Genomic DNA, 72,089 nt, shown 5'->3' on the forward strand with positions numbered 1-72,089 from the left:
GTTATTGAACCAAATACTCAGCTAGAATTGTTATTTTGGCCACACAGCCATCAGGCAGCTCTAGTTAGAAGCAAGCCTCAAAACACTTAAAACTTGCCACCCCAAATCAGAAAAAGTGAGACAGCCATGTAAAAGCAAATAAGAGGGAGTAAAATCACCAGTTTATTGTTCACATCCAGGCAATGAAAAATGGGTAAAGTATCTAATGCCCACATTAGAAGGAGCTAGATAGCATTTGTCTGCATTTACTTTCAGCCCTAGCTTTACTAGGGCTCTGACTAGGAGAACAATCACAGCAACCTCAATTCATTCACTGGCAAACTCATCGTTTGCACATGTACATGCAAAATGCCCTTGTGGCAGCTCATCTGCTCAGCCTGCCGTGTGTCAGCATTGCTGCACTTCCAGAAAGAATCCAAGAGATAATAAATTTGCATTTATCTTAATTACTTGCAGGAAACTGTCCCTAAGACCCTTCCTAAAGGTGCCTCCAACTCACTGGGTGATTCACTGGGGGCACTATAGGACAACCTGCAGATCTCTGCTCTGTCTGAAAGCACAGGTGTGAACTATTTCCTTGAGAGTATTTCACTTACCCTCTCAAAGCACAGGATTTTTGAAAAAGGGATGCAGCAGAGGAGCTGATTAATAAATTTCAGGCCTTAATAAGAATAAGTTATCTTATTCAGGAAAGTTACTTTTATGGTGCAAATTGTGTTAAACCTGAAGAGATGGTCTGGCAAGTGAGGTGATCTAAAATCACCATGAAGCAGCCTAATTTATGACTCTCGTAACTCTGCAACACCCTCATGGGCTAGGGAATCTGGAGCGTGTGGCACTTTTGTTTGTTTTCCTTTTATTTTATGCCAACAAAAGGTTGGGAAAGGAAGTGTCACTCCTTTGACTACTGAAAAATCTATTTTGGAAGGAGACCTGAAGACAGGATTTTCATACATGGGACATCCATGTGATATTATGCATTAGCTTGCTAATCAGTAAAAACAAAACATGCAACAACAACAACCAAAAAAACAAAACAAAACAAACAAACAAAAACCACAAAACTAAACAAAAAAAAATATACAAGCTTGATGCCTGTGGCCTGCATAGAAAAGCTGATCTTCCTAAATCTTGTGACGTGGAAAGCAGATGGGGGAGGCTTGCACAACACTGCTGTCATCTTGTGGGGTAAAAAAGTTTAAACAGAAAACTAAAAGCAAACCTGAAAAATGTTTGTTCTGCATTTTATAACTAACATTAGTTTGGAGGTGTTTCTGTTAAAAAAAAAAATATATATATACATATATATATATTATAAAATCTGGTTTCTGTCCTGGAATCTGCCCTGCAAAAGGTACAACGTTTATGAAGGATGTGTGGTGACCTTAACCCAAGGCAAGAGACTGCAGGTGCAAGGTGAGGAGGTGGTTCAGGTTCCCCAGCAGCTGGGGTTCTGTGTGAGGCTGGGTGTTCTGCTTAGACCTGTGGAGGATCATGCTGGCCACAGCCACTGCCCTGCAGGATAGGACAAGAGCTGGAAGGAAGGCACTTGCCCTTACAGTCAACCTTCTGAGAAGATGGAGAGGAGGTCTTCAAGTGGTAAGTATTATTCTCGTAGTTGTCTGTCTGATTATGATGTTTTGTCTTTTTGCATTCCCTCTACATTTACCTTCTCTCTTCCTAGTCCTGTGCGACAAGTTAGGTTTTCTGACAGTGTAATTTCCCTTGAATGCGACCACGTTCCCTGGGGCTACACTTAACACATAACCTCAAGTTCTGTACATCCCTAAGGGAGAAATAGTCTTTCTAGCAGCCTTGGATCTAATGGTCTTTGCCTGGAGAACCACTGGGTTCCCAAGAGAGAAGAATTTTTTGTGGTGAATTCTCTTCTCCTTCTAAGCTAACATCACAAATGCTTGTGCTACAAGTGCATATTTTCACAGGTGGATGTATCTTGGGGGGGGGAGGGGAGGGGGCAGAAATGGGTCTACTCTGAGTGTGTGTTGCAGAAGCATGAACTGCAGCTTTTACTGTGCAAAGAGAATAGTCTGTTCATAGTCGAGAGTAAATTTCTATGCTTTTTAAGGGCAAGTTATCCAAGAAAGTCTTTACCTGTAATCACAGCAGCATGCTACATGCACGCATGGTATTGCTAATGCAGATTAAAAAAAAAATGTGGTAAACAACCAATGACAGGCGATGTCTGTGTGCCGATAGATGTCACTGTTGCATACCTTATGTAGCTTCACATTTCTGGCAAATGCTGTCAGATGTAGCTGTGCTAGGCAAGAACTGTAAATGTGTCCTGTTTTGTTTTATAAACTCTTGTCTGTGCTTTTTAATGTATACGTCTTCCCGTACGACAAGGAGTAAGTGAACTGGGGCTTCTGTTGGCTAGCGCTTCATCAGTTAGATTGTTAAAAATAAGTTGCATTTGTCACTTAATGATAAAACCAGACCTTTACCATGGATCTGTTTGAATTTGTGGGCCTAGCAATTAGCAACACCATCTGCAATCCGGTGATAATTAGGCTGCCCAGAGATAAGAGAGGTGAAGCAGAGGAGCCGCAGAGCTGTGCCCAGCAGTGCCTAGCCACTCTGACACCCCGGTTAGTCCTGACATAATATCTCCTCACATGCCGTGCTGCTGTGGGCACATGCATCTGAGAGCAGGGCTTGGCACAGCATTTTGGCAGCCTCTGTGGCTGACTCACACTCTGGGAGAGTTACCAGAAGGCTTCTCTGCTGCAGCATCGGGGAAGTGTGCCTTGTCCTTACCCCGCTCGTCAGCTCAAGATGCTGCCAGGAGGCATTTTCCAGGGGGGTTTGCTCTCTCACCAAGGGCTTGCTTTCCCTTCCTCACCGGCTTATTCATCCTGGTCTCATTTCACGCCATGTCCCCCTCTCGTGCTCCTGCACCTCTGTATGTGTAGCAGGGGAAATACAGAAAATGTTACTATAATTAATGTGCCACTTCAGGATCCCGTCTTGCTTGTGCTTTCGTTCCTGGCTAATGACTCATCCCTGCTTTTCTTCCCCGTATGGCAATCCATGTGCATCAGTGCCTTTACCCCAAATGGCAATGTTTTTGTTAAAGACAGCAAGCATGCCCTTCTCTCAGCGATGCCAGGTAGAGCACAAGCAGTTTTGATCCTACTGACATAACCGGAAAGTCTGAAGAGCCTTTTTGGCCTCCCAAATTTCCTGCATCTCATTAGGCCACTCAGTGCACATCTGTAACAGCTCACAAGCAGGCCTGTCAGCACATGGCTCATTAAAAAGCCATGGCTGCCAGCTTCTCTTGGCCTAAATCCTTCCCCTCCTGGCCTAACACAAATGCTGCTCTGTGCTCTGGATACCTTCATGGGAGCCTGAGGCAGACCAAAGCAACCTCTTATCAGACAGCTCACTTCTCTGTGGGTGTTAGCATATGCTGATGTGCAATGGCCTCCATGCTTCCTGAGTGTGATGAAGTGGAAAATCCCCACAGATGAGGCTCTAACCTAAGGGATTTGCCTTGTCATTCACACAGAAGGGTCCCACTGGTGAGAAGGTTTTGGTTTTGGCCTCCTGCAATTCCTTTTTTTAATCCATCTCTTTTCTTGATCATGTTATACCATATACGACTTGCAAGGTGTATAAAAAAATAAAAGAGAAATATTTAGTCAAAGCTATTTTTCCATTATCCCATTACTCTGTCCTAATTAAATAAAAATTTAAAAAAATCTGGTTAATTATTAGAATTTACTTCTTGTATGTGAACTATTAAACTTACATCAAGAACCAAAGTATCACAACCTTAACCACAGAATCATAGAATAGCTTGGGTTGTAAGGGACCTTAAAGATCATCTAGTTCCAACCCCCCTGCCATAGGCAGGGATGTCACTGACTAGATCAGGTTGGCCAAGGCCCCATCCAACCTGGCCTTCAATATCTCCAGGGATGGGGCATCCACAACCTCTCTAGGCAACCTGTTCCAGTGCCTCACCACCCTCTGAGCAAAGAGTGAAGAATTTCCTCCTAATCTCTAATCTAAATCTCCCATTCTTTAGTGTAAAACCATTCCCCATTGTCCTGTCATTAAACTGCCTCAAAACCTCTGTCATCCCAGAAACCAGAGCCTAAGGTACAAACTGAGCATCATCACCTTGCCCTGCTAATACTTCTCTTTCTCAGGAATTTCAGATGTTTCCTGGACTGGGGAAACAGAGAATTTCTCAATAAAACATTGTTTGAGAACAATTTTTTCTACAAGCTGCTTGATTTATGGCAACTTAAAAATGTTTTCAACTATCTGTTGAAGCATTAAAAACCACTGAGTTGTGTGGATTTGTGCTAAGGAAGGAGGAAGAGTTTTTTTTTTTTTTTTTTTTTAGTACTATCAAGTCATTTTTTCCAATTAGGAAAAGTGTTAAGATCATGTAATCAAACCAAACATGATAGAAAACATGGGTGACATCTCCCCATTCTCCTCCAGCCCCAATTCGTACCATGAGCAAGTACCTCTTAGAGTCAAAGTTCTCCTGCTAAGCCCACACAGGGCTCTACCAGCAGGTCCAGGCCCCATTCACCTCCCATGGGAGAAGAGGGGTGGCAGGGGTGTCCCACCTGGGACATCCCCATTGGTGAGGTGCAGATGGTAGGCAGGTGTAGAGCAGCCATCCTCTGAAATGAATGTTTGTGCTGTGACTGCTTGGAGAGGTACAGCAGCGATGGGCAGCACCTGTAGCTTCCTGTCATTGACCTCCCTTTCCTCTCCTACACATCTTACCACAGGCTCCATACATTTTCCACCTTCCTTTCTGGGCAGCAACCATGAATTTATGTGGGGTGGCCAATTCCCAGCTGGATGAGAAGAGCTCTCCAAGGTGCACATGCTCTTCTTGCTGCTGGTTTATTAATTTGCTGCCCCTCAGCCTCCCTTCCCAACAGGAGTCACCCGCTGGGGTTGCATCTCCAGCCCATTAGCACTAGGACTGGGTGATTGGCTTTGGATATACAGTTTATTTAGTAAAAAGGCCAGTGGAGGTTAAAACTGCTTGCTTCTAAATATGAAAAATAGCTTTGGCCACAAAATTGCTGAGAAGGTTGAAGCTCTTCATCTCAGTGCTTCTAAACCAAATAATTGTTACTTTAAGAAATTATTTCTAATGAAGAATTTTTATAAACAGCATATCCGCTTTCAGTTCATTATACTTTCAATTTTTGCTTCAACAAGCTCTTTGAAGTTGTTGGCTTAGCTAAAATATTTTTTTTAGCAGATGCATTTTCATTCTGGTTTCCCCAAAACAATCTGGGCAAGAACATCTTTGTAATGGTATTACAATTACAATTTGCTAGGGCAAAACTTGCCATGACAGAATTAGCAGTGTCAGGTAAGGCCCTTATGCTTTAAAACCTGTGACTGTATGAGCAGATTGCTTTTCTCAGCTGTTGTTGGATGGAGGAAATTCCCTGTCTTGTGATCTGAGCATAATGAGGCTTCTTTAAAAAATGACCTTTTGAAATCTCTCCTACTAATCAGCCAGAGAGCAACAATACCCAACAGAAATCCTCTTTCTTTGTTAGTTTCCTGAAGCATCATTACTCATCACTTCTGGAGTTTGCTTACTCTTTTTGTTTGTAAGACTCTTTGTTTGCGATACTTTATTATTATTGTGTTCCATGTGCTGAAAGTATTCAGTGAGGATTGAAGCTGAAGCATGCTAGTCATGTTATAAATGACTTTGGGGAAATATATCCCCCTCTGCTGACGGATTTGCCATTTAATCTGAAGCAAGATAGGACAAGTGAATGTGATGAGCTGAAAGAGGGAAGGCCACATGAGAGCTGCATGGCTAACGTCCTTGTGGCACATCATTTACCCCTTGAGCCTCCTGAAATATTTCCAGAAAGCACATACATCTGACTGTCATTTAATTCAGCCTTTACTGGTTGCCAAGTTTTTTTTTTTTTTTTTTTTTTTTTTTTTTTTTTTAAGGTTAATATAGTGCAGAGACCTGAAAAAAAAAATGGAGATGTTTCTGCTTGTACATATCCATCTAACTATAAACTTAAAGTGTTTAGTTTTCCCCCCCCCCCTTTTTTTTTTTTTTTTTCTGGATTGATCTCATTTGGGCACGGGATTCTCCCTGGTGCTTCAGAAAATAGCTGGCATGTTTTAGAGGCAGTTGTCTAAATAATAAATATGGTAAAAATTACAGTAAAGCCCCTTCTGACTTTGATGTGTCATCAAACTGGGGTTACATGGAGCATCTACCTCCGTACTAAAAGTTTCTAGACATCTAGTCGATATGGTCATTTTTATTTTTCCTTCTGGTAAATGAAATGCAGCAAGTTTGTGTTCAACTTCTTGACATACTGCTGTTTGAAGGGGAGCCTTATGGCGAGTAATACAGTCTCACTAAGTGGACTCTTATTAGTCTTAGTGAAAGACTGAAATACCAGGGTAGCCTAAGTTCCTTTTCCATGGCAGTGGTTGCAACTGAGACATTGACTAATATGTGGGGCAATCTAAGAAGAAATGAAGGGAGGTAAAGGAAATTCCAGTAGATTTTGGAGAGGGAAGAAGAAAAAAAAAAACAAAAACTACTATTTAGAAAAAAAGATATGTAGCTTTTAAAAATTATTTACAAATTACCCAATCAAATAACACAACTCAGGATACATAGCATTCAACAATATTTATCAAGGCCTGATTTCTTTTGCTTGTGCTTTTTTAATTATTAAAAATAAAGAGAGAGAGAGAGATTAAATGTGACTTGTGTTAGCACAAGTTTATTATAAACACATGTGAATGCTTATGTGAATGTGCCAGTCCTGGTGGCATTATGATTGAGTGTGCTTAAAGAGGAAAAGAGGATAAAATACATTTTTTAGATGTACTATACTCCCCAGGAAGATGAAAATAAGCTGAAGAAGTTATGGCAAATGCTGAACTTGAACAAAATGTGTTTTAAATGACACCCACGTAGCACAGCTCTTTAACGATTCTTGGCAATAACTAGGCAATTATGACTAGGGCGGTATGAGCCGTGCTCCTGTTGCCCTGAGATACTTTTTAAGGGTGCTCAGTCTGGCGGTGTTCTGGTGTACGGCACTTGTAGGCTTCTATTGGGGTTCCCCAAAGGTGCTGGTTCAGAGCAGTAGTGGTCACTGCTGGCAGTGTTTTTCTGAGAATGAGGATAGCTGGAAGCAGAATGTAAATATGAAACCTTCACAGGAAAGCTATACTCTCTGGAAGAAAGCAAGCCTCTGGCAAAGCGGAGAGATGAAGAGAGGTTTAATTTTGTTCTGAAAAGTTCTGTCAGAGAAGTTGGTGTGGGTTCTGTAGCTTTTCATAATACTGTCCCTCATGAAAACCAGAGAACAGCTTCTGGGGTCCTGACAGATTTGCTACTGACTGATTTGCTACTAAAGCGAGCAGTCTGGGTTTTTCAAGTGCATGGATTTTAATTGCTTTCCCAGGAGGTATGGCTAAAAGGCCCAGACATAAAAACTAACAGAGGTTTATCTACTGAAAAGTGGAATAAATCTGCATGCATAGCTAACATCATGTGGGCAAGAACAGTATGTGAGTCAGGAGTGATGGCTTATGTGTCTGACTAAGCTGAACAGAGAAATCGCATCATGAAAGCTTGATGACTGTCAAAAAAAAAAAAAGGAAAAAGAAAAAAAAAAGCTGCTTTGGACTCTGAACTCCACAAGATAGAACCAAAACACTGAAAGCAAATTGGATTTTTTTTTTTTGATTGATCATCTAGTTTGAATTCATTTCAAACTTCTTGCCATGAAGCAATCTCTAGTGCATTTAAACATATATGAATATATATTGGTTAAATATTAATCTATATATCCATTTAAGTATGCTCATATATTAAGTATGCTCATGTAGTGTAATATGTATACTTTCCTTTAGTCCTTATAGGATGTAAATTAGAAAAAGCCCACCCATAACTCCCTTTATTTTAAAGAAACGATGATAAATGATCAATACAAATATTATTTAACTATGATGGATAAAGGCAAATTTGTCAGGATCAATACACATTAACACAGTGCAACTAAATGTAGGATTGTGAAATAATTATGTCAAGGTACTAAGATCTAACAGGAAAAAAAAAAAAAAGAAAGCAAACATAACTTCCAGAAGGATTGGCATATATTCATGGAAAAAAGTTGTTCCAGGTCTCAAAGTATGTGTGAAATAAGAAACTGAAGAAAACAATCATGTGAGTATTTATTGGGAGCCCTGTTTATTCCAACTAAAACTACTTTACTAAGTATTAAAAAGTAAATCATGTTGCAGATACCTCTTCATATTGCTCTAGAATCATAAAGGTGACCCATTAAAATTTAATTTTCATATTCTGTGTTGCTTATATACACTTCATTCACAGTAAATAAAACACATGTACTGGGTTTATAAGTGAGTCCATTAGTGCTGTATAAAGTGATAGCTGTTTTGTTGAGTTTCCTCTGAAGCAACACGTACACTAGATTGCCAGGTGTATGTTCATATGAATAGCAGATGTGAGAATGAGAACTCCACTTACTATTTTTAATGTGGTTTCATAAAAAATAGGCAAAGGATTGGCAGAGAGATCATATTTTGATCCCTGAAAATGTTAACTCCTTGTTTAAAATTCCCCTCCTGCTATTTTGGGGGAGAAATCCTAATTCTGCTAATTCATTCATTATTTTAAACCATTTTGGATGCTTCTGCAATGTGTGAATTTATTTTCCGTTTTACATACTCTGGATATGTAAAATGGAAAACTGTCATACTCCTGTTTTCTGAGCATTTGTCTTTCACTTCGAACTTCTTGCACTGCTGATATCCAGATGGAGAAACTTCACTCTCATGTGCTGCAGAGGCCTTTCCTCTTCCTCAAAGCTTTCCTTGTCTGCAAGAGCTGCCTTTGTGATCAGGGACTCCAAATGTTATTTGCAAGACTGATAAGCTAATGTAGCAACCTTTTAAAGAAAGATCAAACATTCAGGGTGGCACTCCCTTCACCTCATGTAAATGCACAACCTGAATGAAAATGGAGAGTCTCCATTTACATTTATGGTAAAGAAGCAGACACTTCTCTGTTGTGGCTCATGGTGTTCTAAGCAAGACACATCGGGAGAGATGAGTCAGATCCTAGAGGCGCTTTAAAAGCCATTTAATGTATTGCTTCATCCCTACCTGTCTGATGTGGAAGTGTCCCATTACAGTGCCTTTTCCCCCTTTTTTGTAGAATACCATGCGCTTCTGCAGGAGTGCTGCCTGTTCTGGATCAAATACTAAGAAGTCTGGGTGAATCTCAACAATTATTTGCACAAAGATAACCACATTCAGATTATTATTATTATTATTATTATTAGGATCTGAAGGACTGCAACAAAGGGAACTATTCTAGTGGTGACTAACAGTAGGTGTTTTTGCTTTTGGAATATATATGAAAAGGATGACATGGAAAAAAAGATGATGTCACAGATGCCATTCAAATTGTTTAAAAAAAAAAAAAGATGGTATTACTCCTATGGAAACAGCAGAACAAATATATAATAATCAATTCAAACATCCATAAAGACTTTATTTTTGAGTTAACACGATTTTACGATCTCTTTCTGTGAAAGAATTCAGTAAAATAAAGATTGGCATCTTCATGAGAATTACAGGAAGGCTTAGTGAGTTTTCTTTGGAGCATGAGATACTGATGTCGTTGGATGGGCTAGGGATAACTACAGCGGATGTGTGAGCCTCCCTAAGGACACAGCAAATTATTATTTCCAGACGGAGAGACATGCTTCATAAAATAGTTTCTGGACATAACTGCTGATGAACCAGGTAGGCAATAAAAGCTCAAATGAGAAGATGATTGCTAGGATCTCAGGTAGATAAGAGCTCGTTGAAGTCTATATTTGACAAAGCACAGCACAGTGGCAGATGGAAGCAATCCAGTGGAAATGATTCACTTACTGAGAGCAATGACCAGTTCTGCTGAGGAATTTTCTTGAATTTAGAATGTAATCCTTTTGCATCTCTATTGCTTTTGGCACATCCCCTCTCATCTCTATCTGTCCTTTTACCTTGCATCACATAGTACAGCATCTGCTCTGCGTGCTCGTGCAGGTGCTTGAGGAGGAAAAGCAGCTCAGGCAGCTGGAAGAGAACATCCAGGGAGAGCTGTAACTCTGGAAAATGTCAAAGTGATGGGCAATCTGTGATAAGGCTTATAGGGCAGCTGAAAGTTGATAAAGAGTAGCAGAGCATCTGGATTCTTCTACCTTTGCATGGAAAACTAGGAGTCCTTTGCAAGTACCTAAGGATCAGTGCTTAACAAATTAGTTCCTTGAGAATACTTTACATTAAGATACTACATATATGTTCTTGATAGCTTCACTGCCTAGCTATTATATTTCTTCCTAACAGTTTAGAAAAACCTCAGTATATCAGACTTTAGATACACAACAATAATTTTTTAACGGAAGTTTGTCCTACACATAGCACTATTGATGCACGGAAAGAGGTCAAATAATGTACATAAAAGCTTGGAGAAAAAAAAAAAAAAAACAAAAACAAAACTTGATTTCCTTCTTCAGCAAGGTACAACCATGGCTCCAAATACTGTATGAATTTTCCTGATTTTCGTTGTTTCTTTATAGAAAGATGAGTTATCTCTCAAAACCACCCATGGTTGCAGGCAGTAGGTGAGTTCTGCTTTGAGACAGAGCTCCAGCATTGATTGCTGTGAAATGCTCACTCATGGAAGAGAAGGCCTCGTCCAGAAAAGTATTTTAATCCTCAAACAGAAAGCCAAACTCTTGTGCTAGATGCAGAAACAAGTTCACTGAAGGTAATGGTGCCGGGCTATCAGCTGTCCTACTGATATCTATGTGTTAGGATCTAGTAGATCAAAATCTGGCTTTTTATTACCAGTGCTACAAGTGTTGCTGTTTTTCTAGAGCAGGCGCAATCCAGTAAAGCAGTTTCACTTCAAACCCTCCAGCAATGTCAGGTGAACGAACCTTAACGATCCTGCATAGTTTCTTAACATTTCCCCTATTAATTAGGTGAAATCACCTACCATTACCATCTAAATAGGCCTGTTTCTAAGTGGGACAGGAATTTTCCTAGCACTTGGCATGACAAGGGCTCTGAGAGCTCTCCCCTAGCCTCGTTTGTACGTACAAACTCAACAATAAAAAGTCACCGGTACAATGTTGATTACAGCCAAAAAAAAGGACGAGTTAGTTATTGCCTGCCACGGATTAATGGAAGTTTTCAAACTCCCTTAATTTTAATTAAACTCATAAATTTAATATCGTTTTTTAAAAAAATGGTTAATATAGTATTTCAGTTGACACTAAGTAAACTGTGATTGTTCTTTTGTCCCACTTTTCAAAAAAAAAAAAAAAAAAAGTCTTAAAGGAAAGGATTGAGAATAACAATTTTCACAAAAGCATTTATCTTTGCTATACAATCATCATTATCAATAACTTCTTTATGAGGCTGTGCACTTCTTTTAGATTTTAGGTGAATATAAATTTTACAGGCTACAGAGGAAAGTAGACTTTTGGGGAAAATAATAATAATAATAATAATAATAATAATAATAATAATAATAATAATAATAATAATAATAATAAAAACCGAGATGGTAAATGTTGCATTCCTTTGCTGTTTTGCAAACATTTTACTTCAATCACTGACAGGTATTTCAAACTGAAATAATACATCCAGGAATGGGAAACATCCACACCCGCTAGGACTGTGAGCTCCATAGCTCACATGAGGACAATTAACTCTTTGAGCCATAACGATAATCAGTTCCCATGCCCTCTAGTTCACATTTTTGTCAACTATTTATCCTATCTCTAGGCTAGGTCATCAGCTTGTGTTAGTAACTAACTTATTAAACTAGATTGTCAATTTAAGAGGCTGACAATTCTTTCTCCAAAACACCTTAAGAATGCTTTCTGAAGTCTTGACTCTCTTCTTCAGCACATGGTGCTTCATCAGTTCATGAGCAGGCTTAGACTAGGGCTGGCATAGAGCAAGTACATGAGCTAAGTGCTGCTTGTCTAGTCAAGAACGAGGCCTCTGGTGTTCATTGGCAAGTATGGGCTGATGAGCTTCCTTCATCAATCATGGTCGCAGAAGCAGCTCACCTGTTTTTGGACATGTTTGGAGAACTCCAGCCTCTTCTTGGGCAGGGATAAGGAAGCGTAACTCTAGCACCTGGGGTAGATGGCAGCACAGGACAAAGAGTGCTGGGGCCAACAAATCCTCAGGTCTTAGGATCATAGTTCATAGGCTTTTCTTTACTGTCAGGGTTAATTCTTTTGATCTCTATACCAGCCTGCTGGTGCTGAAAAGGTGCTTTTAACATGCATTTGTCTCTGAATTTACATCTGCTTTTAATTGGAGCACAGCCAGTCTGCAAGCTGTATGGGCATATCCAGCTGGGGAAGATGACGTGAATGGTCTGAAATAAACCATCAGAGCACTGAGTTTGCTGGTAATGCCTACAGGCTGAACAAATTAATCTATTTACAGATTAAGGGAGTCGCTAAAGTCATCCAGCTCAGCCTGACAGTTGCAGGCATTCAGTAGTGTGCTTTTCTGTTGTTTTAACTGATGGTTGGGATTTTGCTCAGTTTCCTTCTCCACCATCTTTCATGGGGGGTAGGGCTTGATTCTGTCTAATGGTTTTCTCACGTCTGCAGATAATCTTTTAATGGGAACTACGACATTAGCAGCTTTTCGTATCCTTCCATTGAGATAAATCTGTAAAACGCATTCTTATGTTAAATAATGTTTCACTTGTTAAGTAAACGAATGCAATTTGTGTCAGTCATGTTTTCTGTTTCCCTGTTTTAACTACATAAGAGCAGAGGACACCCTGAGACACATCTGTTAGACACTGCTCAGCTCCCACAGCCCCAAGCAGTGCACACCCACTTCTCTTGTCACGACATCAGCACCTGCTCCTTCTGGCCCCAGCCAAACTTCAAGTCCATCTTTCCACACGTGCTGCCAAGCATCTCACTTTGAGACCTTTATTTGTTTATCCCTAAAATACAGAGCTGGTACTGAGACTGTCCAGCTATTGCACCATGAGAATTCTCTATATAAACAGGGGTGAGGAACATGCCAAAAATGATGCATGATGCAAGGGTAATCACTTTTCTTTCCATGGTAGGTAATGTTGACCTCTGTAAGAGCAAATAAGGGAAAACAAGTCCCAGTAGTCACAGAACTTATTTTTCTAGGCTGACTGTGGTGTAGCTGTTTCAGCACCTTCCAGGTCAAATAGTGCACATTTCCTCACTCCTCTTGCCCCTGTGTTACTAAATAATTCCAAGCTGTGCAGTAGGAAGCACATTTTGGATTCTTCACTTACCTGCATGGATGTATGCATAGTATTTTCCACAAAGATGTTCCATTAACTGACCTCAGATGTTAGGTGATTAATTTTGTTACAGAGCCTTAGCTTATTACTTGCTATCTTTATTTATATAAAAAAATATTTTACTTGTTCTAAAAGTGTAATGAAAAAGTTTCCGCAATGTTGCAATTTATTACAGTTATAATGCAAAAAAAAAAAAAAAACAAAAACACATGCAATCTAAAGAAAAAAATCACTCTTTGCTTCAACATGAGGGGTAGATTAATATTTTTGTATTTTTCCCTCAAAAAATTGTAAGTCAAACTCTGCTACCTATTTTAACTCTAGTGAAGAAATAAAACAAAGGGAATTATAGTCCATTGGATAATTCAGAATGTAATGAGGACAGCAGTCTTTGCCTACCACAAGTAAAAGGTCACACAACAGGGGTGCCTGAATAAGCGATAACTTCTTTGTAACAGTCTCTGAAAAAGACTGTGCTGTGCGAGGGAGAGTGACTATTTATTTTGGCAAAGCTGAGACCAGCATTTGTTTTCTTGTGTGTATTCTTTTCCCGTCATGGACCTCAATGCTGGAAAACAATTGAGATAAGCAGAGATGATCGTTACTGTAAGTCTGCTCAGCTGTAGCAGACAAGAGTTATCTGGAAGCGATAAAGAACTGCAGGTTGCTCCAGGCCATAAATCCTAAAACAAAGCCACAAGCAAAAGCCTTGGAAAATTAAAATGCTGTAATTGGGTTTAGCCAACCAAAAAACAGCTTCCGAGTCACACTCTTGGGCTACACGGTAGGTATTCCACAGCTGCTGAAGGAGGTAGTGCAGCATCATGAAGGAGCAGGTGAATAATCTATTACTACAGAAAATTTGTGTAAACTTAAATTTTTCAACATTTTAAACAAGCTTTAAAATTATTAAAAAAAAAAAAAAGAAAAAGAAAAGAAACAAGAACAGATTTTTTTTAAAGCTATTTACATTGCTGATGTGAGTCCACTCCAAAGGAGCCAACCTAACTTTTTTTTTTTTTTCCCCAGAAGACTTCTGAAGTGACCCTGATGGCTGCCAAGAATCATTACATTTAGGTCCTCAGTTGAAAAATACTAAGCAAAACAATAATATATTTTATGTCAATTTACCTCTATATGGAAGTTTTGCTATTTTGCTACAGTTACAATTATGTCTGAAATAAGATACTGAATCCCCAAGAAATGTGTGAAATTGTATCAGAAATGTGTTTAAAAAAAAAAGACAAAAACACAAAACACTCCCTTCTCTCTCAATTTAATAGAAATGATTTTATTTTGAATCTCATCTGTGAGAATCAACAGTTATTAGATAATCAAGAAGACTTTATGGCTGCATCTGGTTGGTGAAAAAAGCCCAGGGACAAGCATAAATACCAACCCCTCTGCTTAACCATGACACTTGGTCACTGTCACACTCCTGTACCAATGTGCAAGAGTCTGTGCCAACTTTATGGGTCAGGGTTTGAGGGGCCAGAAAGACCTGGGTACCCCACCAGAACCAGTAGAATGGATGAGACCAGTCCAGATATGGTCTCATGTTGCTCTCTCCTGATTGAATGGTCCCTACAAATGTCCAGCAGGTTCAGACCTTGGGATGCCCCCATGCACCTACCGCTTCTTGTCATACATTGCTCATTTCCCTGGGTATATGGGGCAAAGATTACACCAGGTAGAATAACCAGTCCTTGTTCGTCATGGCAGATACAGCTAGCATTACTCCTCTGTAAGCTTTTTTTTTTTTTCCAGGAAGATGTGAAAATGTCCAAACAGCACTAATTAGAGACTTGTGCATTTACAAGGGCATAGTAGTGTCCTTCCTTTGCCAGTAACTGGCTGTGGGTGCCCTGCTCCACCACTCTGCCATTCTGGATCACTGCAATGATGTCTGCATTCTGTATGGTAGTCAGACGGTGAGCAATTATGATGCAGGTTCGACCTTGCCGGGCATTATCCAGAGCTTTCTGAACAATCTGCACACAGATGTGAAAATACTGTTAGTACCTGGAGAGCCTTACTTGTAGGAACCACATATAATTTCTTACTGTTATCACCTCAGTACATCTCCTATAGATATACATGTAAAGTCAGTGCATATGAGACACCTTTGCTCAGCAGGGTTTTGTTTTGAGGCCAGTCAGACTTGTCATTGAAAATTGGTTCTTGTGCATTTAGGTTGGAACAGAACGCAAATTCAGTATTTACTATCAAATGCAGCTAACATGAAGACTATTGAGGAGTTATCTTTCTGGAGGTGCTTTCTAATGTTGCTGGTTATATATATATATAAATATAAATATATATATAAATATATATATATAAAATTAACTTAAGAAAGTTTACTTTTCTTAATAGATATGCACAGATTCCTGCCGCCTTTTAATTCAAAGCTTGCAAATGAAAAAGCTACTGATATACACCTGCCTGGTTGTTTCATAGCTGAGCACCTGCAATACTTCATGCTGATTTCTCTTAAAATTTTGTTCTACAGAAAGTAACTAACCATGTATATAGACATAAGTAGTTCATGTAACGTTCACTACTCACTCACCTTTTCACTTTCTGTGTCAAGTGCAGAAGTAGCTTCGTCCAGAAGTAGAATGGCAGGATTACGAACCAGAGCACGAGCAATTGCTATTCTTTGTTTTTGACCTCCAGAAAGTTGCGTTCCTTTCTCACCCACCCGGGTATTATATTTCTGGATATTAAAAATGAAGAGGGGTGAAAAATAAATAATAATCATGAGAATACTCTTAGAGAAAGGAGAGAAAGATTAGAAAAATTGATTTTACGTGTAGCTATAAAAATAATCAGGTATTTCCATGATGAAAGTAAAGAAAAGTACAAATGGTTTTAATAAAGCTAAGGTTTTATAAGCACCTCAAGTATAAACAGTTATATATAAGCCACATGTTTATACCTGGCCTGAAAATTTACTTCTCCAAAGACTGGAGTACTGCCAGTAATAGTGGTAAGGTGTCCAGACATTTGGCCATGAGTGTATGACCATAAGAGTAACAATATATTTAATGTTTTGTGACATATACATCATGGACTTGATCTGTGTTACTTGCGAATAACAATACAAGATCCCAAACATCATTAGTAGTAAGAAAAATGCAGTATTTTTCAGCATCATTACATCATTTTCTGTTACGCAGAACTACAGCAAAAACAAACCATCAAAGCATTTTTTCTTGCTAGAAGCAAATTCTTGGCAGGCATGAAGGTTAAATGCCATGTCATTCACTTTTGATTTATCAGCATGTGTTATTTTAAGAATCACTCCCTATGCATGCACATCCAATTAGGAATAAAGCATTTAGTTTTACTGAAATACTCTAAGATGATTTTTTCTAAAATAATGTGAGAAGTTTCAGCTGTAAAAGGAAAAAAATATTAAAAATTGAGGACATGAGGAAATATTTTTATGCAGTGTCCTCATTTTTTCCACTCATTCTCTTTTGTCTACTGCTATAATGATTGGAACATTGACTTTTGTTTTCAACAGTTTAACAGGGATTTTAAACTTATCACACATGCTGAAATTTTTAAGCATCAATTCTGTATTTTCTCATTTTAAAGTGTGCACTTTAATTCTGATCTATATAAGCATATTGCCTAGATTTCTCTATATCACTCTAGATATCTAATTGTGCCGTGAAGAGAAGACCACTATCTCTTACCTCTGGCAATTTTTCAATGAAGGCATGAATATTTGCTGCTTTAGCTGCTGCTTCAATTTCCTCCTGACTAACAACCCTACTGTTGTCTCCATATTGAATATTTTCTGCGATGCTGCAGTCAAACAAAATAGGCTCCTGTGACACCAGACCCAGTTTGGACCTCAGCCATTGTAAATGCAAAGATTTAGTATCAAATCCATCTGCTAACTAGAAAGAGCAACAGAAAAACGATGCCAAGTTGACTACAGAGCTCATCCACAGATACACAGTGTAAATAGGAAGCATGAATTGTAACAGGAAACCTGTTATGTGTTAGATTTCCAGCTGAAATCAAGTACATTTTTCATGCAAAGTGGAATTGAACCAGCAGTATAGATAAATATTTCCTTTCATTAGTTTTTAATTTTGTGTGTGTTTTCACTTCTACTTCCTAGCAAACAGAAGCATGGAGAACACATCGCACAGGCTGTTCCTGCAATCCTTCCAGCCCTGCTGAACCCAAACAGTATTTGGAAACTTTACACATAAAAAACATCCCTAAGATGCTGCATGCAACAACTTTAGCTCAATTTTAAAACCCCCAAGAAATTTTTCTTGGACCTTCTATACATATTATTAGCAACACATTGCAAAACCCATTGTACACCTCTGATGGTAGGATCCTGTGAGATTACATTTGTATTGTCTGGAGTGCATAGCTATGGCTCTAATGCGTGAATTTGTACTATGAGAGAACTCATACACCACCAAGCAAGTGATATGAGTGTTATGCACCAGTGTGACCACATTGTGAGCAGCTCTGGGGAGACAATGCAGTCTGAAACTATCTTTTTCAGTGGTATCATGCCCTGAGTGCCTGTGTACCAACACAGGTGCCAGCGCTGGCCTGGTAATGCACGGAGGCAGGCAGTGACAGAGGTCTTGAGGTTGATTACAGCTGCAACCTCAGTAGCCCATACCTCTGAAAGAGGCAGCTCTCCAGAGATATTGCCAGGATTTTTTAAGGCCTCTGAAACTCTGGAAGATAAGGACTTCAGTAGATTCAACAATTATTAATAGCCACACAAATCTATTTTTACCACTTGTCCTTCTGCAGGGTCATAAAATCTCTCCAAGAGCTGAATGGATGTGCTTTTGCCACAGCCACTGCTTCCTACTAATGCCAGAGTCTGTCCTTTGTTAACCTTCAAGGTGAGTCCTTGCAAAACTTGAACTTCTGGCCTTGTTGGATATACAAAATTGATGTTTCTGAATTCAATGTTGCCTTCAAAATTACTCTGGAAAAAAAAAAAACAGTTCACATGATTGTATTAGCATTTAGTAGCTTCAACTAAAATAACCAAGTGTTAAATGAGAGCTGAGTTTGGGATGGAGTTTTTGAACTTTTGATGCTCTTTGCTATTACATATTGGACTACATTCAGTATTGTTATTTACGGTACAACCTGCAGATGCAAATTGCTAGATCCTTTGGATTTTTCTGCATCTCATTCCTGTATTTGTTTTTCATTTCAATTTTCAAAGGATTATCTTTATTTCACAGAAATAATGATAATATTTTTCATTTGTGATGCACTTAGTTGAGGCACTTCTACAGCATTTGCTTTCCTGACCTCATGTTGTGGGTAGCATGATTTGAATGAATAAACCACAAGTTCATGATCAGATATTAAGGTAACAGAGCAAAACTCTTTAGCAGATAATTTACAAGTATGTAGGGCAAGATGTGTTTTAAAAAGTAACAGCAGTTATTAATTAGCTAGACAGACAGATTTCTAAGCACAAGTGGAAGAAAGGAGGCATGCATTAAGACTTTGCCTATTATTTGGGGGCAGGAGCCAGTCCCATGTACATGTAAACAGCAGCACTAGCACAGCAGCTGAAGATCTAATTTAAGGGCCTCAAATATTTCCTTTGCTGAAGTCACAAGTGTTGCTCATATTTGAGTCTGGTCTATAATAGAAATACTTAGTTTCAAGTTTAATTTTACCAGGGACCTTCTACTAAATCTTTTGAAGTCTGTGCCTGAGGGCTCTGTTTCAAGAATATAAATAAGCATGATCCTAACTATAAAGGTTGAAAACCCTGTGTAAGAGCTTAATGTTAATGAAACCAGATTACAGTTGCCTGAGTAGTGGCTACCACGTAACACCTACAAGGGGGTTCATTTTGAACTGGATGTGCAAACATAATCCTTCCAGATCATGTCAAGTTTCTGCATGAAATGCTCCCAGTTTAAGTGCCAAGATCAGTTTCCTTAATGATTATGTTGGTTTAAAAGTGAGATATTTTAAGCCTCTAGAGTAAAACAGATTATTCATTAGGTTAGTTCTGAATCCTCAAGAGCACATTTCTACTTGTGAGAGTTTCCACAGTTGTATGAAGACAGATTTTGGCAATACACTTCTGTCTCTGAAAGAACTACTCTCACTTGTCTACAAAAACAGCAGTAAAGTGCATTTGGATTTTATTTCTCCCATAAACCCTTACAAAGACAATGCAACTGTGAGTGGAACTGATGTTGTCAGTGTTTTCCTGAAACCCCTTAAAATGTGGGCCAGATGAATAAAAATCATTTTGAGCTCATTCAGACCAAAGCTTTGAAGGCTATACACTTCTGACCAAAAAATGGGAATAATATGGTCCATTAAAAATAAGAAACGCAAAATAACAAGGCAGTACCATTATTTTATAGTGTCTGTCTTTAGTGACACCCTGCAAACATGAAACTCTGTACATGCAGTTGTAGACAATAAAGCATTACTAAGTAGTTATATAAAGGTTTTCCTGAAAAACCTTACCAATCTTTCACCTTCTTTGCTGTAACTGTCAATTTGAGGTTTTCTGTCCAAAAGATGAAAGATTCTTTGAGCTGAAATTCTAGCTTTACCATAATCTGGTGCCAGGGAAGCAGATTGACCAACATTCATAGCTGCAAATATGACAGAAGAGAAGACTCTAAAAACAAAAGACAAAGCATCATTATTTTTTTTTCTTCACGTGTAAAACAAGCCCTCAAAATAAAGTTTTCAGCATCTTTAGATTATGACATTTGTAGAGCTCTTTCTCCTCCCTCCTCCCCCTCCACCCCAAATGTCAGAGTATTAGAAAAAAATATTTGTTGCTATTTTATAGGTAAGTAGTTTAGGTTAGTGTCATGTCATTTGCCCGTGTAAAACCTTCTGCCTGGAAGGAATGTCAAACTGCAAAGATCCCTTCAGAGACTGTGCACTGAGCACAGTCACATGCTTGCTGCTTCACTGCCCAAATACACACCTTTCCCCAAAACAGCCCTTCTGCTCAAACTGCACTCCCAACCAGACTGCAGATTCCTGAGTCTCCACACCCCATTACCTCTGTAATTAGATTAAATTTAGCATGCATTTAAATCACTATCCCATGTATCCATCTTTACCTTCACAAACTATACTCACATAAACACACTTTCAAAGTTGCTCAAACAATGGGCAATGAGCCATGCTCCAAATCTGAAGACTGCTGCATTAACAAAGTAGTTTGCAGACTGAGCTACTCCATAGGTAAATCCATAGAAAGGGGCTTTTTTTAGAGAATCTCTGATAAAGGAAGAAGACTTTCTGTAAATAACTCATAAAATAGAAACAGCAGACACTGGCTTGGGGATGGCCAACTTTCTGGGTTAAGGTTTCCAAGGAACACAGCTCTTTCCCTGAAAACACAACAGATAACCCAGAATGTGCACACACTCACAAACCACCCCTGCCTGACCCTAAAAACACCATGCCTCATGATATGGAGCTGCCCTTAGGACGGAAAATTAGAGCAATGAGATCCTTCATCCTCAGTTATGCTATTCTGAATCTCTCCCTTAGCTTTTCTACAACAGGGCAGGTCACTGGAGCAGATAAACATATTTTAATAACTACCACATATGACCCAGAGTATTAAGAAAACAGGCAGGCTTCAGCCCAGCTTTAAGAGCTGCCTGCGGCCTTCCGACAGGTCTTCCCATCCAAGCAGACATCTCATCTCAATTTGAAGCAGGGACATATTGTTGGGTTTCCCCTCAGGGATTTAGACTAAGCCTCTCTTTCTCAATCTGTCCTTCTGGAGAAGTTTCATTTTGTGTAGCTAATTGAATGCACACTGAATCAGAGTCAGGAGGACTCTCTGCCCTTGTGGTTTAGGATGCTCTCTCTGAAGGAATGGAGATCTCCTTTCCAATCTGAGCAATAAATCAGAGACTTTTGATAGTCTAGGCAAGCATTCTGGCTATATCCTGGATAATGCTAGTTTACCAGATACTGAATTTTAATACTGTTTTGTCTGAGGGTAGGTTTTTTTTTTTTTTTTTTCCATTTTTTTCCTTCCTCATTTTCCATCTTTTACATTTTCACCTCGAAGGAGGAAAGAAACAAATAAGATTTTAGGCTATTTCATTTAAATAAAATGGGGTTAGAAAAATCTGGCAGCCCTGGTGGTTTGAATGCATTTCAGCAGAGACAAAGTCAGTGGCAGATAGTGGGTCAAACAAGGGAAATGTATGAAGTTCATTTTGAGGTTTCGATATCACATGGGTGGAATCAAGCTGGTTTATGTTATAATGGGTGTGGCATGAGAGTCAACTGTCCGTTCCTGAGTTAACAAGTATTAATCCAACATGCTGAAATTGAGTGAAAAAGATATCCTATATCCTATGTATACACAAGCAAACAATATTCTGTAAAATATGAGGAAAATAAATTTTATAAAGTGTTTGCATAATGAAAATGCAATTCCTGCAAATGTGTGTTTAATTAATTAATTTATTTTTTAATCTCCTCTAAACTCTGCATTCGAGAAAGCATGTTAAAAGATACAAGCAAACAAGTTTCAAGCCTATGGAAAAGGTTATTGATACCCTTTCTAATCTTGTGGGTATTGGACAGTTTGCAAGAAGTGTATTTACAATAAATCTGAAAGACTAAACTGTTCAAAGAACAGAATTGAAGAAAAAAGATCCTACCTATATGGGCCATTCAAACTTGTTACGTATTTTTCATAAAATGCTTCTTCCCTTGTCAGTGAAGCTACAGTTCTTATATTTTCAACTGATTCTGTTGATATCTAAATTGGGAGATAAAAAAAAATAAGAGGTAATACCTTACACCTGAAATCTACAGCATCTCTCTTAAATGCTTGATATCTTCTCTAACATTTATTAGTTTAGATCAGAAAGCATGTACTTAAGAAACGAGATTGAGGTCTGTTATCTCCGGGAAGGAAAGCCCAGAATAATGAAGTTACCAAGGTCACAAGGCAAGGGGAGTCTGAAGCCAACAAAGTATTTGAATTTTGAACCTTTACATCAGGATGTAGGAAGTGTCAACAGTCCCTGCCCTATCCCATAAGTTGGGATCTAAATAAAATACTATTTAATAAAATAAGAATAAACTTCAGTCATCTAGACACAGTTTACTTTTTTGCATGAATTACTTCTGTCTCATTGAAAAGCAGTATCAGGTAAATGAAGTCAGTACCCTAACTCCTGAGCACATTAAGAGTTTGTGTTTTGTGACAGAATGAAGAAGCAGTTGTGTCAGGGCTTGGTAGCTCAGCCCTGCAACACTTCTGGCTATAGCACAGGCACAAAACACAGCAGTACTGCTACAGCTGTCGCTGCCCAGAAATCTGCTACAGAGGCATTCAAATGTGTTTTTATAATCCAATTTACAGATGTTTTGCGTTATCTATGTTTTGCTTTTCTTGGGGATATATAAACATTTCCTCCATCCCCCCACCCCATCCTGTCTTCTCCCCCCTTCATTTATTTTGGATAATTGAGTCAGCTGTAATGTTGTCCTTAAAAGTGATCTCACACCAAAACCCTGTAGTTAAAATTGGAGAACTTACTCTTCCAGCCTCTTCCAAAGCTTTTTGATCTTTTGCTGCATGACCAGACACCGAGCTAACACTTGCAGCATTTGTAGCAATAACGAAAGGAATGCAGGCCAGGATAAGCAAAGTCAACTGCCAACCGTACACAAAAGCAATAATGATGGCAGTCAGAAGGGTAAAGACTGTCATAGTCATCAGTCCAAGTCGGCTTCCAGTTGCCTAAGAAAAATCCAGAAACCCCAAAATATCCATCATTAGGTTTTCCTTTTGTTAGTTATATCACCACTTGAAATCACTATTTACTTGAGGCCAACAGTTCAGCTGGAAAACTAAATCATGCATGGTCATCTGCACTGACATTGTGCATGTACTTATGTAACTGTTCCTCGACATTCCTCTATCTCCCAGTGTTCAGGCCTTCAAGGGAGGTTAAAGATGTCTCAAAAGTTGTTCATAGAAGTTGTATAATGTATATCTGAGACTTCCTTTGCTACCTGAGGCACACAAAACTGTGGTCACTGTTGTAAGAAGGCAGATTGGGTGCCCAGCAGTAAGCAAAAGGAGCTTAGTTCTAATGACAGTCATCCATTAACCCATCCCACTAGCAGCAGTGAAACTACACATCTTCAAGTCCTTGCATTGCTCCATCTAACATTTTTCTGGGAACCCAACCCCAATCTGGCCACCCTGCAAAAATGCTTAATCTCAGCAAGGCTAATGAGTGGAAAATATTAACTTGCACTGAAGAACTCCTATCTCCTCCCAGACTGTATAACCTTTACATTGAGAGCTTTCAAAATGAGATATGATTAGTATCCAGCATCAGGGTGGCTGGATACTGCTCTGATGTGTAGTAAAAAAGGCCTGAAAACAGCCCCGTGGAAATAGCTTGTCTTCCAACATTTGGCTTGATGGAAAAAACAAAAATCCTCAGGCAGGAAACAAAATTCCTCTCTTTTGCCAAAGACTTTCCTGCCCTAAAAAGACTTTTCTCGTTCAATACAACTTAAAATAGTAATAATTAAACCAATGCCAAGGTGAATTGCTGCCATATGTTCCAGGGGCTGCACATAAAGATGAATTTGGAAACTTCAGCCAGCACAGCATGAGGCATGGCACTTACTGACACTGTAGCGCTTCAGAGAACACAATAGACTTGGAGAGCAATTCATGGCTTTGGTTGGCTTTTATAGTTTGAGGGCCCAATGCATCCCCTTTTTCTATTTCTGCCCTGCATGATGATGTAGTTCAATGCCACTGAAGCAAACTGCAAATTTGAAAGATGCAAATGATGAAATTTTTTCAAAGACTTTTTTTTTCTCACTACCGGCCCATAAGAAAGGAGGACGACAGAGGACTGAAACAAACAAACAATATCTACCGAGAATGAAAAATGCAGGGATTAAAGCGTTTTTGAGTTACACATTTGAAGGAAACAAAACCATCTTACAATGAAACAGACAACCCTTCCCTTGCAAGTCCTGCAATGTATTTTTTTTTTTCCCCAAGGAATGCTAATGAGATGAGCAGTAGGTGGAACTGTGCACAATTTGCTATATTCTCCTGCCACCATCGAGTGGCCACCTCTCCAGTATCAGCACCTTGAATCATCTTCTTCCTTGGGTATTATCCCTCTCTAGTATTCTTTATTAGTGCCATAACATTTCTTTCTGTTTGGGCTTCTTGTGTGTAAAGCACATTTGGTAGGGTATAGGAAGAATTCTCTTCATTAAGGCCAGTAAGAGTCTGCCTCATCTGCAGATGCAGCTTTCATGGCACCCTGATGATACACATCATAGAGTGCAAACACCTGGGGGTCCATTAACTTTGGTCCCCAGCACATACACAGTTTCTATTTTGTATAGTGATGTATTCTACAATTATATGTTTAGCTTAAAGACTTGTGGAGAGAGAAATGAAAGGTACATGAATATCTGCTGGATTTCCTATAGTTTTCAAATTATCAGTTGGAAGCCATGCTCAAAGTTTCAGTAACATGCTATTTAAATGCATCCGTCAGTCTGTAGAGGTAGATTTACTACCCTGCCTCCTGAAATAATGTCAATCTTCCTTGCAAATGGCTTTTATATTTCTAAAGAAAAACATTTAAAAAAATAAACACACAAAATACAATCAACATACCCCTTTGACTTGGGAAGCATCTGTAGCAAGTCGAGTTAATAGAATGCCAACAGCATTTTTCTGATCATCGTACCATCCAATCTCCTGTAAGAAAAAAGTTATAATTTTTGTTTTATGAAGTTACATGTTCTTATCATATTTCAGATTTATCAGGTTTACCAGTAAAATGGATAAATATTTCCAGATCAGATAGCATACAGGGAAATGGAAGTACAAGTCAAGTGACAGCTAACTGCATTATTCTTCCAAATAAAGTAAAGAAAAAGCTTAAAAAGAGCATGAATAATTACATGTTCCATGCAGAATAATGATAAAGTGTTATTAATGGTAATGTTTTTCTGAATGTGCCTATTTAGGCAAGTTTTATTATAATCTGCTTTTATCCAGTCTTCCTTTGGGCCTGAAGAGGTTAACCATTCTCTTTTTACAAGTTATCTATTGCTTTAACTATAGAGAATGAGTTGCTCATCTCTATTTTTTTTTTTTTTTTTTTTTTTTTTTTTTTACATAAAAGGACCTTACTCTCTATATCTCCAGAGACAACATGAGTTATTTTTTAACCACTTTTAATTTTCCCTCCCCTAGTTCCTTTCAGGTGTTTCTATGAACATCTGGGCTCTTGCCAGCTGTCCCCCAGTAGGTGCATGGTGTACTAAGTCATGCAGTCTTAAAAGTCCTATGTAAGTAACACAAAGTCTCATGAACAGGAAATACCTAGTACAAGTAACTTCACTCTTCTGAATTAATTCTTGATGCAATAGGGCAATTTGAATTTTTGCATTAGAAAATTACCAGACTGTCTATTTACTATGGATTGAAGTACATATATTTAAATTGGAATAGCCAAACAGATAAGATTTAAGCAAGCAGAGATTAAGTTTTTGGTCATCCTGCAGGAATCTGGGTACACACAGACAGCTGCAAACCATGTGCATATTAGAGTGTCAGAAATGCGCATGTTTGCAATGACGCTCCTTCAGAATTAGACTATTGAGCTAAGTTACATGTGACAGGAGATTTACGTTATATTAAGTTATATTTTTTTCTAAGCTAGTGGTAGAAGAGAAATGTTTTTGTTTTTTTTGTCTCCAGATCACACAGTTGAAACCCAACATGTACCTTGCAAGGTCTGCAAAAACCATCTGGCTCTCATGGCAACCTCACTGCATAATTCATACCTGCTGAAGTAATGCTCTGAAGGATAAAGAACGCAGTCTCATTGTTAGTATTTCCCCAGACTTCCCAAACATGAATCCCTGCAGGGGAAAAAGTCACATTTTCTCATTTGATGCTTCATCTCTGTTTATAAAACCACACAATAAAAGCAATTACATCAAAAAGTCTCCTACAACCCTCTGCACATATGTAAGTTTTGGGAAGAGTGCCATTCACATTCCTGGAACCTGAAACTCTCTTTTCCCACAGAAAGGGAGCAACGTGACAAAGAAGTCAGGAGCTTTGTTGTAGTGCCTCAACAGCTTTAGAGGATAAATTGGCCTATCTAGTTGTTGACCTCTATTCCAACCACTACCAGAGGCGTCCACTCACAGCAGTCATACCAATGCACTTTATGGGATGGACATCAATATGCAATATTTCCTACAAGCTGCAAAACAGTAGTAAGAGGACAGCAAATTATGGAATTTGTTTGATGGTATGGCCCTTTCAGAAAGCCATTTTATATTTCCTTTGGCAAGAGCCTACAGACTGTCAGTTAGAAATGTTGGTCTTTGACTTTTATGATCTGACCCTCAGCATTGGTTTCAGTCATGCTGAATTGACATTGCCTTCAGTGGAGCCATGCTTATTTAGACAGAAAACATGGCCATATATTTAAGTAAATACGTCAATAAAAATCAGGCACCTCAGGAAGAATCCTGGCACTTGTGCATGTTTTTGTAAACTCTGATTGGTGCTTTGGCTTTTCAAACTGCACTGATACAAGCTATACCTGCAGCCTGCTGGCGAGTTAAGACCTTCCAACATCTCTGTGTAGTGACACTTACTTGAATTATGTATGCAACTAAAGTAATCACTCCAAGTAAAAGAAACATTAGAGAAAGAAGCAAAGTGTTTTTACTCCTCTTTTCTGCATCTGTTTCTTGAAAAGCCTGTGCAAGAAAAAAAATAAATAAAATGGAATACACAGACAGTGACTGCTATGTACATAAACCAACACATAAACCAACTTTCATCTGAAGAAACATGCTTGCTTTGAATTCTCATGGCATATATTCTAGATCCTGAAACCCACCTGCACTCAACTTTCTGTTGAAAGCCAGAATGCAGTCAAGCTTTCTATTTAGCCTACATCTCACTAACTCATTTCTCCAGCTCCAACTATTCCTCCTTTCCTCTACCAGACAGGTGCAGTCACACTGGGATCTACCTCTAGAGTATCACTAACTTTTACCCATTTTTCAATGAATTTGGCTGACGGAGAGACAGGATCCATCGCTCATCAAGCTGCTTGGAAATCCTATCACCCTCCTTTATGATCTCACTCCAGTCTTCTCCAACATGATAGTCTGTCATCCTACTTCTGCACTGACAACTTTCAAACAGTTTGGGGTAGGAAATGCATGGGAGATTCCTTAACCCTTATAATGTGGGAAATACAGAAGCAATTGTTTACAAAGTCTGATTGTCGGTGCCTTTCAGAATTATTTGAGATATCCTTGAAGAATTTAAGAAAAAAAAAGCTCTAAGGGCAAGCATAAACAGGGGGTATGTACACAACTGGAGCAAACCTGGTGAATTTTTAAGACAAACCTGAGGCCCACAAGACAGCTAATTCCTATACATATAAAACTATGGGGATGGAAAACAGAGAATACAGTTCAGTTGGAGAGAAGTTGTGATTGAAATTACCTGGATCAGAGAACAACAACAAACCACAAAAATACCAGCATCCAGAGGCAGTAAGGGATGCAATTCTGATGTGGCAGGGATGTAATTCTGTTGTCTAAACATGCAGCTAATGCCTTTCTATACGATGTTGGGCATCTGAGACACCTTTGGAGGTGTCAGGAAACCTACACTTATACACGTGAATCTCACTAGTCTTGCATAGAGGGAACTGGCTGAACATGAATGAAACTCAGGGTTGCAGTGTTCATTTGTGAAAAAACTCACCCCAATGATTTTTCCAAATATAACAGCAAATGCAGGATGAACTCCACCTGAGATGGCAGCAGCAATCACTCCCAGCAGTACATACAGCCACTCAGGTTTGTTCAGAGCCAGGATTCTTGAGTAAGGCACAGCAGGAAGATTTTCTTCCTACAAAAGAAAAAAAAAAAAAAAAGGAAGGTTGCAAGTTTTCCTTGGAAAGTTGCAAAACATGAAAATCCTCAGGCAGCAGTTCATTATGCTTTGAGTAGCGATCTGTCTTTGTAAACTACTGAAAGCCCTCTCTGTGCACTCCAAGTGAGCAAACATATTGGAGAACTGCAGCTTTGCTGTTCCATACTCCAGAACCTCAACTGCACTGTAAGGTTCGGAGGCAAAGATTTAATAAAAGGCTAAGTCATGAGGGGTGAATGAGGGCCAGTGCACTTCATTGAAAGCTGGACAGGGCTGGTCACCATGAATGGCAACTATAACACTTGCATCATTATGAAGAACTTAGAGTCTCACTGTTCAGAGCCCAAAAGAAAATCCCTCCAGTTCAGCTAAATGCTAGTGGGTTGGCAATAATGTAATTGAGCATAGATGTCATCTTTCTCTTTTGCAAACTATAGTTTATGCATTGTTACCAAGAGCATAAAAGAGGGGTATGTAACAGTGAGTTAGCTTGTATCTCCTTTGAAATTACAAACAATGTCCTGTTCTGCTTTAATAATTTATTCAAGTGTCTGTGCCTCCACAGAGGGAATTCTGGAAAAGCAAAAAATAAAAACATTGGAAGTGAGAAAAATATTAGGCAGGATTATAAGTGAATTGCTCTTGCTTCCTGGTTATTTTATCCCATGCTTCAGATGCTCAATTAGGGGGGCTAAGTGTTAGCCATAAAAGTGGGTTGAACTTTTTGAAATAATTAATTACAACAGCTGGACACTTGATTTCTCTCTTCCTCTTCCCCCTCCCCCGTGTGTATGAATGTAATGAATACTTCAGTCATAGGCATGAACATCTACTACTTCCTCTAACAAGGTCTTAAACTGTAGAAATACATAGACAAAGTATTTTTTGAAGTTGTATAACTTTTAGTAATAATAGGAACGGATCCAGTTCCTTCATACTGTTCAATGTATTAGTTGGAATCCATATTCTAGTGAGAAGGAAGATAGATGAGGTACACTGAGGTTTCCACAAGTGTTGAATAATCCAGTTACAGATGATAACCTAACTTCAGTAGATTTCAAAGAATCCATGATTTGTATTTCAGAATTTATAATTTATTTCCTCACTTTGATGGTCCTGAAGTCAGGTTAAGAAGAAAAAAAAAAACAGACATAACACAACTTTTAATACATTTCACACACATACAAAAAAAAAAAAAAAGCTGCAGATCAAGCAGTACAAAATAGGAAAAAAAAAGTTAAGCTTCTTTTGACCTTCCTGCCCAAAAGCTAACCACATCCACTAGAAGTCTTCTCTTATGGACTGCAGTGAGCAAGTTTTACTCAACTTTGACAAGTCAAAGTTCTGTTTTTAAAACTAAATTTCCTATATGACTTATATTCCTATTTAGTATTGGTCGAAGTGTATTATGTGAACGAAAAGCTCAGTGTTTGAAGCCATATAATAAGGCACAGAGATTGAGAGGCTGCAGGAGGGTGGTGTTGTGGGAGACAGATTGTTCTGTTACTTAGGTAACACCAAAGCTTCAGGGTTTTGATATGTTCTTCTCCATTGGATACACAATATTCTAAAGTGCTGTAAAGCTTCGTACACATGGATTATATTGTCCAGTAGTATTTGCAACAGTGATTACCAGGGAGCAAAGAAAAATCCTGGAAATTAAGTCTCACAGCTTGTTTTAATTAGATAGAATTAAAATTTCAGTAGTAATGAAATAATATACCTAATTTTGTGAAGTATGACAAACCAACAACATAAAATGTTTCCCAACTCACTTTGTTAAGTCAATAGTGTTAAAGCAAAGATTTTGGTAAGACGTGACCACCCTTGTCTTCCGAGGGCAAATACTCAACCTGCTGAGTACTGCTTCTCATAGGACCAGAGAAAGGGTTGCGTGACAACCCCTTTGTGCTATCCCAAAACAATTAAAATGATGTGTTTTGTGACTATGCTTATATATTATCACTAAAATTCCAACTGGAAGTTTTAATACTAACCTCCACCTCCTTTTTTTTCTTTTTTTCAGATGACTTTTTCTTAGAAGAGCACCTCTTGCTCTTGTATCTGCTGGATCTTCTACGAATACTGCTTCTCCCAGAGACCACCAATTCTTCAGAAGGGTCTTGAAGGGTCTGTTCCCCCACAAAATCACTTCTGTCATTTTCCTCATATTCCTCATCTTCTGTCTTCTCATCTTCTTCTGATGCACCATCGTCTTGAACATTATTGCTACAGCCCTAGTGAGAATTCAGGATACAAGGTCACAAGACATTTTGAGCAGGGAAAACAAGAGTGAAAATTATTTCTCATGATGCTGCTGCTTCAATCACATGACTGCTGCTACTTATAGGCCACTTGTTTCAGTGTCTAATGTCAGAAGAGCAGACTAGCATCCATAAGACATTACACATCTTGATGAAATGGATAAATAAAGCAAATAAATTGCACTTACTTGCTGCATTACAAGAGAATAGTAGACTCCCTTCTGCAACATGAGTTCGCTGTGTGTTCCTTGCTCAACCACAATTCCTTTCTCAAATGCAGCAATAGTGTCAGCAGTCCTGATGGTAGACAGTCTGTGAGCAATCACAATAGTGGTACGTCCAGTCCGAGCCTTACAAAAAGCAACAAAAGTAGTTCACATTAAGATGCATGACTACATCAGAAATTAACTGAAGTTAATTTAGGCATTTACAATACAAGAGATGCAATGTTAAGATATGTCCACGCGTATTTTCAGGAGGTATAACACTAGCATGGCTTTCAATAAAGCTTAATGAGAAAGTGTAGAGGAGTGGAGCACATCTTGAGTAAGAAATCTGTTTTATCCATTCCATAAAACTCTTTCCCAGTCCATCGAAATAAAGTACAGCTCAAATGTTCAGCTAAGACATTCTCCATAGGAGCCTGCTGAGATTTTGCAGCTAGAGCCTCTAAAGCCTCAGTCTGCAGGTTACATGTTCCAACCCTCTACAGTTTCCACATGCAGATGAGTTGCTGGCGCAGTCCTCATGTAGTGACTGAGCACACACACAGGTCAACTTGCAGCTGCTGGAGAAAAAGTGACCTCCCTCATGGCTGACAGCTGGAGCACACAGTGACTTGATGGCAGGAGGAGATATTCAAGGGGACCTTGTGCAACATTTATGTTCTGTAGTCAAGCAGCCTGTTTAAAGTTACTTGCCACAGAAGTCGTACAGTGTACAAGCATAGGAACAGGGGCATGGAGATGAGGACATCTTTGGTAGATGAACACTTCCATGCAGATTTGGATTCTTGCCCTACCCTGGCTCACAGATCTGACATGAGTCATTCAGAGCCTTCACAGGAGGTCAGTCTTGGTGAGGTTTCCATGTCTTTGCCCTAATATGCAGAGGTGCATCACTGTAGCTGGGAGCTGTGATCAGAACTTTTGATATTTTTAAAGCATTTTGCTTGTTATCTGAAAAAACATTAGATCATAAGGATCTGCACATGACCTCTCAGAAGAGGTGCGCATTTGTGAGGTTAATATCTTTGCTCTCCAGTTGTAGACAAATGACTAATATTAGCACCACTTTTTCCACTCAGGGATGCAGAGAAGAAATTCATAAACCCCATTGAGAGACTACACATCAAAAAGCTGTGGAAAAAAGGATTAAGTTATGATTCAGGGTTCATCTTGGCATGATCTGGGAACGTGCTGAAGCTTGAGGATAAAGTATATATAACAGTTGCCTTAATTCCGTGTTCTCCCTTTATGTCAACCACTAAATGAAACAAGTTCCTGGAAAAAAGTTAGTATGGAATTATGGAATTAAAGAACATACAAAAGGAGGCTAAATTATAGTTGAAGCAGCAACCTTCTAGTACTTGACTTTGCAGTGATATCACTGATATACAAATATTACTTTGACATCTTTGTATTACCTTAGAACCAATAACCAGTGCAGGCTGGTGAATATAACAGCTACATTTTACCTCAGATTTAAACTGACTGGTGGCAAAGGTGGTAAATTCTGTATTTCCCTTGAGCCATATTTGCAACTCTCACCTCTGTTCATAACTACTGAAATGAAAGGTAGGATTTTTCACTTAACTTTTTAAAAATACATTAAGTATTAGATATGTGAAACAACATTCCCATCCAAACAAACACGTAGTTTTTTTTTTTTTTTTTTTTAAGTTCTTAGGTTCCATTGCATCTTGGTGGAAATTGCTGATGTAAAAGGGGAGTGAAGAAAGGACCATGAGCTGGAGGGTACAGAGGCACAGGTATAAGCTTACAGCTCTGCAGTACTATCTGCCTTAGAGCAGTGGGGCTGATAAAAAAAAGGAAAATTTGCATTCAGTCTCTGTAAAGATATGAAATGGCTAATTCCAAAAGCTTTCTGAATATTATGAAGCAACTGTTCAATGAAGAACCAGTACAAGAAATATTATACTATACTTTGCTGTTATTCTTCCTGAAAATTGTCCAAGTCCTCATGCCTTGTCTTGATAACATGGTCCCCATAGTTCACCAGCAAGTAAATAATTTGAGAAGAAAGCACAGGAGACCTAAGTTACAGTTGCTCTTAAGTACAAATGCATTTGTTTTTTAGCATTATTACTAATTACTAACTGAAATGATTCCTAAGCAAAGTTTTGATTGCTTTAAACTCAGTTTTAACACTGAAATTGAAACATCCATCCAAATTTTATTTTCCAGTATTCTTGATTCCAGTGGAAAGCTGCACTGAAAACTGTGTTAATGTTTCTTAATTGCTATTGCACCTTTTCATAGTAATTGACTTCAATAACATAACCCTTACCTTATCAAGAGCTGCTTGCACTATGGATTCACTCTGAGTATCTAGCGCAGATGTAGCTTCATCCAGAAGAAGAATCTTAGGATTTCTTGCCAGGGCACGAGCAATAGCTATTCGTTGTTTCTGTCCTCCACTCAGCTGAGCCCCTCTCTCACCTACCATGGTGTTAAATTTCTAAGAAAAGAGAAAACAAAACAGAAGTTGGGGAATGTCTCAAAAGAAATCCCTACTTCTTTGTGCAATAAGCACTCAGTTTCTAGACAAGAGATATCAGGACCAAAAGGAGAGCTATAGAATCATCCATTCCCAAGGATGGATTAAATAGTTAATAATAATTTTTTTTTCTTTGAAAGGTGTAAGGCATCTACTGAGTTAGCTCAAAACTGAATGCCAGGTATAGAAAGAGCTAGAGTTTCCAGCTGCTAAAAATGGCCTTGGTTCAGGGCATACTGTCCTCACTCATTTCCTACTAAGGAAATGCTCCTGATAATGCTCTGGATTTCTGGATCTCCTCTTTCAGAGCCCAACCCTTCCCATGCCATGTGAGATCAGTATGGATGGTAATACAACTGTGTGGCTTCCTTTCTCCTGAATTAAGACATCAACACTTTTTTCCCAGACTTAGGCACAAATCCCTTGAAGGCAACTAAACAAAAGTACAATATCTAGCTTAGAGAGTCCCCAAAATGAAAGCTGCTGGAGGCTATGAGTATTTTGGGAAGTTATAATATAACATGAATTCCCATGCTCTCCGTGTCAGAAATGGGACACCAGCTTAAATGGACCTTTCGTTCTTCTACTCAAAAAAAGTTCATGAACTCACATCAGGCAGTCTAGATATGAAGTCAAAAGCATTGGCTTCCTTGGCTGCTTTCTCAATTTCAGCATCAGAAATATCTTCCCTGCCATAGCGAATGTTTTCAGCTATTGTTGTTGCAAACAAAACAGGCTCCTGGCTCACAATACCAATATTTTCTCTTAGCCACTTTACATTAAGTGCCCGAATATCTTGACCATCTAAGGTAACCTGAGAAAAAAAGTGTATGTTAGAATTTGAGAAAATACATTTTGTTTATAATAAATCCATTGTTATTATTTAAGTATCATCTACAAGGACAATAAAAAAAGAAAAAAGGAAAAAAAAAAAAAAACAAAAGAAAGAAGAGAAAATTAGTGTCCTCTTTAACAGAAAACTAAGCCAAAGAAATTACAACAGTATTTTTTCCATCTACTGCACAAACTAAAAAACAGTGAGGAACAGCATAACCAGAGAAATCAGGGTTTTGTCCAATAACTATGCTGTCCAAGAATAAACCCAGCTTAAGAGTTTTCCAGCTTCCCTACACATTATTTACAATGTTTTCATGCCCCTGTGCCACAATTTGTGGTCCTCTCAGTTGTGGCGATGCTTTACACCACATCAAAGAATAATCCAAATAGACTAAAGTGAAGTGAGAGGTCATTTTTCTTACCACTTTTCTTTTCACTTGCAATGTGACCGTATGAACATTAGTATCAGGAGAGAAACAAAACTGTGATTGTTCATTCCTGTCCCCATGTCTCGGAAATGGCAAGTATAAAAAGCAACTGTGTTGATAATTGATAACCTTGACATGCAGCGATAAATAGTTCAATGGTTAATAGCACTCAACTATTTAGTGTTAATAGCACTGAACTAGTGTTAATACATAGTTCCAACCGTAACTACTGAGTGCCATTCTTTGGCTATTAAATACAAAAAACATTATTCTTAAGCATGTTATTGTCGTTCTACTTTTTTCACCCTTTTGGAAATTTGCAATCAGAAAAATGATAAATGCTTCTCATATCTAGTGTTGAGTATCAGTAGAACAGACATATCCTGTGTAATGATGGGAAGTTTTGCTCTAGGTTATCAGAGACAAAAAAAAAGCCAAAAAAAAAGACCACTTGAAATAGGAAAATCTTTCTAGTTTATGGTCATTAAAAAGCAGAAAAAAATGTATTGTCGTATTATTCTTTACTTTAAAAAGTTTACAGTATCTTAAAAGTCTACTAACAAAAAGAAATTTAAATAGATAGACGCAAGGATATAAATTTACAGACTTGTGGTGTTTACTACTTTTGGCATCACACTTGGAGGAGGAGACTTATGAAGTCAGGCCACCAGAAAAAGTACACTGGAAGCTTAAATCATGGAAATACATATCTATGAAGACTAATGCTCAAATCTGATAAAAAAAATCAAAGTTCAGTTAACATGGGAAAATTCATGCTTATATTAATAGCATTTTTTTTTTTCTTCAAATACAATTCACTTCAGGCACTCACTTCTCCCTGGTCAGGATCATAGAATCTCTGCAGCAACTGAACACTAGTGCTTTTTCCACAGCCACTAGCTCCAACCAAAGCAATGGTCTTCCCAGTTTGAACTTTCAAGTTCAGACCTTTGAGAATCTAGAAAAAAATACATCTTATTTTGACAAATTTGATTAGAAAACAGTCTGTCAAGGTAATTGTAGCAATAATCAATGTAAGGCACAGAGTTTAAAGGCTGGGCATTTAATTAATAGGTACGAATGTTCTGGTGCACTGTTATGAAAGAACATGCATCTATGCTTCTGAAGTTTATTAGATTTTGAAACAGGGTGGCTACATACAACCTGCCTTTTGGGAATGGTCCCTGGATTCTTCTGGCTACCAAACCAAGCCTGGGAATTGAGAAGATTGATAACTGGAACAGGCCAAGCTCATGCCAAGAAACATTTTAAGAGTTCCCCTACATAGACCATTACATTCCATTGCCTGGGAAAATTCCCAGCACACTCAAAATCAACTAATACAGCCACAGTATTCTAAATGTGATAGTTCAGTTTATTCTATTGGTGTGATCTGGTAGCAGGCTCAATGTTCTGTTGTCCCATTTTGCAGTGCTTAGACAGTGGCATAACAGTTATGAATCTCAAGGGTATGTAGCACCTTTGAAATATTATTGCTGAGAAACAAGTTTGCTTTCTTCTACTTTTAGAAAATAAAGTTGTTTTGACAAGGTAACTGCTGGAAAGTCCTTACTAAAACCCAATCCTTATTGTTAACAGCCTCAGAAATCCAGGGAGTAGTTACAGATAAACGGTACCTTTGTTACCATTTTCACATTTAGGAACATCTTACCTCAAAAGATGTCGATTTCATATATGAGTAATGCTGTGTAATTGCCAAAATATTTGGCTGCTATGGGAACTCTTCTTGTTTATAATTTTGCCTACACATGTTTTTGCAATGAGAGATTAAAATAGTTGCAATATTGTTCTCTTCTCCCTGTGTTACAGCCAGTGTGGTTTGTATTTAAAGAAGCTGATATCCTGATGCCTACATTGTCAATCTAGAGCTACATTCTGGATACCATAATTTCTCCAGGTGCAAATAGTCACAACCACCTAATAGGCTACTTCTAACTCTTATCGAGTTAGCTGTTGTCAAGACTAACACTGACAATAGCTAGACTCTGATCTAGTTTAGTCTACACAGGGAGATTACACTGTGTTGCATCAATCACTTGAGAGATTGTAGGTAATTTATACATCTTTGCTGATTCTTTTTGGCTCTATTAAATAACAGATACTATTAGCAGGGAAAGCTGCTGACTCAGTAGACTTGGGAAGGATGACAAAATATTTATTTCCCTCCCTTTTGGCTTGCAGGCTCACAACACAGCTTATCTGCCTGGGAATTTCTAGGAAGATGGATTAACAGTCTGATGAAGGGTCTGCTCTGTCACTTCTGATTTCTCAGCCAAGAGTTAAATAAGATGCACTAAACTGCCTTCGGCTAGGCAGAGAGCCCAGCTCTGGGCCTGTCCTTCAGCAGCCTCAGTGTCCTGGAAACAGTTTTGATGCATAATGATTTGATACATGATGGGACAGACACCAGATAAGTGAAGTGAGATGACCAATCTGAAATAACAGCCACAGTGATACAAACTTTCCCATTCTCACCCCTCCGTTGGCATGACCAGCCTTTACTTGTTAACACTTGAAATCTTTATTTCTACTCATTTCTTCATCATCAAAAGGCAGTGGCAAATCACTGTATTTTACCTTTGAATGTCTGCAAGAGACTACTGGCCAAATATAGTAGAGATAAACCAACAATATACAACTGTATCACCAAAGGAGCAGATCACCATGGCAACATAACACTGCACAATAAGGTTACTGAGGAAGTTCAGCTGGCAGAAAATACGGACATCTGCTTATTGAACAGCAATTTTAACATTTGTCCAGAAAAACATTTGATTTCCAAGGTAGGTAGGTTCAAATTAATTTGAAGTCCTATTGTTATAAAGCCTAACTATCTCACAGGTCACCTTTCCTCACATAGGACATCACAGCAACTCAGGACAACCGAGGGACTGAAAAGAGCAACTTCATGGATTAACTGTGTAAACTCTAGAAGTCTTAGTGACTAATTTTGAAGGGAAAAAACAAAACATAACCAAAACAAAAAAAAACCTTATTTGGTTTATCATAGATCTTATTCATAGAAATTCAGACTAAGAACAACACATCGTTTTTTTTTTTTTTTTTTTTTTTTTTTTTAGTTTTGTCCAACAGAGAATAGTGAGCAAGTGGCTCGTGGCAGTAGTTCTAGAGCTTTGTCTTTTGACATTATGGATTTATCCCCAGTAGTGCACAATCCCCCAAGATAGGATGCATTTTGCATTCAAGAACATCATCATCATCAAGATTAGAGAAAGAATCTTGGACACAGGCTTCATAGATGCTCCAGCAGGTGCATCTAACATGAACACTTACTTTAACATCAGGTCTAGATGGGTAACTGAAATGGATGTTCCTGAATTCGATTTCTCCTATGAGCTTGTCAGGTTTGTAGCCTTCCTTAGAACTGCTATCTATAAGCCGTTTCTGGAAAAAGGTTTTAATATACTGCTTGTTACTACACTTTTGGAACTGCTATTTCTGCTGGTTACATTGTTCAATACTTTCTTAGATACTAATTAACACTGTACCACACCATTACAAAGCTCCATTTTACTTACAATTTGCTGAATGCGGAGGAACAGAATTTTAATTCTACAGGTATAGCACATTTGAAAATGAGGAAAAAAATGAAAATCAGTAATTCAATAACTTTACGTTCTTGCAGCCAAAACATGGCTCTCAATTATGCATATAGGAGGGTTATAGACATTTCTGTATGAACTTCCTAGCCCTACTTGTTTTAATTATTTTATATACACAGATATCGAACCAGCAATAACACAGCAAGAGGGAGATAGTAGTGTGGAAACCATTTTTCACAGCAACATCAGCATGTAACTTTACATTAATATAGCTTTCAATAGCACTATTTAATCCCTTCTGCAATCCCACCCTTTCCCCAACCTCCCTCAAAAAAACAAAACAAACAAAACAAAAAGCAGCTCAGCTGAAATCATGTATACATGCATTCAAGAAAAAAAAAAAGTATACCATCTTACTACATTCCCTCTGGAGTTGTAAATCTAATATTGGAAAAAACTGTACCCATAAATAATGATGTACATGCCAGGTCAGGTTTCCAGATATTCATTGTAACAAATAATGAGGCAGATTTTTTTATTTATTTATTTTTTAATATGTGGAAATACTGGCTTCAGTGGTAGGCACCTATGGAGTTTATGGTTTAATTTTTTTTTTTTTTTTGGCCATTTTTGTTACACATCTAGGAAAGATGAAAATTTTAAGTGTGGTTGAAAGGCTATTTTACTCGGATTCTTACCTTATTGATAATTCGATATACTTCATAGGCAGCCCCACGTGCATTAGACACGCTCTCCAAGTTGGGAGCTGCCTGTCCCAGGGAGAAGGCTCCAACAAGCACAGAGAAGAACACCTGCAAGGGAGAGAGAGAGAAGCCTTGTGGTTAATCATGATTTCAGAGTCATTAGTGCCTGGCTGTTAAATGTTAAAAGCCTTTTTTTTCCCTAGGAAAATTAAATGTGGAAGTTAAAGGTGTATTTCAGACATTTGTGTCCACTCCCATTTTCCTGAAGTGAATAGTTAACTACTTGTATTGGGTTTACATGGCAAGGTTTTGGTAGCAGGGGACTGCAGGTATGGCCTCTGTGAGCAGAGCCCAGCAGCTGCCACATGTCAGGTCAGAGACAGCTCCAAAGGGACCTGCCACTAGCCAGAGCTGAGTCAGTAAATGGTGTAGTTTGTACCTCTGTGAGAGCAGATTTAAGAAAGGGAAAAGAAATTCCTGTCCCACAGCAGCTGGCAGAGCAAGGAGTGAGAACCAGCCGTGCAGCCCCCAAGGTCATTGCAGCAGGAGGGCAGGAGGTGCTCCAGGCATGCAGCAGCAGTTCCCCTGCAGCCTGTGGAGAGGCCCCTGGTGGAGCAGGCTGTCCCCCTGCAGCCCATGGGTCCCACATGAAGCAGATCTCCACACTGCAGCCCATGGAGGAGCCCCCGGTGGAGCAGGTGGATGTGGCCTGGAGGAGGCTGCAGCCCATGGAGAGCCCCTGCAGGAGCAGGGGGTCTGGGGAGAACTGCCACCCTTGGGGGACCCATGCTGGAGCAGTTTGCTCCTAGGGGATAGACCCCGTGGTACAGAGCCATGTGGGAGCAGTGCTTGAGAAGCCACTGCCTGTGGGCAGCCCCCGCACACTCAGTTCTGGAAGGATGGCATCCCGTGGGAGGGACCCCACATGAAGCAGGGGCAAAGAGTGACTGTGAAGGAGTGGTGGAGAGGAAGCATCAGTGACTGAAGCATCAGGGACTGACCGTAGCCCCCATTCCCCATTCCACTGCACCACTAGGGAGGAGAAAGTAGAAGAGGGTGGATAAGAAAGATGTTTTTACTTTATTGCCCTGGCTTATTAGTAATAGGTAAGAAATTATATAATTATATTGACATGATTTTTGGCATAACTTAGACTTTTCTTTTTGATTTTTTTTTTATCTACAAACAGAACACATCTTTCTTGTTGCTTTCCAGATGTCACCAAAGTTAAGGGACCCCCAAAATTTAGTCCAGAGTTTCCTAATTGAAGTCTCACATGTGAGACCAATGCGTAATTAACTTCACTTGCTATGAGGAGCCATAGTCAGAGAACTTGTCAAAAGTCACTTGGGTATCATAGCCAAGCATGTAGCCAAATTTTTGATGACAAGACAGCTAAATATTCTCAAATCAATACTAACTTAGTCATATTAGTAATGGATAGTAAATCCTTGCAAGTAAACAATAACAGCAGACATCATGGCTAAATGAGATCTGGAGGATTTAGCAGTACACATTCAACACATCATTGAGATTCATTTAGTGCTAGGAGCTGAGCAGAATTTTGTTGGAAAGCCAAGTAATTTATCTTTGCCTTGTAACAATCAGCTCTAGCTTGTTCATCCTGTCCTGTGCTTAAGACAGGGTAAAAAAATATATTAAAGAAATAATCAATCCTCTGCATGTAATTTTGTCTTTACATTGATTAGAGTGGGAACCCGGGTGCCCTGCTCAAACCTGTAACATCAAAAGCTAGGTAAGATGAATGCCTTCTTTCCAGTTATTTTACACCAAGCAAGTTTGTAACTTGCTAATTTAGCAAGCACTTAAAGAAAATAGGGATAATCATATATACTACTTACATATCAGTATTTTCTTCAATTTGCAGAACATTTTTCAAAGCTGCATTGCTATACTTACAATTAACACATGGCCAATGTCATAATTTTCTTTCTCCTCAGCAGTGAGCTTGGTTCCATACCAAAATGCAAGAGCATAGGATCCAAATATAAGGAACTGTGAAACACCTAGAGATACATTGGTGGTAATGGATTTTTTCACTCCAACGCTTCTAGCCAGCTCTAGGTTAGCATCATATCTGAAAATGGATGAGGAAACAATTAATTTGACATGCCATTCAGATTGATATTTCCCATGCCTCTTTTTAGTTAACAGGACTTTCTGCCTTAAAAGCAATTGAAGTCTCACATACTGCAGAGAATATTTTTGACAAGGGGCTAGTAGGTATACAATTCCTCTGCGTAAACCTGTTCTGACATTCTGACAACATCTAATCTTGTCATTCACAGGTTTAGATGATACCACTATAGAAGACATACTTTGAAAACAATTGGGTAGCATTACTTCATTATCATGACAAAAGACAAGATACCACTCTTGAGCAATTTGTTTGCATTAGTCCTGAGAGGAAGTCTTGAAAAACGTTTATCAACATTACCTATCAAAGGCAAGGTTTGGTCTTCCACATTTGAAAAAAACAAATGAACCTCCCCCTCCCCCCCCCGCAAAGAAGTGGATACTGTGGTTGAAGGCAGGCAAAAGTATAAAAGCCAGGGCCTTCTGATGCCAGAACAGAAGATGGCTAAAAGTCCCTTGCAAAGATAAACATTGTGAAGGCACTGTGCAGTGAAAGATTCCTTTTCCTAACTCTAAAGTCATCATTCAAGAGTTATGTAGGAGTCACAATCCATAGATTAGAAAATGCTCTACTCAGTCCCTAGTGATCAGCCATATCTGATTCGTAAAAGATAAATCATTTGATACATGTGACTACGACATGCTGGATTAGGCCAACAGGTGTTATTTGCAAACCAAAGTAATAAAAAGCAGTGATATGATTTTACTTAAGACCATTATCCAGTGAAGCTTAAATATAAGTCATTGATCAAAGATAAAAACAGCAGTACATATGTTCTAGAAGTTAGTTAATCGATCACATGCTTTGCTGCATTTGACAACTAGGTAAAGATAATCCTCCCAATGCTTTCATTTCTAAATGAGAGTCCAGATCTTATTCATAAGAAAAATTTGGGTCTGTGATGCTGGTTTTGGCTGACCCTCCAATAAAACAAACCAAAACAACTCCCAGAGCCAAACTCAAACTCACTTTAAATACAATTATTAATTCAAGAAGCTTACTTTGCTAATGCCTTCTGCTGTCCATTGAAAGCCACAACTGTCCTGATTGCAGTCAAAATTTCTTCTGCCACAGCTCCTGCTTTGGCATAAGCAGACAGCTCTTTAGCAGTAAGGGATGCCAAAAGCTGGAAAGTTGAAAAATGGGTGTTATTGCAGCATCCTGAAAGGATACGCACACTGTATTGGTGAATAAGAATGATCAGTGGTGAAGGTATAAGATGACATTTCAGGAAAGCTAGGGTCAACTCCTTTGGGCCCTGAATTTCTCCAAACTCTAGCTTCTCTCATTGCATCCTCATTACAGTGAACACCTGCATCAGCATCACATGGGCTCCATGACTTACCGCTTTTCTCCCACACTAAGGAGAGCCTGTGATCTGCCCATACTGTTCCACACTGTTGTGTGTGTGGGATCAGGGAGGCATGTTGCAGCTGCTCTGCAGGGTGTCCCTTGGCATGCCTATGAAGAGGTTTGGGAACTCTGCTTCATAGGAAAGAAGTTAATGGACTGCAGAGATAGCTGTGTTCTCTAAATAATGGGGACAAGGAGCGTTTTTACATAATGGCTCTCAGAGCATAGAAGTATCACCTGCTGAGGTGGTTCAGAAGCTAGAGCAACAGTAAACTTTAAGTATATATATGCTACTTGTACTACAACTTCTTCTTCTTAAATGCTTTAAGAGGAAAAATAATAAGTAAGCACTCAGAAATACAAGCAGTACCCGTTAATGTGGCCACAGTGGATCACAAGGGGGAAAAAACAAACACATTTCCTTGCCTGAAAGTGAAACCTGTCCAACTATTTCATTAATTTGTTTCAGTCCTGTCTGTGGTAGCTGTATATACACCCTAGTGTCAACTGTAAGCAGCATGAAATTTAGTAAAAACCATTTGCAAGAAATGTAGTGTCCTGTACATATGGATGGAAAGAGCTTGAAAGGCACTTCTTTTAACAGGGAAGAGATCATGAGCATTTGCCTGGGCTGCCCCAGGCAGTGTTCTGCACAAGGAAAATGCTATGTGAGGAAGATGCTGGTGCCAATTATCCTCTTGCCACATGGCATGAGAACAGAGTAGAGAAATGAGAGGAATATGACATGCAAGTACATGCTTGGGAACTCAGAAAAACTACAGAGAAAGCAGAAATCATGAAGGAAGTATGGGACAAACCTCCCAACTTAGAAACCACACTAGGTTTCTCCCATTCTCCCCTTCCCCCCCCCCCCCCCCCCCGTTTTCCTGTGCATGAGAAAAAATGTAATGTTTCTCTGGTTTGCTCTGTTTGTTAATCCCCAAACACTTACAGTTGACCAAACTGCTGCTGATGCAGCTAGCAGAGGGCTGACTGACAAAATCACCAGTGTCAGCTTCCAGCCATGGATGAATCCTATAATAATCCCTGCCAGAAATGTGGCAAAAAACTGTACAAATATACAGATTTTGTCTCCGATGCCTTCATGGATGGTGTTGATGTCACTTTAAATAACAATAATAAAAAGAAAGATTTGTTAGCTTTGAATGGCTTTCATTCTACCTCCCCCCATTTCATACTATGTGGCCTAATGTCAGAAGTTTTGCCATTTCCTAACTGGCATAGCAAAAATTCTAACCACAGCTACTGTGCAGTACCACTGGTCTCTTGCATGGCCAAAGCACAGCAGACTTTTTTTTTCTAGTTTGATGTACTTTCCATCATTCTCTGGTGTTTCTATACACCGTTACTAGGTCACAAATGACCTAGTTTCCTTATCCAGTATCCAAATGGAGAAGTAAAAGTAAACAGATAAATGGCCTCCTCACCTCCTGTGACCCTACCCAAAGGATTTTCCTTTGTGTTCTTCAGTGTATTATGTTCCTAATTTTGGTTACAGCCTCAAATCAGGTGTTATTTTCGCTCTATTAGGAAAACATTATTTGGAAGAAACTTTGTTTTTCCATACTCATTTTTCTTCCACATTTTCTCTTCCCAGCAAGTACAGATAAGATCTGAGAGGGATTTTATTTAAGCATCTCTTGCACTTTTCAGGACATAGCTCTTTCCAAAACCACCTCAAAACCCAGAAAAGTCTGTGCTCATGCATATAGTCCTCATCCCTAAATCTATTGAGATATCTGGAAGAGGACCAAAGACCAAAGACTAACTGACATTGGACTGAGTCCAGTCTGAGATCTGGCTAGATGTAAGCACAAGCTCATTTCCATTCAAGTGTCAGTGTTTGTAAACTAGCTGGAGAAAGCAGAGCTGTTTATCTACTGCTGTCTGCCATGTACTTCACATATGTTACAAAGGTGGTGCCAGATAAGTAGAATACTGCATTTCACAGCATAACCCCTTCAAGTGTATGTATCACAGAAACTGCACAAAGCAAGTGGAAAAACAGTAACAAATTTCTACCTCTGTGCAGTATTGCTTTTTTTTTTTGTTGCTTTGTTTTTTTTGTTTTTTTTTTTTCCTCTTCTTTTTCATAAAAAAATGTAAAAGCTGTCTATAGGTTATCCCATAGATGTTTAAAAGAAAACTGCTATTTATCATCATGCTTAGAAGGTCAAAAAAAAAAACAACAAAACAGATCTCTCACTCTGTCAGTCTGGTATTCAGTGTTCCTATCTGGGTACTATCAAACCAAGCCATTTCTTGATGGAGCACTGCAAAAAAGAACTTTTGACGAATCCTTGCTGACTGTCTTGTAGCAGCAACCAAAAACGTCCATACTTGGATCATGCTCAGGATCAACACAGCAAAACCAATTCCCACATAGTAGTAAGCAAACCTGCAATAAGGAGACAAAAGGCCATATAACCACAAGGTATTTTGTGGGAGAAATACACAGATAAGCTACAATCGGTCTTTATTTATCCCACCACACTAAACATGGAAGTCTGGGATATTATTGTGAAGCCTTTCTGAGGAGGTAGAAGTTTGGTTTCTGCTCGAAGGGATAACACAATAAAAGAAAGTCCCCCACTACTCTGTTAACAGAATAACTACAAAGATTCTTACTTTGTCATTTCAGCTTCTATATCTATACCTGGAATTGATGGACAGATGGAGCTATTTACTGAAGTATCTGTAGGGAAAAACAAATATTTAAGAAAGTATCTTCTATATATGATAAATCATGACAACACAGGGTCATCACTTTTGGAATGATTTGTATTTTGGCAATAGGGTCAGACATGTGGCAGATACATATACATTTATTTCTTCTGAAATTCTAATAACAGTAGATACCTGATAAGTCATGATACAAAAGGCGGTTCATTCTCCTTACTATACTACCCAAAATAGGGAGCATAACCAACACACTGCCTTTGTCCAGTTCAAGCCATTAAAGTTTAATATGAATGGGCAATTTGCAGCAAGATGAATTTCACTCTTGTTCTGATAGGTAACATGTACATTGTCTAGAGAACAATCTTAGATCCTGTAGCAAAATGTAACTGGTACACAGTAAAGTCTATTTTTAACTTTACCTTTTGATGCATTTGAATTCACACCACTTAGCACAAAGCTGTTTGTCATATCTCCAAAGACAATGATCATAAGTGGTAATCCAGTACCATTTGCAGCAGCTGCGATCAAGCCAACTACCATCAAAAGTATATCCAACCAATCAGCATAACGAAACTACGTGAACATTAAAGAAAGAGTAGAAGTTATGCCTGGCAGTTCATACTACGTACAATACAACAGACTTACAGAATACAAATTTCTTAGAATCATAGAACGGTTTGTATTCTAAAAAGCAATGATACTACAGCTGAAGGCAGAGGAGAATTAGAAGAATTTTGTAGTAGGTTCCACACATCTTTAAATCACTTATTCAATAAGGTTGCTGAGGGAATGTTGGCAAGACATATGGTTACTCCCCAGCTCAGCAGAAAGTTAGAAAAAATAAAAATGTATATCTTACATTTTCTAAGTGATGGACTTCTCTGCACAATATATTACATTTAGCATTCCAGTAAGTTTCATATTTACCAAGATAATGCCTTTGAAATGTAAACAAGAGTGAGTTATTGATCAGCACCTGGCTTGTATCTAATGGGAGAGAATGTTTGCAGCAGTGATTGTATCTTAAGACTTGCCTATCCTTCAGTGTTTCTTTGGTTTAAAACAGGATGCAAATTTAAATCGCAATAGCTGTTCTTGGATGTGATTCATCTGAAACAAGCCCATTTTATTGTTGACTACCCTAGCGTAAATGGATATGGAATAAACTGGAGAAGAATAAAAGTTCTCTTATTCTGGAACAAGCAAGTTCACACGTAGGGTTAATAGCTATTGTATAGAAAATGGAAGCAAAAATGCACCCCTGGTTCTTTCAGACAGCAACTCCCTCACATATCAAACACAGGATAAATCCTTTACTAAATATCACCAAGGGAAGGACCTACACAGTATGTGTAGCCCACATCAGGCTAAGCATGGGTGAAACTCATTCTTCAAAAGCACTAACATTGAATTGCTTTAAGTGCTACCAATACACTAAGATGGCAACCTGACATAACAGGTCAAATTTTAAAAGAGAGCTGTCATCAACATCAGCATTTCATAGGTCTCAGAATACTTCTCCTTTTTTGATTTGATAGGCAAACAATTTGCAATGACAAATAAAGAAAAGGAAATCTAAGATAGACCATCAACCTGGACACTAACCAGTTCAAAAACGCCAACCACCTTTTTCTCTGGCTTATTTTCCTTCCTAGAAAATACAAGATACAATTAAGATAAGCTTTTTCTAGGAAAGCCATATTAAAAATAAATCCATACACCCAACACACACATGGCCAATACGTTCAGTTCAAAGAATGCCTACATTTTTTTCTTGGTCTTTAACTGGTCACTTTGTTCAAGATCTTCATCATGTTGGAAAGAAGGGTTGTCATATCCCTTACTTGCTGATTCTGTGGAAGAAGCAGCAGACTTTGTTAACATAACATTCTGTATTTTCTTCCAGTTTCCTGCAACTTTCATTGCTTATTCTTTTGCTTTTCAAGCTTAAAGATTTCTTTCCCTCATTTCTTTCCCTCATGTTCCTGAAATAGCCCAATGATATTTTTTGAAACTTCCTTTCTCTTCAGTTCATCTCCTCCTCTTCAGAAGAAGCTGCCAGCTCCATTTCTGAGTTGAATACAATTAAAAATATACCTACAGAGAAAAGTTACCAAGGACTAAAAGCAAGACTTGAGCAGTGATTCTGCAAACACCTACTACTTCCTTTGAAAAAAAGGGAAGTTCTAATGATAAAAATTGAGTTGCTTATCAGTTAAAATTGATGTATTTAACACTAAAGGCATGCTAATTCACTGAAGAATCATGCCTTTTCCTGTAATAACCCTCATTATATTTTCTTTGTATTACAGTAGTTGCCACACACCCAACTTCTTTTGTACTAAGGACTTTAGAAGTCTATACAAAAGAGGAATCCTACCCTTGAAAGCTCATAAATCTAAAAACACAGGATGTAATAAATGGATAAAGAAATTGATGAACAACCACAGTAGGGAGCCAGCTGTCAATTACACCTGGAGCAGAGGGTTCAAATCAGGTGTCTCCCATCTGTACTAAGCTGAGTAAGTATAATTCGCTGTATACGGTTTTTCATGTACTCTCATCCGTCAGTCCAAAAAGAACAACTTAGAGAAACATTCAAAGGCAGTAATATGCTTCTACCTTAATGAATTTATCCTAGAAGCATTTTCCTGCCCAGCCTAGGACCCACCTAAATAGTTTTACCCATCTGAATGAAGTTCGTTGAACTTGGTGGAATGACTCATGCATAAATGTTTTCTAGGTGGTGGCTTTAATTCACTAGAAACTCACTAGAAACTTAAGGAGCTGGAATCACTAAGGAGAAAATCAGAGGTGCCCAGCAAGTCACTACAGAATACAAAGATTCAGATATTGCTAACACGTTATCTCCTCTAAAACCACTATGACAGTCAGGAAGGATTTATAATAGACTTTCAGATTTGGAGCTGTGGAATATTCTCCTTAAATGCACATGCTGTTTTCATGTATGTGGCTTACCAGCATCAGAGAGGTCCTTTTCTGTTGGATTTACAAAATGGTCCTTCATTTTTGTTCTTTGTTGTATGCTTCTGAGGTGAAGATAAAAGTCACATTAAGCAAGATCTGCATATGCAACAAAACTTTTGGAAATAGTAGATATTTAAAGAGTTTAAATTATATTTACTTTTTTTTTTTTTTACATGAATCATATTTGGTCCCAACATTGTTCTATTAACATCAACAAAAAAAAAAGATATAACATCACAATAAAAAGACTACTTTTAAGGAGATATTATAAACAGTACAAACTGGAACAGTGGCACTTATTTCAGTAGCTTATTTTAGTAGCCTTTGGTCTTTTTAGTAGTCTATGTCAAAGCCCTAGATCATTCATATTCAGATTATTGTGGATGATCTATTTTAGAACAGATGATTTCCTTCACTAGTTAGAGCAAAACTTACTTAACAGTTGTAACAAGATCATGATTATAATGGTAAAGACTACAGATACACGTATGTATTATGCCATGCACCAGCTAAGCAAAATTTAGAGGTAGTGACTGATGCTCAGCATTCGCAAGCTTTTCTTCTTGATGCTTCACATATAGCAGCTTAAAAAACACAAACAGAAACACATATGAATTTGATGCAGGTTAAAACAATAACGAAAGAAAACACAGAATCAACCTGACATTAACACTTGATGTTAAAGCTTGTATATTCACATATAAGCATCCTTTCTGATAGATTTCTGGCTGTTGCTGTCCTCATATTACCTCGGCTTACCTTTACACCCAGTGCTGTGCCCACACGCGGGGGTGTCCGTGGGGATCAGCCCCACTCTTGCCCCTCACTGGAGGCGAGGCTGTTCCTGCCGCCACCCAGAGCCTACAGGGCAGGCTGCCCGCTGCCCGCCGTGCGCTTTATAGCGCCGGGCACCGCCCGCCCTCCGGCGGCTCGGGTTTCAGGTGAAGGTCGGTGCCGCAGCCCGGCGGGAGGCTGCCTCGGCGAGGGGCCCGCAGGCACTTCTCGGTTGGCTGATGGCACACGCACCGGCTCCTGTCTTCAGAGCCAGGTCGGGTGCTCCGGCCCTGCAAGCCCCACAGAGCGAGCTGCTTGGCCATGCTGTCAGAATGGACCTTTCCGACTCGGTTCTCACCATTAATAAAGGTGGAAGGATTTTAGTTGGGAAAAGTATCACAGTGACCGCTTCTGCTCCCTCCTGTTATCTTGTTCTGGCAGGCAGAGGTTGCAGGGGGATGAAGTAGAGTCACTTGTCCATGGGGATGGGAAACGTGAAAACTTGAGCATCACATTTTGCTCATGTAATTCTTGCTCCTTCCCCACAATTTGTGTGGAGTTTCATTTTGGCAAAAGTCAGACTGTTTCTTGCTTTGGGTTAATTCAGAAGTTGCTCCCTCAAACTCCTCTTTGGGAAACAAACAAACAGGTGACTGAACTGAACTTTCTGCACAGCCCTAAAAACAGGGATTCTTAATCACTTTCACCTGCACATACTGAAATATCTATCATTTGCTTCCAGTAACGTCTTCAGAATGTATGAAAACCAAACTGTAGTTGTTTTCCCATCCACTCAAATACCACTGTCCCAAAGCTGAGTCTCAGTCAATTAAGATAGTCAGTCAGATTGCTGAATTTGTTCTTGAGTAACATGTTCAGAACTAAAACAAAATTAAGCTTCTCTTTTCAGCTGGCCCCATGGGATTCACTTTACATTTTACATATTTGTTGTGGTGCCCTGAAAGAACCTCAGAAGCAAAGGGATTTTGCTTGCTGAGCCTTCATTGCCTTGCTGCTCACTGGGACTGTCTATGTTCACTTTAGAAAACTTAGAAACTTGTGTCAAGCTTATTATTATTATTTTAAATATATATTATATATATTTAAATATATATTATATATTTACCTTTCTTATCTCATTAGCATTACCCAAGTCTTATATTTCAGACTCAAGTTAAGCCCACATAACCCACATCAGCAACTGCATTTTCTGTTCCAGAAAGCTTACAGAAAGCTTTAACTTCTGCAGCCATGAAGAATCTTCATTTAAGGACTTTGACAGAAGGGCGAGTGGCAAGCTGAAATACCTTGCTGCCCCAGCCCCAAGGTTCACAGCTGCATGTAGAATTTTCATCACTAAAGACAACTTTTTAAAAATCATTTTTAATATTTATTTATCTCACGATGAGCAAGAAGTTAGAGGTGACCCACAAGGATCATCAAATCCAACTCCTGGCTCCACGCAACCAAAAAATTGGACCATGTGTCTGATAGCATTGTCCAAACACTTCTTGAACTCCTTCAGGCTCTGTGCTGTGACCACTGCACTGGGCAGCCTGTCCCAGTGCCCGACCACCCTCTGGGTGCAGAACCTTTACCTAACCCCCAGCCTGACCCTCCCCTGTCCCAGCTCCATGCCGTTCCCTCGGGTCCTATCGCTGTCCCCAGAGAGCAGAGCTCAGCGCCTGCCCTTCTGCTCCCCTCGTGAGGGAGTTGCAGGCCGCCATGAAGCCTCCCCTCAGCCTGCTCTGCTCTGGGATGAACAAACCAAGGGACCCTAGCTATTGCTCATATGTCTTGCCCTCCACACTCTTCACCATCTTCATTTGGACACTATTCTACCTCCTTTGGACACTAATTTGTGTCCTTAAATTGTGGCACCCAAAACTGCACACAGTACTTGAGGTGAGGCTGCACCAGCACAGAGTAGGGTTCACTTTTCAAAGCCTTGTTATCAGTCATTCACACACAGTAGCACTGAAGCGTCAACTAGCATTCAGATCCATTGCTTTATGCACTGCATGCCTGGTAGAAGAAAGTCTCAGATCTCCCCAGCTTAGAAAATACAGACTCAAAAGGGTGTGAAAATAATGAGGGCAAACATAGTACAATGAAGAGAATCACAGGGTGTTGCAAGGAAAGTTATTTCCTCCTTTGACCTCCCCACTCCCCTTATAGTTCTTCCTTCAGGAGTGATATTAAACCCCAAAGGGAGACATAGACCCCAAACACAAACAAATAAAAGAAAGAAAGAAAGAGAGAAACAAACAAACAAAACCCTCACCAACCACAACAATCAACCAACCAGATAAGGAGTAGCCTCTTAGCAAGAACCTTCATCCAGTCTACTGAGCAACATGGACTCCTTCCTCACTGAAGTATAAAAACAGTAAACTACTCTTTGTTTCAATCAAAAATAAGTCAGCATAATTTCCTTTTTTTTTTTTTTTTCAGAAGCAGAAGTTCTGCACTAAAATATGCAGATGTCAAGGATAAAATAGTCCAGTTTATAGAGAATGGCAAGGAAGTAATGCAAGAACTGGAAGTTTGTAGTAATGCCTCTGTAACATATTTGGGGACTGGTACAATAAAATATCATATGTGATTTGGAAGTGAAATACTGTTTTCTGTTTTATCCAAAAATATTTTTTAACTTCAGAAAACACCTGCTACATCTGAAAAACTCTCTTCTAATCAAAACAGAGAGTATGATTTTATGCATTTGGTTGATATGTCCAGAACAGCTAGTAACAGGAATTGAAGAAATAAACACAATCAAGTAGCATTAATTAATACCTTCCATAACTGACTTAACTAGAAGAGATACCTACTCTGAAGATCTATTAATCAGAATCAAAGCATAATTAAAAACAAATAGAAAAACAACACCAAAAATTCCCCCAAAGCACAGGCTAGAAACAAGAATTAATGTCTTTAGCAAAACAGTAGTACTAATGAGAATGCAATGAATGGTATGTGAAAGCAGAAGACACCCAATTTTACTGGAACACCTCCTCAAAATAATAATCAAACAGAAAGAAGGTGTATTGCATTTTACAAGCATTGTAACAACTTACTGCTTTTCAACTTTTGCAACAGCCCAGAAGAACATCAGTAAGACACCTGCTCTGCACTCATGAGCTGCATATGGGCAGTCATGGGTGGTATTTGATTAATTACTTTAATTGTAGCTGATCTCTTACCCTTCCTATGTAGCTGGGTCATAATTAGCAGGATGGAGCTATAAAAGGCTTTATCTTTCCTTACTGCTATTTGGAATAGTTGTTTTGTGATTCTTGCATCTTTGTTATGCCTGTGATTCAGCCAGAAAAGACTTGCCATAGTCAATTAAAATATATATTTATATTTTATATATTTATATACATATATATATGATATAATATTATATAAATATATACACATATATATGATATAATATTATATAAATATATACATATTTATATAATGTATATATCACATTTTTATATATAAAAATAAATCTGTTTTCATTCTTATTTCTCAGAAATATGACTAAAATGGAATGCATGATGATGCAGGTACTTTAGGCTTTATGCATTAGTCACAATCAGCTCCCACATTTCTACAGCAGTACAGAGGAACACTAATTGTTCTCATGTTCAACAGTAATATTATTAATAACCAGTAGTAGTAGTTGTAATCATGTCACAGTACTTGCAGCCTCACTCTGGAATAAGATCATATTTTGGTGAGCATATAAAGAATAGCTCATTATTCCTAAACTTTTCACTGAATTCACTGGGTAATACATTATTTATTTTAGCTGTTAGGGTTATGAATATGGAACGTAAGAGTATATACTACATAGTTAACTTTTGTCAATGTATGTGAAGATTAACATAAAGAATCTGTGTAATCTTAATTAATGTCTTCAGAGGGAAGGTATCATTTTCTGTGTCACCATCTGACGGATCAAGGTTGTTCTGTACAAACCTGCAGTACCAAATACCCACAAAAATGAAAAGGACTCTGTTGTGGAGCATTTCTGGGCTTCTGTGTCTTTTAGAGGATGCCCTTTTTTCCCCCATTCTCTGTTACTGTGGTCCATACTAAACCTAGCCGGGGTAGTACAAAACAGAAAGCCCACTGTTTAATACCAGCTTGGGCAAAGAGTTGGGGTAAACTCTGTTGACTAAGATAAACTTAATCATAAGCTTAAACTAGTTAAGCTTAAGCTGGTTTAAGCTAGTTAACTATGGTTATAAATACAAAAGGAAAGCCTCACCTCTTGACAGCACTTTGATTACTTCATTATTTTTCTGTTGCCATGAAATGTTCTATAATGACTGAATGTATGAGGTAGTCCTGTAGCTGCATTGCTACCAAGTTGCTCCTAAATATTAAATCAAAAGGTTTGGGGATATTTATCACATTTGAAAACTGAAAGTTAAGAAGTTTTCTATTTTCTTTATACGGAGCAGCTGATTAAAACGCTACAATTGTCCAAACCAAAACCAAGCCTTACATATACTCTTATGGTATTTGCAATTGCAAAGCTCTCAGATTTGATGCAATGAATGGAGGGACATAGAAAGTCTGCGTACAGGTGAGTGTTGGAGAAAGAAAAAATCAGGTAGAGTAGAGGTAGGAAATAGGTCACAACACTTCCTGAATGTTCTGAAAAAGACTGAGCTATGTTGTCCAAAAGTCATAATGCTGTGACAAAGGAAAACAATTATTTGTGGTGTTTCCGGAACTGGGGAATGGGAACATATCTGATTGTTTTAGCTAAATAGAGTTATGCCAAAGATGTCTCTTTTATCACAATTTCTTTTAACTAGACCAACTTGCAAGAAGTTCAAGGAAAGGTTGGACCTGTTGCTTAGGGACATGGTTTAGTGGGTGACATTGGTAGTAGGGTGACAGTTGGACAAGGTGATCTTGAAGGTCTTTTCCAACCTTAATGATTCTATCATTCTGAGGAAGAAAATTTAGATGAAAGTGATGATGAAATAACGAAGTTCATGATTTTTTAGGAAAAAAAAGTGGAATGACAACAGAATAATGAAAATAGATTGGAGTATAGGAAGATTATTGCTATTCATCTAAAGGCAGTCTAAGGGCAAAGGGGATAAAAAGAGGAGTTGGCAATTAATACAAACTTGTTATGGAGTTGAAATACAACTGAGAGGCCATTATTTCAAGCAGAAGCAAATAATAGTATCCATGTATAGGAATAATCTATCAATAATTAGAGTTAGGGAATGACTATAGGAATTTTTTCTGCAGACCAGTATTTAGGAGGTTTATAGGATGAAAACTAAATAGAAGCCAACAATTGCTGTGAAAAAATAAATAAATAAAAAATAAACAAATCACAGAAGCACAAGAGTCCTATGTGAAACAAATGGAGTAATGTTTGCTCTGCTTAGCAGTGTTAAGCCCTCAGATGGAGTGCTGTGTATAATTTCAGTTATTTAAAGAAAATATGAGTGAAAGGAATTATGGAAGAAAGCAAAATTAAAGGGGTGTAAAAGACAAGACCAATGAGGAAAGACAGGTGGAATTGGTTTTGATGTAGTGGAAAAAACATGTTACTTTAAAAAAAGAGAAAGAGTATTGCAAAAGCAATGTAATAAGGTATCTTCCATATCTACTATGGTACTGAATTACAGTAAGAAAGTCAAAAGACAGATACTAGGAAAATGTCATTAAATCTATGGATAGTTAAGCAGTAGGCCAGATTACTGAGGGAGTTGTTAGAGTCTAGACTGTTTTTTGTTTGTTGTTGTTGTTTGTTTGTTTGTTTGTTTTCAGGTCTAATCAAGCAATTATCTACAAGTAAAAGTTTGGTATAGATGATTTTGTCTTGAGGCTCGGGGAAAGATTAGATCATCTGAGATCCTCATCAGCTCTATTTTCTCTGTTGTGCTGATAAGCATAACAAAGGGCAAAATGGAACAAAGCTGGTACATCTTGTGTTTCAGTGAAGGACGCAAGGTCAGATGTAAAAAGTCTGCTAGCAACAGTCTTGACAAAGGTATCTGCTGGTGAGAGATGTGAAATTGGACAAATGTCAGAGCACTTAGAAAAAGTGATAAAGAGCCCTCAGAGGACATATGGGCCACTGGTGACTTTCAAGAGCAGATTTATAACATCTCTGCAGCTTCTTGTAAGCTACATCCTGCTGGTTCCATCTCAAATACTGCTAAATGTCTTAACTTCCTACTCTATACACTGGGGTAGGTCATTGACTTGGCATGCATATTAGATAACTTCCAGGCTTCTTTTTGGAATGAACTAACTCATTTTCAGATGAAGTTGGGGTTTGGTTTTGAGAATAGTTTATTCCTGAGTATGCTGTCAAAACCTAGTTTATGCAGGACAATGTTGGTTCTTTCCATCTTCTGTTGTTCTTGGACATGATCTTTGTGCCCTCATTTCTGCACACTGTCATGCCATATCCTGGAACATGCAATGCATATACTTAATTTTGGACTCTAAAAATATCTCTTGGTGTTTTTGCTTTCTGTGTAACATCGCTGTGACACAGCTCAGTCCACAGCACTCTGAACTGTTAAAACACAAAAAAGAATTAATATGTTTTAGGTACACCACATGAGGCACAAAGGAAAACCAATCTATGGTAGACCATAGATATGTTGCTAGTCCTCCCCAGAAGGTTTTTTTTTTTTTTTTTTTTTTTTTTTTTTTTAAGAGCAGAGAACATAAAAGCTGTTGAAATCTGTAACTTTAGGGCCATAGACCTCTCCTCATGCTGGATACTTTTATCAGTGTAGACATAACCACTGAAAGGGTTTGTTCACTGGCAGAATTGCTTAGTGTTTTTCTAGCATAACCCTGGGTGAATGAAGTCCTGTGGGTAGAAACCACATATCCTGTTTCTGAAAGATCTTTTTCGGGGAATTGGTCCTATCTCACATTAAAAAATTAGGTGATGTAGAATTATCAACTCTTCACATCTGAAAACGTGGAGGAAATATTAGATGCTTTTATTGCAAGTTTAGCACTAGCCAAGCCTCTTGTTTTGATCTTAAAAACATTCTGAATGTGCTGCAAAGCCCTAACCAGGGTGCAGGCAACACAGAGAATTTCGGTTCGCTTATTATTTAGTCCCTAATTTTATTAGTTTAGGGACCTACTAAATGACAATTACTTTTCTTTAAATACTTTTATTTCTTAATACAAATCTTTTCAAATCTTGAGAGCAAGGACCTCTCTCTTTTGGTCTAGTCTCTCCTCTAATAATCCACAGTTTTGTAGATTGTGTGTGTGTATATATATATATATATATATATAACATTACTGAATCAAGCATTCGTATAAGTAGAGCATGTTTATGACTGAATAACATTCTGATGGATTGTTTACATGCTCCCAAGGCTCAATGAATGCTGTCCCTTTCTTCTAAACCAGTATAAAAGTTCCTGCTCACTGAGGTTATTTCCGTGCACCTCGTGACTTTTATGAGCACATCACTGAATGTTTTCATTGCCAGGACAGACCACAGTGAAAATGGAAATCCAATTTCAAATATTCTTCTATTAAGAAGACAAATTAAAATGAGCTCCCTATTTAAATAACATCAATGGATGCCACGTGTTACAGTAGCACAGCTGTTTCTTAAATCACCTTCTACAGCCCCCCCAAGCAAGTGCTCCAAGCCATAGTTGTCCCCACTCCTGAGAGCTGCCGCACCTCCGAGTTAAATGATTCCTGAGGGCATGAACAGGGAAAGACATCCTAATATTAATGAGAAATTATCTTGAAACAGGGGGGATGGAGCAAGTTACTGAAAGTAGCTGCCTTCTTCTAAGATGTACAAAGTACTATGGATCAGCAGAAGAAATTAACCTGTTTGTAAACCTTGCTTAAATCTTGAGTTGGAGAAGTTGCTTCTGCTTGTAAAGTTGCATTACGTTATCTCAGTATTGTTTTCCCTTGGGGTAGCTGTTTTTTTCTGTGGCAGTCCATTCACATGTACTTGGCTTTATTCTCCTCTGAAGAAATGTGTTTTGGCACTACAGGCAACAGCTGTAGGATTTCTGCCAATCTGCTGTTTGTGCTTTTCAGACTTCTGTGATCGTGGTGGTTAATCCTGATGCTGAGTTCTGTGGGACCAAATTCTGGTTAGGATGGAACAAAACTGATTGCCAGGGCTGAGGGGTGGTTTGAAGTATTACTTTTGTTACTGGTAGCTTGTGATGAGACATAGATCAAGAATGCCATGGTCCAGAGCAGATTTATTCAAACCCCAGTGATTAAAAGGAAGACACAGGCATCTTCTAATTCTCCACCCCTTTTTATTACTGTGTGGTAGGCTCTCAGTTGCCACTACAGTCTCCTTTTTCTACCTCATTTCATTTGAGTAGTAACAGTATTCACTGACCTTTGTTTCTGATGTCTTCTGCATACTCTGCAGATTGATATCTAACACTGCCTCCTTTTCCCATAAGTTCACAATCCAGTTCTTCAGCTGAGAGGTGAGCAGAGTTTAGAAAAAGTTTTGTCCAGTGTAGTCTTAAATGTATCAGTAATAATTTACCATCAGAGTAGTGAAAGATGCCCTTCACATGGAATAGGGATTGCTGAGGCAACTCAAGGGGCTGGTGAGATCCAGATCCTGTTTTTTGTCTTGTTCCTGTAAACTCTAGATCAGGACTGTCTGTACAGTTTTCATGCAGTGCTGAACTTTTAGCTCTAAATGTGTTTGCAATATTAAACAAGTTATGTAACTTTGCATTTTTGTATGCATCACTGCACAGTCATGCTTAGGCTTTTACAAAACTTTCCTTCTGTTGTGCTACTTTCTTAACAGATAATGAGAACTCTAAACTACTTCTAGTTGGACCTAAATTAACATAGGCATCATGAAGGTCTAATGAAGGATATTTCCTTTTAAAGAGAAGCTAGTGCTGCCAAGGTATGCACAAGAATATACCTTAAGTTATTTCTTACAAGAAATAACTTTAAAACGACTGTAAGTGGTGCCATATACTTTAAAAAATCTTCTTTATTATTAAAAAAAAAAAAAAAAGATGCCAAATTATCGGGGCTATATGACCAAAATCTATTTGAAGCTTCTAAATCATCTGATAATTGTCTAATGAATGATTTACAGAGGAATGAATCCAAATAGCACATCAGTTAATTAACTGGCCCACAGTAAACTTGTGTTCAGAGAAGCAACAGTCTGTTTTCAGGGATCTTTAGCTGCATTGCAGAATGATGGGAAAATAGAGCTTCTAAAAATAACAATTTGGCATCAGTTACAACAAAAATAAAGAAAAAGAAACAATTCTGTTTTAAAAGTATTGTTGCTCAAATTTTGTTTTGATGTATTAACGGGTACAAATTTATTTAGGTCAATAAAAAAGCAGAAGAAAATAAAAGATATTTTTCCTCCTCATTGTCCCTACTACACTCTAAGTTATTCACTAGGACCTACTTGTACTATTCTAATGAACAGATTCTTATGGAAATAATTAGAAAATCCCATCTGCACTAGTCATTACTAGACATCCTTGAAGTCAATATGCACCATTTCCCCTTTTGATGTCATTCAGAAAAAACTTTTAATGAATTACAAGTAAATTCATACCATATGTCCAAGAAAGCAATCAGAAGAAGAGCTTTCAGACTGTATCACTGCATTGGGATTTTTAAAAAACTTTGTTTAAATTGGATGCTGCCTTATACCCAATAAGAAGACACGATCTGAACATTTATCATTTACTTTGCAAGTCAAGCCCATTTGTATAGTAATGCTGTAGAACAGAAACATTCTGCAGTGTTCCTCTACTTATAAACCTAGCAAAAATGAATATAGGCTCAGAACCCAGTTATTTCCCCCGAGAGCTGGAAGATTTATTCTTTCTTTAATCAAGAAAGCCATTATTGCCTTTCTTCCAGCCCCAGATTCCAGTGTAAGTTTATGATAACTTTCAGCAGAATCCAAGAGGGAACAATCCCTCCCCAAAAGTACATAAAAGTGCTGCCACGGAATAGGATAAAGCCAAAATACTAAGTGCTTAAAAGGATAGAGAGGGAGAGAAACACTTCTCTGCTGCTAGCTCAGAAGTCACAGCACTCTGACACTGCGGAACACACACCATTTAAATTCATTCGCTGCTGCGCATAGTTCTGGCTCTGAGCCTCCATCAGGAGAAGCATACTGCAGTGCCAGGACACAGGTTCCCTTGTAGCAGGGGAGAGGAGATGAGGTCTTGCTGATGGGATGCCTAGTAGCTGGTAGGGTATTTGAGTCCTGCTTTTCATTCAATTAATGCTGAGTTATGTACACAGCATGAAGTGGTTTTACAGGCAAGATTAGATAACTTGTGATTAGCAAATTCTCTTTGTTAATTGGGTGGTATTAAAATTCTCTCTGGAAAATTATGGAACTGCACTTAACTCTTCTACAGCTTCCACTGGGAAGGGGGTTGAGCTGACAGACTCAGATATCAACCTTTAAATGACTAAGTGTCAATGCTTGCAGTTAGCTGTGTGTCCAAATTCCGATTACAGACAAAAGAAATTTAATCAATACTTTAGATATCTACTTTAGGGTGAGCTGACCAGATTTCTACAATCTGGATATCTCTTTTATTAGGTCTCCACTGGCAGTGATATGAGTAGAACATCTTGACATGCAGATATCTAAAATGATGTGTCTGAACACGGGAACTGTATCCCACCTTAAATGTAACATCATGGCGTTTTCGCAAATGTGAACCCATTTTTTTCTCAGGTGAAGGCCTATAAAGAAGATGGTTCAGAACAATCAAAATGTTCAGTAATCATGTTATTTGCTTAAATAAATCAAATCCAGAATCCACTGAGCTCTAGCACCCTCTTGAAATGATGCACTGGAGGAATCGTAATTGATGTTCTTGTGAAGACCAAAAATTATGTGGACTTCAGATTAACTACTTCTTGCTGTCTGAGACTCAGCACATAAGGCTCAATGATTCTAAATAAATAAATAAAAAGCATCCAACATGATTAAACCCTGAATGGTGAAAACCTGTACATGCAGTTTTTTCCTTCTGATTACTTTCATTTCACTTGCCAACATGTGTTTTGAAAATATGATAAGAATTTACAGTAAACAGTAATGCTGAAGAAGGGTGGTGACTGGTAAATCCCATATGTTAACATTTATTGATTTGAGTATTTACAAGCAGAGAAATCATGCACTTTACTGTGTCAATGGTCACACACATGAAAATAGTTTAGCTAAAACATTCAGTTTTTAAACCATATATATTATTTTATCTTGCTTTCTGGTCTATTTTATATGTATTTGAAGCCAAGAATATTATTGTGGTAGATAAAACACTGCTTTTATTGAAGTCCTTATTAAAATGTCTTCATTGGAGAAGAAAGGCTGCAGTATCATGGGTAAGACCTAACCTACTAATTAAGGCTCATTTAATACAAGAAAATAAAAATGAAATTTATTTATTCTGGTGTTGCATAATTCTACTTTGTTAACTAGCAGGAAAAAGTTACAAGAGAGAAGGAGAGGGAGTCAAAGAGAGACATATATCTTGTTTTCCTTTGCTTTATTTGTAAATGTCACAGTGATGGAACAGGTTGCAAAGAGAAGCTGTGGATGCCTCTTCCCTGGAAATGTTCAAGGCCAGGTTGGATGGGGCATTAAGGAACATGGTCTAGTAGGAAGTGTCCCTGCCATGGAACAGAGGTTGATCTTTAGATCTTTAGATCTGAGATGATCTTTAAGGTCCCTTCCAACCCAAACCATTCTATAATTTGATGATTCTCTGTTGGAAAGGATATGTTTTATTTTTAAAATTCCATACGAATGAATAATAGGAGGGAGAAACCATGAAGTATTTCTAAAATACTGATCTTATGATAGCCTCAGTGTTTCTGTGGTGTTGGATAGAGCTGAGGTTATTTACTGGTGGTTGTCAACTCTATGAAGAAGGAATCTCTTCCCATGGATTTCAGCAGAAAGAGCACTTGACATTAAATATTGCAGTCAGAGGTGTTTTCAAAATGTATTTGAAACTGTTTTGCAGGCAAATTAATATTTTAAATATCTACAAAAAGACAATGGATTTTCATATATAATTTTATTACATAATATTCTCAAAAGAGATAAATTATTTTTATACTCTTCAAAGTATTAAATTCCAAAAGCTTTCTTAAAAATATTACAAAATGAAGGCTCAAAGTAGCTTTCTTAACATATTATTTGAAATTTTAAGTACAGGGGACTTAAATTAAAATAATTTAATTACAGGAATAAATTAAATTTATTCCTGTAATTATGTCACTCCCCTGGGCTTTTAACAATGGGAACTTTGCTATGAATCTTTAGGCTTGTATTCTGCCTTTTTTAAAAATAAATATTACAGATGAGATCTAGAAAGCTAAGATTCATTTTTTTTTTTAACTCTCATCACTAAATGAATGACCTCGGACAGTTCATTTTCTTCCAAAAAAGAAAAAAAAAAAAGTACTTTATTGGAAATATTAAATAGTTACCTATTTATGAACTTAAATTTAGGCAATTCACCTTTCCTAATCCACAGAGATGCTGTGAGAATACAAAGAAAAGGTGAAATGCTCGAATCTCTCAGGCAGGAAAGTCAGATACATACCTGATACTGAACAGGTCCTCAGGTTCTAAGCATGATCACTTTAAAGACTACAAAGCTGTATGAAGGAAATTCAATGCAGAACAGAGAAAAAAGAAAGAATAGGAAGGAAGGCAGGAAGGAAGGAAGGAAGGAAGGAAGGAAGGAAGGAAGGAAGACATGAAAATCTAGTAAAAAAATCCAGTAAAGTTTTCTTCTCTTCTGAGAGGGCAAATGTGTGGGTTAAAGGTCTGAAATAAAAATTTTTAATCAAGAATGTCGGTTGACCACAAGAAATAATCCAGCATTTCTGTGATGTTAACAGACATGTTGAAGCCAAAGTTAACTTTCCCATTGAGCAGAAGAACTTGTTAATATGATGTTACACTTGTTCAGATCTTGCTGATGTTACAGTGTATGGAAGGAGCAGCTGACCTCTCCCATGAAAGCATGGAACCGTAAATGGGCAGGCCAAGAAAATCCTGGGAAATCTAGAAGATTACAGCAGGACATGTTTTCTGTTAAAGTCTGAGGCATTTTATAAGTCTTGTGTTTACTGTAAATTCCACAAGAGTGACTGTCTATTGCATTTTATGGAAAAGTCACTTTCAATCCTTCATGCGCTTTCTTGTATATTGAATTATTTATTCGAAAGAAAGAGAAAAAATCACAAAAGCTGAAACCGAAAGTGTTTCTACTATAGTAATAACAGTGTCACAATAGTGAAATAGTAAGGACACACCAGTGCAAGCACTGTAAGAAAAACATGAACAAGTTGGTGAATTATCAGTATGCAAGGAGACATGCATATAAGAGCACACTCAGCCTGACGCTGTAGCAGCCAGAATTTCAGTCTGGGCTCTAGCTGAAACATGATAGCAATGTGAAATGTAATCTAATTAAAAAACTCAAAACACTGCACAGAGGTCATTCCTGTTTACCTCCCCACCATAAAAGACTGTCCTTCTGATGCATACTGTATAGCAATAAACAACTCTATAGAAAGGCACTGTAGCAAACAGGAGACTTCCTATTCTAATTTCCAGGGCAACTGTTCCTTTCTGCCACCACCAGCCTCTCCAGCTTCCCAGGGCAGCTTGGGGCCAGGCTCAGCTGTGCTTGTCCCTGCTTCGTGCCTCCCAAAGGTCACTGAGGACAGGTGCCCATACTGCTGCTCTGTATGCTGTCAGCGAAGGAGAAGCTGTCGGAGGCCAAATCTTTGCTGTGTAAAAACTTGCAGAACAAACAGAAACATCCCTGGGTGTCAAAGGAAAATCCATTTTCCTTCCCTTGCTGATCACACTCAGTGTTCACTCACTAACTTCTCACAATAGGAATTTTGTTCTTGGAGCTGCTGTTACTTAGCATGCCAAAATTAGTAATATCTCACATTTTGATAATACCTTCATCAAGAAACTGAGGAACAGCATCTGAGTAGACTAACAGTTAAGTCAATCATAATAAGCAAACCTAATTGAGATACAATGAGCCCTAGCATTGAGCTCCAGCTACAAAACCAGACATTAAAATCCAGAAAATTATGGTAAAAATATAACTTGAAATAGACAAGCAAAATTTTGGGATGTCTTGCTCACCACAAGGCCCTTGAGTTTATGGGCTAGGGTGGGATATGCAGATGAGACATATTTGATGGCTGGTTTGACCAATGCTTAGTCTGAACTTTGCTACTAAACCTTGTCTCTATTTAATGTGTTAGATATTATCAAAATCAAATTACACATGAAACTTTGGATAACAAACTACTAGCAAGAGACTGGGAGTTTACACAGTAGCAGACATAACTGGATAAAACTAGCAACAGAAAGAGAGATAAAATGCCTTCCTCCAATAAAGGGGCCATAAATAGGCAGGAGGAGTCCTACTGACTTGTTAGAGGAGTCAGAAGATTCAAAGAAGACACAATTCCTGTTTCTTCTTATAATTTAGAATTCATAATTATTACACAAGATATGGTACCTCACACTTTTTATTATCTCTCCTATAAACTAATTTTGTATACACGGAACAGGAACTTCCCACGAGTCAGAGAGAAAAGTTGAAGTCAGGTTTCTTAACTCTTATCTGTTCTATAACTCTCTTGCAAAATGCACTCTCTCCGCTTATCAGAGGGTGGTTTATGTTTAACATTTTCAAGAGGTAAAAAGGTTATGAACCAGGAACCTGGCCGTGACATTCACACGAGATCTCAGAAACAGGAGAAGTGAATTTCAGCTTACCTTTCATTATAGAAAAGATACCTTTTGCTTTCCATGTTGTACAACAATAAGCAGTCATAGCGAGGTATCAGGATGAGTAGGACACTTCACTTTCTCATGTTAACTCACTAATCCAAGCAAATAGCATTGGCATAGAAACCAGTCAAGCTTTTGTGCAGAAGGTGAAAGAGTCACCCTGATGCACAAGATGAATATCTAAACTGGTAATTACTGGGCAAAGGTCAGCAGATCTTGTATTTTACGAGGTTGATGTATACTAACAAGCAAAAAACTCAGAACAGTCTGAAGACTGTTTTTACATCATATTTGATTTTGCTATATTGTAAGTCATCTGTTTATCTTGTATGCCACAAGGAAGTATGCTATAGCTTTGTAAGCAGAACAAGGTCTAAAACATCATAAAAAGATGTCTTAAGAGAATTTGCTATGACATAAGGATGTCATAAATTGATAGGTATAATTCTGTCTGTCCCAGTTATTTTCTTTCTAAAAGCACTTTTCTAAGTTTGTGCTCATCTTAGTCCACAGTTTTAGCTGACACAAGCACACTCTTGTCCAGGAGCAAGCATGGGTAGGGGCTTTGGGAAGTGGTGAAATCAACATTTCAATTTTTATTCTGGAATGATGTCTAATTTCTTGAAAGTTAAAAGAAAAGAAAACAAAACAAAACTTCCTAAGGTAACTCTGAAAGACGATGATTTTCTTCTTACCAAAATTATACTGCTTTCAAGGGAGGTCATAAATAAAATTGGTAAGTTGCCATACATTTCATACCAAAAAATATTTATTATTCCATATAGAATATGGATCATTTTCAGCCTGAGTGATAGCTTTTTTTCTGGGGGTAGAAAAACACTGTAAGTTATAAATTACTCTCTGATTAATTGACCCGCCACAACAATTAACTTTGCCAGATGTTTTAATATCTATAAGGATAATGATTCTTATTTACTTCTTCATGAACAAATATTCTATATGTTCCTATTTGACTGTGCTCAAGAAATGGGAGTCTGAAATGCATAATAAATACAAGTTCTCTATGATTTCCTAAAACCTGGGGATCCAAGGCCAGAAAAGTTGAAATTGTTCTGTGTTGGCCTAGAAGGGATCCAAAAAGCTGTCTTCCACTCCTTAAAAAAATAAAAAGTCAATTTCTCTAGTAGTCCTTCTGACCTATCTTCACTGATAGAAAATCAGTGATCTTCTATCTCTACCAGATTCCAGCCAAATTTGACGTCTGCTTTATAACATTCAAAACATTTTTCCTATCAGTGTAGCATTTCTGTTGGAGTTTTCCAAAAAATGTTAACATTCCTTTCTCAAATTATCCCAATGGCTAATCTCCTTGTAATTTCAAGTGTCTGTGTTGGCAGGTTCTTACCTGTAAGACAGTAATTTTGACCTCGCTGTCAAAACAACTCTTAAACAATATGATTGATAAACAGAGGGTTTCTGAGATGCATGATGCTTCTTGAAAAAGCAGATATCAACAAAGGCAGGTTTATTATTTTCACCTCATAAAACAGAAAGACATCTTTTTAAAGTTCATGGCTTTTCTCAGCTGGACTACTGATTTCTTATGTGAGGAAGATGTATTAGTTCCAGAGTACCCCTTATCGCTTAATGCATTTGCTAAGACACTACATGGAGAAATACAAGTCAGACTGATTCAGATTTGCACAAATGTTTTGAAGCAGTAACTGTTCAAGCAAAGGGGATCAGCATGAGGTTTTGTTGAAAGGAGAAAGTTTACTGTGAAGTGAAAATATTCTCTGGGATCAGTTTTGCTTTACGGAAGCAGCTGTTCCCCAAAACTACCACCCTGACCTAAACATGGCTGGATTACATATTGACTTTACGTCATGTGTAGTTTGGGTGAATGTTTGCTTGCTGGTCAGCAACTTGCTGTTGCTTTAACATCCTTTTCTAGGTACCTCTTTAAGAAAAAAATATATATATATTTATGGAAGAGTATGGCTTTAGCTATAACTTTTAACTGTACTTATCAGAAGTACTGTAACAGCTCTAAATACCAGTGAAACTCAGCAAGTACCCAATATCTGCTGAGTCCAGCTTGCTGGACTAATGGAGGTAGTCTTGATGTGTAAGTGAAACAGAATGGTCCACCTTTTAAAATAAGCTTGAAACTAACATATTTGACTTTAAGTAGAAAAGGACTGTAAGTCTTTTTCTTTCCCAAACATGTAGTTTGAAGTTTTGTAAGCTGTTATCAGCAATTGGCATTAGTGTATTTATCATTTTCAGCATAGAAACCAAAATAATAAAATATTCATGTACCCTTAGGAAAACAAAGCAGAACCATTCATATAAAGCATTAAAACATGGTTTGCTTCATTTACCGCGTACAGTTCCTGTCTCGTGGAACATTTGTTTCTTAGGGTTTTGTGCACTGCTCAGCAGGTTAATCACATGAGAGTTCACTGGCACTGAAAACAAAACAAAACAAAACAAAACAAAACAAAACAAAAAAAACAACCACATACCTTTCTAATTTTGTATTTATTGTATGTGTAATATCCAAAAGAAGATAACAACCATAGAAAATAGTCTCAACTGTGTATGTCATATGAAGGAGAGATAGACAATTCAGAGAACTTTCAGACACACTGCACACTTTCAGGAAACTAATAAAAAACTTACGTAATCATAGGAGGGAAAAAAAAATAAATAAAGGGAAACAAATCAAAACCAATGGTCCAGAAATGCAGAAATGCTAAAGCAGATAGTGCTTTTCCTGAAAGTTAACTATTTACTGCTGTTGCCTTCACTAAAATGCTGGTTTTTTTGTTTGTTTGTTTGTTTGTTTTCTTTTTTTCTTTTTCTGATGCACCATTCAAATGCCACATAATAAAACTGTCTGACATAAAAGAATGTTTTTGTCCCAGACTCAGTTTCCAGCATCTTTGGAGGTTTTTTCAAGTTGGCTCAAGTTAACAAAGTTTATTTTTCATATCTGCTTATCTCAGAATTGAAGGACCCAGCTGGGACTGCAAGTAGAAAAGCCAAAATTCTGTCCGAAAAAATTATGCTCATAGTATTTCAAAATCAGGGAGTACAATTAAACCTCTAAAGAAAGATTGATTTGGAAAAGTATAGCCTCCATTTCTGTCTTGAAGATACGCAGTCAGAAGTGAACAACTGAACAGGAACAGAAAAAAATATAAAATATTCTTAAAAAATGAAAAGGCTTTTCTTCCTTCTTCAAATTTTCCAAGCCATTATAGTTCCTGCTGGGCTCCTCATTACATATTTCTGAAAGGAAGAGAAAACCAGCTCTGCTATCCCCAGGAAGCACCTTTCTAAAAGTTCCTGGGTAGCTCAGTCTAACAATCCTGCCATAGGAGTTGCACCTGAAGAGACAACTGAATCCAAATCACATTTTTATCTTTTTTTAATTACATCAAATTAACAAATAAAATGGCATAGTACATTTCAGCCAAATGCCAGTGTTGCCTCTGTTACTGTAGAAAAAATGGTAAACCTACTTGCACTTGCACAGTGGTCCATCTGAGAGCAATAGTGGTATTAAAGGATACTGTACACTATATGATCAATAAAAAGTTATTAATACTATTGGAAAATATTTAGTTAGTCAATGAGCATTTATGGACATTTCATATGCACATTGTCTAGACTTCTGCTTCTGTAATTTTTTTTTTTTTAAGGAAACCAATTAATCCAACAAACATGTAGGGAGCTAGTACCATGTCTAGGTGGGCATTGCAGCTGAAAGGGAGAGGAGAGGAGCACTACCTCTCCGTAGAGAGAAGAACTACATAGTTTCAAGGACAGTGGCAGAAGGTCAGTATAGCAGTTGTGCTGGGGCAGCCTTTTGATAGTCTTGTCAAGTTATGCATTTTGTTTTACAGACAGAAGATGCTTGGGTACTCTACCTTGTTTAGTGTAGCTTGAGTCTTTCCAAATGCATGCTTCATAAATTTTTCCTTATATTTATGAAACCTCATTAAGTTGACCAAAAATGTACAAAATGCTGTGATCTGATGGCTTTCAGAGCTTGCTCAGCCCAAGATAATATTTAGTCCATGCTATCTGATCTGATACAGATCTTTTGATCAAATCACTTTGTCTAGTACCTACTGAAAGGTTCCTGGAGGATCCCCAGAAATATAGGAGAAAAATAAGGTTTGCCATAATAGAAGGTTTATCTTTTCATGTTGAGTTAAGAACTCAAGAAATACAGACTACATAGTATGTACAAAATATAGAATTAACTAGTTTCTCATGTTGACTAGACCTTAGCTTGTAAAAAATTATCCTATAATTCACTGAAAAAGCATACAGAGTATTACAGAAATAGGCAGGCTGCCTAATGTAGCTTGTGCTAGATGAATAAGATAGTAAAAAAATGGAAGGTCTTGGGAGAAATTGTCCAGCACACTCACTGTGTAAAGTTCAGAAAGCAAACATATTTTCAGTCGGGATTTCCAGTGCTGTATGAATAAACCCACTGCAATAACCAGGCACTGTGACTTGAAAAGGTGAATGGGACTACATTTGAAAAGGAGCAACACAACTTTTTACCTGTTGTGGTCATTTGTACTTTTGCATGGAGTGAATATTCATGGCATGAAGCTTGGAGTTTTCCCAAAGCCTGTCCTTTCCTCCAATCCATGTCAGGCCCTGTTATCTTTGATGAATTTGTTTCAAAAGCACAGCTGAGACTTGAGAGGAGAAAGCCTTGAGTAGGTCAGGACTGGGTGCCAGGTGGCACTGAAGCACTGGAGTTTTGCTGTTTCAGTCTCTTCCTATATTTCATCTATTGATTGAACTTAAAGTACAAATGCAGTGCTGAAAGTAGAGGATATCCTCTAAGACTCTCTTCTTATATATCCTGGTGGTACAGCTGGAGATGATGGTCTTGTTGCAAGCTGTAGTTCACATGTTCCTCTTACCAGCAGGGCTGGCCAGGCAGCTCCCTCAGCTGGGATCACATCCAGATTGAAAACAACCTTACCCTTCCAGGGAAAAATGTAGCTTCTTGCTGGCCAGTTTGCAAGCTTTTAACAAAAACTATGCATACTTCTGACAAAAGAAAAAGAAAGAGAAAAAGAAAGAGAAAAATAAGACCAGAAGGGGAAGGGGAAAGAACAAAGAAGAAGAAAAGTTCCACCACTTTGTGGATTCGTTCTAAAATAACTTATCAACAGTTTATTCACTAGTTGTGGAGAGCAAGGATGGGAATCAATTTGTTGTTGAATAAAGCATTTATTTATTTATTCGTTTTTTTATTTTGAAGTGCCCTTTGACTACTAGGGTGATGAATGTTTGAGAACCTGACCTTATATTTGTGAGCAGACACATTTATCAACATTGTCATTAGTATCTGCAAATGCACAATAAACTGTACTGGTGTGTATGGCTGAAGTTTTTTTTAGAGTTCATAAATTCAGTGTTGGTGGGGCAGGAGGACAGGGCTTCTTGCAGGGCAGGGTTTCTATTCCTACAAAATGAAGCACTTTCAACTCTGCAAATATCTGCAATAAGAAACAGCAGTGATGTGGGAATAAGCTCCATGTCCACTTGCACTCAGCATTTTGTAAAGTCATAAATCATAGAATGATTTGGATTGGAAGGGACGTTAAAAGTAATCTAATTCCAACCCCCTCCCATGGACAGAGACACCTCCCACCAGACCAGGTTGCTCAAAGCCCCATCCAGCCTGGCCTTGAGCACCTCCAGGGATGGGTCAGCCACCACTTTTATGGGCAACCTGTTCCAGTGCCTCACTGAGTGTCCCATTCTTTACCCTCTGAGTAAAGAGTTTCTTCCTGATATTTAATTTAAATCTACCTTCTTTTAGTTTAAAGCCATTACTCCTTGTCCTATCCGTACAACCCCCGACAAAGAGTCCCTCCCCATCTTTCCTGTAGGCCTTTAGGTACTGGAAGGCCACTATAAGGTCTCCCCAGAGCCTTCTCTTCTCCAGTCTGAACAACCCCAGATCCCTCTGCCTGTCTTCAAAGGAGAGATGCTTCAGCCCTTTGATCATCTTTGTGGCTCTCTTCTGGACTGGTTCTAATACATTCTTTTCTTTCTTGTGCTGGGGGCCCCAGAGCTGAATGCAGCACTCCAGGTGGGGTCTCACAAGACCAGAGGGGGAGAATAACCTTCCTCACCCTGCTGACCACACTTGTTTTGACACAGCTGAGGATAGAGTTGGCTTTCTGCACTGCAAGTGCACATGTTGGCTCATGTTGAGCTACTTGTCAACCGACACCCCCAGGTCCTTCTCCTCAGGGCTGCCCTCAGTAAATTATTATAGAAAACTTAAATCTAAATAAATATTTTAACTCACCTTGAGGCAGGCAGGAATACATCTAGTCACTGCCAGCAAAGCCACATCCATGCAGCTAAGCTTAGAGAAGTGTTAGTTCTTGAGTACATTTCCATTGCTCAAGTCACAACTTCATTGCTGCCTTGCCCTAATTTCCGTATATCCTCTCCCTAAAATTAAGCATATCCTTTTCCTACCCTTTGTTGACAGAATTATTTAAGCCATACAGCTTCATGCATTACATCTGACATAAAAGGCTGGATGTCAGCTAAGGCCTCTTGGTGCCACTTGAAGAGAAATAAAGAAAATACAGTAACACAATTCTATTGTCCTCAACAAAAGACAACTGGATTGCTAAGCAGCAGCATTTGATCTGGTGCTGCCAGTTTCTAGAGGCTGCCAGCAAACACTCAGCAGAAGACTTTGTTCTAGATTTTTGGAAAGAAATTAAGGCAGCCTGTTAAAAAATAATAAAAAAAAAGTAAATGAATGACCAATAAAGTCGCCACAAGTTTCTAAGTATGAGATTTTTTCTTGGAAAAATCTGGCAATGGTTTTATGACTATTTTATTTTCAAAAAGGAATTTGGAATTAAAAACTCCTTTAGAATTTACACAATTGATTTGTGCGGGGAGCAAGCTTTCAGCTAAATTTTGTGCAACCTACTCATGCACGTGCATTTTGTTCATGCTAACAGCTCCAAGAAATCACATGCAAACTGAACCCATAATTCTGCTATGCCCTGAAGCTTTGTTTTACTGTCCCAATGCTGGCCACAAGGTCATGGCTAGCAATTTGACTGTGGCCAATGTTAATTTACAGGGTCAGGGTGAAAAGCCTATCTGAACAGAGGAGCTCCCTGTGATTTAGAAGGGAGTTGCAGAGAGTGTGGCCTCTCTTTCCCACCAGTAATCCAGCTTGCACAGCCACCACCTGGCTCCATTCACAGTGGCTCGTGCCAGTGCACATCTGCTCTACAGCTGGGCTCTGTCCCAGCACGCTGCTGCCCACCACGAACCACACCACTTGCCTGTGGTTTTCCTATTTCTTGGTGCTTTTATGCTCTTCCTTTCTCAAACTGCCATTGGCATACGCCTTGTCCTTCCCTCATTCTTGATTTTATTTCCCAAAACCTCAGGGGAAAGGGGCTGCAAGTAACATGCTCATTTTCATGTCGTCACTTCCATTTTAACAGGGTACAGCCCTAGGAACTGCTACTTTACAGGGAGAGAGTGACACCAACTACTCTTTGTCACTGGACACCAGCCAGGGGAAAATACCCTCTCCTCACCTCTATTTTGAGCACCCAGTTGCCTTGGTGCTGACACATTTTTGCTGCCAGGCATTCAGTTCACTGAGCCCATGACTCTGCTCCCAGGTGGCCACAGAAACCCCATGTCCACTTTGCTCGTCTGAGCACAGGGGCCTTGTGGAAGGTCATCTCCAAGTGGGACAAACTGTTTCCACACAGCTCTTCCATAAGAATCATATGAAATTGTAGAAACTCCCTGAGAACAAAAGACAAAAAAATCAGTATTTATTCATTAAATCAACCAACATCAGGCTGAAGGGAACTCTGTGCGCTTTCAGCTGGAGGAGTTCTTTCAGAAGGCATGAATGCTACAGCAGAGCTGGAGCTACTCTGATCTGTAATTTGCACAATGTGCAGTTATTATTAACATTGACTTAGCATGATCTCTTCCAATTAGATTTTATGCCTCTTGCAATCTTTTATAATCGGTTGCCTTATTAGTAACACCACTTGTAACAAGGAAATGTATATTTATGACGCACTGTGGTTAGATATGTACAAATACACGCCCTGAGCCAACACTTACACACCAGAGGTTATCAGGAACAGAAGAAGAATTTTAAGGAAAACCATTTTAAAATCTCCTTCTCATGCCAGAAGAATGCCAATGATGCCAGATGTGATGGAAAAAAAGCCTATACCTTTCAGCACTCTTAATATTTTAATAGT

General features: G+C 38.4%; 1 protein-coding gene and 1 long non-coding RNA gene across 8 annotated transcripts; one reads left to right on the top strand and one right to left on the bottom strand.

Moving 5' to 3' along the window:
• Window positions 1–14,679: 14,679 nt before the first annotated feature.
• ABCB5 (ATP binding cassette subfamily B member 5) lies at window positions 14,680–52,098 on the bottom strand. 7 transcript variants are annotated; one of them, XM_038175281.2, is made up of 29 exons: window positions 52,025–52,098; window positions 48,165–48,235; window positions 46,951–47,038; window positions 46,791–46,836; window positions 45,605–45,758; window positions 45,132–45,198; window positions 44,710–44,901; window positions 43,435–43,606; window positions 42,131–42,255; window positions 40,892–41,069; window positions 38,966–39,079; window positions 37,999–38,109; window positions 35,516–35,641; window positions 34,029–34,232; window positions 33,209–33,379; window positions 30,868–31,029; window positions 30,413–30,652; window positions 28,245–28,391; window positions 27,116–27,220; window positions 26,288–26,365; window positions 25,110–25,193; window positions 22,983–23,186; window positions 22,096–22,196; window positions 20,546–20,686; window positions 19,913–20,069; window positions 18,192–18,389; window positions 17,113–17,319; window positions 15,978–16,124; window positions 14,680–15,399 (listed from the first exon to the last, which is right to left on the bottom strand). In XM_038175281.2, the coding sequence occupies exons 1-29, from the start codon at window positions 52,057–52,059 to the stop codon at window positions 15,202–15,204; spliced, it is 4,023 nt and encodes a 1,340-aa protein (XP_038031209.2). In that variant the 5' UTR covers window positions 52,060–52,098; the 3' UTR covers window positions 14,680–15,201. The 7 variants fall into 7 exon arrangements, with proteins under 7 accessions (XP_038031209.2, XP_038031210.2, XP_038031211.2 ...); XM_038175282.2 differs by lacking the exon at window positions 52,025–52,098 and adding an exon at window positions 48,933–49,087; XM_038175283.2 differs by lacking the exon at window positions 52,025–52,098 and adding an exon at window positions 48,923–49,048.
• Window positions 37,378–51,497, top strand: LOC140001599 (uncharacterized). Its single transcript, XR_011806980.1, has 3 exons — window positions 37,378–37,487; window positions 47,498–47,707; window positions 51,402–51,497. It is a non-coding gene; the product is annotated as an uncharacterized lncRNA (long non-coding RNA).
• Window positions 52,099–72,089: the final 19,991 nt, after the last annotated feature.

Source organism: Anas platyrhynchos, chromosome 2, assembly GCF_047663525.1.
Source record: "Anas platyrhynchos isolate ZD024472 breed Pekin duck chromosome 2, IASCAAS_PekinDuck_T2T, whole genome shotgun sequence".
Lineage (NCBI taxonomy): Eukaryota > Metazoa > Chordata > Aves > Anseriformes > Anatidae > Anas > Anas platyrhynchos.

Coding starts and splice junctions, on each gene's coding strand:
- ABCB5 (XM_038175281.2), bottom strand. CDS start 52,059: ATGTTCTTCTGGGCTGTTGCAAAAGTTGAAAAGCA. Junction 35,642..37,998: donor CATCTAGACCTGATGTTAAA/GTAAGTGTTCAT, acceptor ATTTTTTTCTAG/ATTCTCAAAGGTCTGAACTT. Junction 16,125..17,112: donor TCATTGAAAAATTGCCAGAG/GTAAGAGATAGT, acceptor TTTAATATCCAG/AAATATAATACCCGGGTGGG.